Source organism: Quercus lobata, chromosome 4 (genome assembly GCF_001633185.2).
Source record: "Quercus lobata isolate SW786 chromosome 4, ValleyOak3.0 Primary Assembly, whole genome shotgun sequence".
In the NCBI taxonomy this organism is placed as follows: Eukaryota; Viridiplantae; Streptophyta; class Magnoliopsida; order Fagales; family Fagaceae; genus Quercus; species Quercus lobata.
Genome location: NC_044907.1, coordinates 94338434 through 94410522, shown reverse-complemented (window position 1 = coordinate 94410522; position 72089 = coordinate 94338434). Strand labels below are relative to the sequence as shown.

The following is a 72089-nucleotide window of genomic DNA, read 5'->3' as shown; positions in this document are numbered from 1 at the left end:
ATATTTCTCATGTTAGCAAATTACCTCTGCTCCGAATAGGGCCTTAACGTCCTCTTGCATAGGTTGAAGTGTGTTACAGCTAAAGTATAGGGCTGTCTTGTCCCTATTCCACTATTGGCCTAAAGCTTGCTCATATGTTTCCAAGATTTGCATGAGATTGGCACCTTCCTCCCTTGTAGCTAGACAAAATATAAGACTATCATCAGCAAAGAACAACTGGGAGATTTTGGAGCCACGAGCACATGCTACCACTCCCTTCAAGAATCCTCTTTCTACCGAAGATTGGATGAGCGCTGAAAGACCTTCTGCACAAATTAGTCACCGATGAGCCACAGAACTCTCCGAGCTTCACCATCAACTCAGTAACAACAACAAGAAAAAAAAAATTTTTGATTAATTATTTACAAAAAACCAGACGAATTCACAAAAATCGAATCTGAAAATGGAAGAGCACCCAAACCTGTGAAAGAAATAGAGCGATCGACGGTGAGGACCCGTGTCAGGCCACCGGCGTAACAAAGAGTGTTGTTGGTGTAGCGAGGGAGGATTTTCCCACCATAGTGTGCGGAAAATGAACAAAAGCTATAAACAAAATTGGTAAATAACCTAAGCCAATTAAAATCACAACCCATAGCAGATAATAAAATGCAAATGTAAAAGAGAAGGAAGATGCAAACACAAGGACAACACCCGATGTGTTATCGAAGAGGAAACCAAAGCCCTCAACGTAAAACCTCTCCGCCGCCCTCCAAGCGGTAAGTAATCCACTAGAAAATGTAGTTGGGATACATGAACAGCAATAGACCCTCCAAGCCTAATCTACCCAGTGTACCTAAGCCCTCCAAACTTCTTGCTCCAACGAGGTTGCGCCAAACCTATTTTTTTTTCTAGTTTCCCGGATTCCGCTACTTGACTATAGCATTAACCAATGTAGATTGGTTCCTTCCTAATTGGTTCTCAGAACACCAAATAGCCCTCTCACAGTAATGGATATGGTGATAACAGGTTTTGGTAAAAGACCTCTCAAGGGTTTAATAATGGAGAGGAAGAGAGTTGAGGAATTTGAAGAGACTCTTATGTAAAGATTGTAGATGAGAATGGAATGTGAAGAGTCAAGTTTTTTCAAAACAGGGGTGGCTCGCGGCTTGGTCTCGCGGCTTAACTGAGTCGAGAGATCCAGCCGCGCGATAACAGAATGGCCAGTTGTCCTATTTTGTCCTGTAGTGCTCCAGCTAGCATGACGCTTCAACTTCTGGTATGCTTGGCTCGTGTGCTGCTTCTGGAGGCTTGAAGCCGTGAGTCACCCGCAAGATCAAGTCGCGAGTCTCTGTTTTCTTGCACACTCTTGAGTATTTCAACACTCTATCTCACTCACTACCCTTACAACAATCCTACCTAAATACAAGGTTACTAAATGCTGAAATACAAGCAAATTTGGCACGAAATAAAGCCAACAAGATGGTTGATTAAATTCAACCTTACAATCTCTCCCTTTGGCTATTCCGTGACAAAACCCTAAAACAGACTCTAGACTTAACATGTGAGTTAGGAACAATTGAGCAAAACTCACTCACACCTAACTCTAGAAACTATGAAGCTCTTGAATCATATGAACATGAAACTCCTAAAACACAACAATACACCATGATCATTGTATGCAGAAAAACATGAAATGCATATGAAGCAAGCAATATGTGATCAAGCAAAGATGGAGTTAAGAAACAAACCATGGCTTGATCAACCAAGCAATCACTACAAGGTAATGACCACAATGCTCATTCACACTTGGAATGAACACTTGAACAAACAAGCAAACAAGCTCAATGCAAGTCACTTGCATGCCCAACACTCAACCAATGCACAAAACACTAAGTATATGCATCTAGGAACAATCCTACAAAGGCACAAGAGTGATAGTATTTAACAAGAAAATGCATGACATTTAGTTAACAGTACTGATTTAAACAAAGTATAAAAGGCTGCATAGAGTATGGTACAGACCATAAAGCCTACAGAAAAGAACATAAACCCTTGAAGCTTACAAAAACAACATGGGTACAAACACATTAAAACAGAAAAACAACTTAAACTGAAAAATAACTTAAAGTAATAAAGTATTGAAACTGCTTGTAGAAACACTTAGAAACACTCCCCCTTAGGTAATTTTCTCCGCATCTGATCAAGCTATGACTTCCCCTCAAGAGCTGCTTCTCAGAGACTTCTCCCCTTTTTTGACCGGAATGGCCAAAGGGTCACTGTCTATGATGTGTTGTGAAGCTGTCGAATTTTGCTAATAGAATATCAAGCTGGTCCTGCATGACTGCTATCCTCTCAGAGTGCTCAGTCTAGACCTCTCTGATTCCATCAAGTCTTCCCAGAATGACTTGAAATGCATCGGGAGGTGTATTTGAAGAATTTGATGCTCTAGTCCTCTTGCCACTCCTTCTAGGGGTTAAAGTTGATGCCTGACCTACTGCCTCTGCCTCAGTCTGCATTGGGACACCCTCTCCTTCATCACCTTCATCTTCTTTACCTGGAAGACGAATACTTATCCTTTTGAAGGTTAGCTTGTTAATTGCAGAAGGTGTAGACATGGGACTGATGTCTCGAGGGATTGCAACACCCTTCTTTCTAAAAATCCTCATAAGCAGACTAGGGAAGATCAGTTTTGGCCTAGAAGTGGTTCTAGTCTCATCCATAATAGTATCAAATATGTGGGAACTGATATCAATAAATGTCTTTTCTTTGAGCTCCATCGGAAAAATTGCTCTTGCATTGTTAATTGTAGTCAACTTTCTTATGGGATATAGGTTAAACATCATGATAATAGTGAGACACCTCATGTCCACTGGAAAAGCTGTGGTATTTAGGCACTTCCCTTCTCTCTGTCCACCTATCCTCTGTTATACAGTTTCAATAGACAGAATCCTATCCTTGTAGTTAACAAACTCTTGATCTTCTAACCCCTCAAGACCTAGCACATCATCAATGCCATGTGCATCTAAGGTGAATTCTTTACCTCTAACCTAGCAACTTAGTTCCTCTTCCCTTATCACAGCATTAGAATAAAACTCCCTAATCAGGGATTCACACACAACTGGGAAATCACACAGAAACTTTTCCCTTATCCCTTCAAAACAGCTAGGGATAAAGGTGTCTTTTAAATCTTCCAAATCCACAAACCTTTCTTGAATGATTCTTGCCTTTAAGAAGAAATCCTTATATCTCCCAAAATGGGAAACAGACCTAAACAGATTAGGGTCCATTTTCATTCTCTTATCTGCTTTCTTTGCAGGAGTTTTCTTCTTTAGGGATTAAGGAGCCATCTGTGAACAATCAGAAAAGGCCACAACAACATAGTACAATACATGTGTAGAACAAATCAGTACTTTGTTAGTAATAAAGACAATAATAAAGGAAAAACCTCATAACTTAAACCAACCACATAGATGAATGAACCCAAAGGTAGATACTCAAGAACAACTAGCATTATGTAGAAGAGTACTAATACTATAGAGACTAACATCACCCAAAGGACAAACATATTTCAATGAGACATATACTATGATGAGTATGAAATGACCCAGAGAACACAAGATAGATGCACACACTAGAATCAAACAAACATAGATTCAAATCAATAAAACCCAACAAACAAATCACAAACATTTTGAAACAACACATCAAAATGAGATCAGACAAGATGGGTATAAGACAGATAACAATCCCTAAGCTAAGAGAAAGTCACATGATGAAGACGAAATCCAGTAACTTAAACAAGTTCATAAAAAAAATCAATAGCCTCTACTAGCTAAGCACGGACCGAGAACAATAGCCGAAACATAAACCCAACTCAAATAAAAAAAAAAATGTAAATAATCAAGAGGGAAAAGCACAAAAACAAGAAATATAGAGTGTGAGAAAGAAAATCCATACCTTTTTCTTGAAGATTTTGAGTTGAAAAGAAGCAACAATGGAGTTCGAAGCGGGTTACACGGAGCGTTTGGGAAGGAGACAGTTAAGAGAGAAGATGAACAGTCACAAAAAGCTCGAGGGAAAACTGAAAAAGATTTTAAAAACTGCCCTCACTGTGCAAAACATGCGTTTTTCGTGGCTGAGGTAAGTCGCTAGATAGTCACCAAATCCACCCGCCAAAACACTTCAAGCCCAAAGTTTTGAAAAAAAAATCTAAGTGTTTTTCACGACTGGAAGTCTTACTCGCAAGGGAGTTGCGAGCTGAGCCGCGAAAATCTCTGTGTAACCCTCGCGATTGGACCTTCCACTTGCGAACAAGTCACCAAAATAGACTCGCGAGCTCACGATTGTGGCATGCGACTTGACTTACCCGCGACTGAGTTGCCAAAACAGGGCAACACTGTTTTTTTGAAATTTTCAGTTTTTGAAGAATCAAATACTTTCCAAAAATACCTAAAACACTCAAAAATCCTTTTGTGCTTAAATCAACAAAGATTGAGCATGTGAAAACACATTTGATCAAGTACAATCACACAAATGAATATGGCATTCATTGAACATAAACTTGTGTGTTGTGTGTGAGTATCAATAATGAGATAGTCCTTTGTCTAATGTGAAGCTTCAATGATCAATTGAACCAAGGTATACACAATTAGCACTAGATCATGTGACCCATCTCAATTATAGAAGTATGCATATATGACCTCCCACAAGACTTGATTACATAATTTGGAACTTTACATTTGACTCCACTTTCAATCATAATATTTGATCTTTTTGATCCTTTTGAGACAATCACCTCTCATTGTGAGAGTGATATTTGATATTTCACCTTGATGAGATAGCATTTGGCTTTTTGAATAATCATTCACTTTAATTTTTGGTTGCTTTCCCTTTTTCCTAGTCAAATACTAATATGTGCAACAGGCTTTTGCAGCTCAATATCTCTTTTCATTTGAAGATTTACATTTGGTGAGCTTTTTTAGCAAAAACAAAAATAAAGAGTGGGAAGATATATAGGTACAAGTCTATGCATGTCTCAAGATCAACATAACCATTCACTAATCATTCATGACAAGTTTGAAGATCTATTTACAACAGTCACATAGATTTCAAGATTTCTTCCACAGTGATAAGAGTGCAAAGGAACAAGCTACGCTCGTAAATGCACAGAGCCATTAGCACAAAGGTACAAGGCAAAACAAGTTTTGAGACAAAACTCAACAATGTCGATCAAACCTTTTGATTTTCTACTTTTTATGTGGTTTTTGGATTTTTGACACATAAGAAGGAAAAGATTGATCAAAAACAACAAAAAAGAATAAACGATAGAATGAAAAAATAAACAAACGCATTTCAACCAACACAATAAAATAGCAAACAACCAAACTAAGTCACAAAGCATAGGAAGTATTGATGCATGGACATGTTGTAATGTGTACACATGAGTACCCCTTTTCACCCATACATCACTTGTGTTTGGGGTGATTTCCTTATAGGATTGGGTACGAGAGTTAGGAATTTCAAACCTTTGTGTGAAGCTCTTCAAGCAGTTGGTGAAAGCACCAATTATCTTCATCACGTCCATCATTCCGATATCACCACTTTGATCTCTTGGTGGTTCACCAGCCCAATTTCTCCTGTCATTTCTAGGTCCTCGTGACCTTGGAGCAGTTGCATTATTCATTGCTTTAAGCTTTTGACAATTTGGCCGAGTATGCCCTTGAAGTCTGCAATGATGACACACATAGTTCGATCTAGGACCTTTTTGTGATCGTGGACGAGACTTGGCTCGAGATTCAGACCTATCCACAGATTGATTACGAGGGTTGTTCAACATCCGTTGGTTCTCCACATTCCTTTTCTCCTCAATCTTGGGCTTCTCAGTGGTAAGGCCAACTTCAGCTGACTCTTTGGCCTTTATAAACTTCACTTCTTTAGTGATATTACCAGATGAGTTACTCCCTCCGGTATATCCCAACTCGAATTTGTCTGAAAAGCTCTTTTTTGGTGGTGACCCTCTCTATTTTAGCATTTGCTTGCACAACCTCTTGCTCAAGAAATCTCACTTTTGTGTAGGCTTCTGACAGCGCACCATTCAGTGTTCCTATCTCACATTTAGCCTCCTTATAGCGAATTAAGAGACTTTTATAGTCCTCCTCTACCTTCTTCATTTTTCTCACAACTGCCTTGGCCACCCTTGTGTACTCACCCGACTTCTCCAGGAGTGAGTTATAATTCTCTTGAAGATTAGCTGTGATTTCATCTTCTTCAGCATTTGATTCTTCAACAACTCCCAATGATTCTTCATCACTATGTTCTCCAAGTTCTTGTACAAGCAAATTTAACTCGTCTGAAGATTCAACATGGGCAATCGTCATGAAAGCTGAATAATTCCCTTCTCTATCACAGCTTTCCTCAGAATCTGAGTCGGATGAATCTAAGTCACTCAATGTCGTGGCATACACTTTGCCTTTCGATTTCAAATAATTCGGACATTCCTTTTTAAAGTGTCCATGCTCGTTGCATTCAAAACAAGTGACACCTTGTGTAGATTGGGATTCTTTTCCATCTTTCTTTTTGAATTCCCTTTTCTCCCTTCCTAAACTTTGGGATTTCGCTTTTTCATCAAATTTTCCATTATTCTTGAATTTCAAGAATTTTCGGAAATTTTTTACAAGGTATGCAACATCTTTGTCAACTACATCTTCTTCTGATAAGTCAAGGACTTCCACCTTCTCATTAATGGTCTTAAGAGCAAGATATTTGCTCTTCCGTTGATTGGGCAGTGACATTTCATAAGTCTGAAGAGAACCAACCAGCTCTTGGACTTTGATGTCATCAAGGTCCTTGCTCTCTTCAATCGCAGTCACTTCCGCATGAAAACTTTTCGGCAATGATCAAAGGATCTTCCTTACAATTTTAGAATCCTCCGTTTTCTCTCCAAATTGAACTCACTTACAATCACCTCATTTAGCTTGCTATAGAAAGAGTTAAAGGACTCATCCTCACTCATTTTTAGCTCCTCAAATCGAGTGGTCAGCATCTGCAGCTTGGTATCTTTCACTTTCTTCGTTCCTTCGTAGGTGGTCTCCAATATCTCCCATGCTTCTTTGGCAATGGTAATGTGAGAAATCCTATGAAACTCATCTGGAGACACACCACAGAAAATTGCATTAAGTGTTTTACTGTTAGCATTAGATGTAGTAAGTGCTGCCTTATCCCATGTGGATTTGGCTTCCTCAGGCCTAATCCAATCTATATCAACAGCATCCCAAACTGATTCATCAATAGAACATAGAAATGCTCTCATGCGAACCTTCCAAAAAGTATAATTACTATCATCAAAATATGGAGGTGCATTTAGGGATTGAGATCGATCCATCTCATTAGGGAGTCAAGGATCACACTATGGTAATGAAACCACTAAAAGTGTACCCACTATGATACCAATTGAAAGTTCAAATAGTGAATATATCACCCTTGAACGTTTAGACCCCCAATTACAAAATAACCAATTCAAGCTTTATGTCAAACAACTAGTTTACGAAAATGAACAAAATCTATAAATAGAATTGGTAAACAACCTAAGCCAATTAAAATTACAACCCACAGTAGATAATAAAAGGCAAAGATAAAAAGGAAGGAAGATGCAAACACAAGGACAACACTCGATGTGTTATAGAAGAGGAAACCGAAGCCCTCGGCGTAAAACCTCTTCGCCGCCTTTCAAGCGGTAAGTAATCCACTAGAAAATGTAGTTGGGATATATGAACAGCAACAGACTCTCCAAGCCTAATTTACCCAGTGTACCTAAGCCCTCCAAGCTTCTTACTCCAACGAGGTTGTGCCGAACCTATTTCTTTTCTAGCTTCCCGGATTCCGCTACTTGACTATAGCATCAACCAATGTAGATTGGTTCCTTCCTAATTGCTTCCCAGAACACCAAACAGTCCTCTCACAGTAATGGATATGGTGAGAACATATTTTGGTAAAAGACCTCTCAAGGGTTTAACAATGGAGAGGAAGAGAGTTGAGGAATTTAAAGAGACTCTTATGTAAAGATTATAGATGAATCAATCTTGTTTTACTCTAGGGTTTCTCTCTCAAAATTCTCTCTAGAAGCTCTCTTTCTTATGTGGGTATAAGGGGTATTTATACTGGGGTGAGAATGGAATGTGAAGAGTTAGATTTTTTCAAAATAGGGGTAGCTTGCGGCTTGGCCTCATGGCTTGACTAAGTCATGAGATCCAGTAGCGCGATAACAGAACGACCAGTTGTCCTATTTTGTCCTGTAGTGCTCCATCTAGCATGACGCTTCAACTTCTGGCATGCTTGGCACGTGTGCTGCTTCTAGTGGCTTGAAGCCGCGAGTCACCCGTGAGATCAAGTCGCGAGTCTCTGTTTTCTTGCACACTCTTGAGCATTTTAACACTCTATCTCACTTACTACCCTTACAATAATCCCACCTAAATATAGGGTTACTAAATGTTGAAATATAAGCAAATTTAGCACGGAATAAAGCCAACAAGATGGTTGATTAAATTCAACCTTACAGACTCCATGAAAGTTTTTGAAAGTGAGAGAGAGAGAGAGAGAGAGAGAGAGAGAGAATTTTCTAAGAGAGTGAGCAAAGACTTTATTTGAAAATTCGTTTTCTGAATTTTGAGTTTGAGGGAGATAGAGAGACTTTATTTTGAGGGTTGAAACATTTGGATATCTTTTATTAAGGGTTATGTTAAAATTTCGTTGAAAAATGTAAAAATTTGGAGGCAGCAATTACACGGGATTTTAGTTTTTTAGTTTATTTCAAGGGTTTTAATGACCATTGTAACAAGATTAGTCAAATTTTAATTAGCACACCAGTTTGTTAGCGTTTGTTTCAACCATTTTCAGTGAACCCTTGGAAAAAGTGGGTTGAAACAAGTCATATTTTTTTTAGTGAGATAGTGGATCGCCTTAGGGCAACCCTTTAGTTGGGAAGATTTTGCCTCTAGGTTTTCCATTAAGTTTCACTGAGTATGAAACAATGCTAACACACCTCATCATTATATTTACCCATTTTGTATGAAAACCCATTTTGAGCTTGATTTTTCCCAAGCACCCCCATTCCACCTCGGTCATAAGCCTTACTCATATCCAATTTAAGAGCCATTTCCCCTACCTTCGCAATCCTTTTTTGGTTTAAATGATGTATGGTCTCAAAAGCCACAAGGACATTATCAATTGTTGGGCTAAGATAAATTCACCTTGGTTAATTAATTCAATTAACCAAGTTGATTAATTAAGTCAAATTACATGCAAATTGTGGAGGCACCAACAAATCACCAAATAAACTAAATGCAACAAAAATTAAATTGACACGGTGATTGGGGAAAACTTGTCGCTAGGCAAAAACTCCACCGAATGAATTTAAAGCCATCACTTCCAAGAATCCACTAATCAATAATCAAGCAGTTACAAGTATGAGGAATCTTACCACTATCTTGTCTATCCCAAAACTTCAACCTACAATTAAAGCTTCGTTTCAATACCCAATTGAACTTGATATTGTAGTAGTCTTCTTTCCTTTGTTGCACAAATCTCAAATATGTGACTAACTCCTTTGTACATATCCCAATATGTGGCTAGCTCCGGCAACTTGAATGATTGCTTTTGGCTGCAAAGTTCTCTATTTTATATATGATGAAGATCAGGAAGTGCTTAATTACAAGACCCTAGGATGCACAAATGCAGTAGCTTCACACAGAGTATATGAGTTCTAGATCTCCGTTTCCTAGTTTGATGACTCTTAAAATAAGCTGTACGTTTTTAGATCCTTGTAAACTAGATTGTTTAACCTAATTAATTAACCAAGTGAATACTTAGGTTTATTATTTAGATCTAAGTTAAAACAAAACAATCATATCATGTAAAGTAATAGAAAATAAAGAACACAATGATATGATGATTCAGGAAAACCAAATCGGTAAAAAATTTGGGGAGGATTTAACCTAGCTATCCTTAAGGTAAAAAGCAAATTCATTATGAAAGAATTGAAGTTTGTACAATAGAACTTAGACCACTAACATCCTATTGCTACCTTGAGTAAAAAACTTACTACCACGACCACATGATAGCTCCGAGTCCATGGACTACTTCTTTCCTTAGCCTTTGCAACACAAGCATCCACACTTGTGATAAAAAACACAAACTCTCCTATTTGTGACTCGTAGACCACCCTTGAAGGTTTAGATCATCAACATTAGAGAAGGTAGCAACTTCTACAACACCGGATCTTGAGATTCTTCAAGAAATAACACCGGTAGAAGATATGAGAGAGTTTTTGGGTACAAAACCCTAGATACAAAAGAGGCATACACTTCTCTCTCTGAAAAGCCTCATAAAAACATGCTCAAGATTTCCTTTATATACTAGTAGTGTTCTACTTGAAAGCCAATACATTTAAGTAGAGTTTGAGCTGAAATAGAATTCTACAAATACGTGTTTTAATCAGTCGAGCCTGTCTTTCGATTGATCGAACTAGATAGTTTCTGAATTCTTCTTTCTGCAGCTTACTTATTCTTGAATCTAAACTTGAATCACCTTGAGCATTATCTAATAATACCTATAGACTCTAAGGTCTATATCTAAACAAGTTTGTATTCATGATTTGCCAATTGTTCTAAACTTTTAGAACCTAACAATCTCCTCCTTTGGCAATTCATGACAAAACTTACATACAATATGAAATGCTCAAATACAAGAACAACCCAGTACAATAAAATGCCCAAATACAACACAAATCCCAATCTAAGACTCCTAACCTAGAAGTTGCAATAAGAGGTAGAAGGTCTTGATAAGATGTAATGTCTTTTCTAAAAACACTCAAAAAAAAAAAAAAAAAAAAAAATTACCACATGTGTGGAAAGAAAGACATATAAACAATAATATGAAATACAAATATAAAAACAAAAGTAAACTAACTCTCCCTCTAAGTTAGATACATCAAAAAATTTTTATATTCTCCCCTTTTCAAAAACAGTTTTATCTCCCTCTAAATAAAATATTTTAAAAACCTTTTTAAATAGGATTCCCACATTTCATCTATTTCCTGCCCTTTTTGTTACGTATTGACAAAGACAACTCAAACAAAGAATAAACAGAAAATATACCCAACATGTTTTATGGAAAATTTAGGAGGTGGGGAAAAATAAAAACACAAAAACCTAACTTAAAAAAAATTGAGGTTACACATGAACACAAAATATTCTCTCTTTCAATAAATGCAAACTTGACACTATGTGACCCATAAACAGATGGTGTTTGAACTCAAATCAAATAGAGAAAATATTTGCACGTTATTATCCATCATATCTCTTTAGAAAAATATTTTTCTGCAGTTCATACATAAAAATAGCATATACTAAACTATACAAAACTCAAAAATTAATCAATCAATTTTTAAATCAAGTTGAGTATCCAATGTAGCAAAGTGTATGCATGTTATGTGTGAAAACAATGAGAGATATGCGTGCAAAACTACAAGATGGATATAGAAAACAATGCAATGCATGTGAATCCTAAACATAAATGATGCATGAAAAAATATTTGGTTAAAAATCTAAAAACTGAAAAATTTTCATTTTCGATTGATCTAGCATCGACCGAATACCAATTGAGTCAGGTTGAAGCTAGACTTGAAAATTTGGAAATTTTCGATTGATCGAAAATCATAGTTGATCGATTGAAATTCTAGAAAACTAAATTTTTTGAAAAATTACAGAAGATTATGCAGAAACTACTCAAACCAAGGAATTTCATGAATGAAATGCATGAGAATGAGTTTAAATGTTTTTCAAAAACATGAGTTTCTCAACCCAAAACTTCAAAACAAGGGTTTTAATCATCAAAAACACAATTTTTACGAGCCCTTAAACATATTTTGCATCAAACACCATAGAAAACATAATCTTGGATGGCCAAACCAAATTCACACACAATTCACGTTCTAAGTTTAGGAAAGAATAACTTGTGAAGTGTGTGCAACTAGTAAAAGCATGAGATACATGTGAGGTGATAAGTAGATAATAATCAATCACAATTTCTACATTATTCATCATATAAATTTGAAAGTGACTATCATCTAAAGAGTTACATCATATAACTCCCACATCTCCTAGAAAACAAGTTTGCAATCATGCATTTTTTTTAAAAACAAATATTTTAGCCTTATAATGTACACACCATTTTTATTTATTTGCCTTTTATTTATTTACTTTAGTTCATCTAGACAATGAAGATCAATAAGTTCCTTGGTTACAAAACCCTTGGCACAAAAACGCAACAACTTCTTCAAGAAAAAGATGAATTAGGGCAAATTGTCTTTGGTCACAATTTGAGTGAATAATCACTTTGCATCAAGTTGCATCACCTTAGACGGCCCTTAAAATAATCCTTATTTATATCTAGGGTTGTGAAAAAAGAAACCCTGCACAAATAGCTTGGATATGCGTGAAAAACAGATCTAGAAATCTGAATTTCATAATTCTTGATAGATACAACTTCTGTCGAGAGATATCGAGAATTAAACATTAAACCTCGATAGATTTATCTGTTAAGATATCTGTCGAGCTTTAATGAACAACTCTTCTTCACTTGTTTCTTGGAAAGACTTGCATGACTTCAATACTAGATTTGAACTTTTGATCCTTGAAGTATTAAACACATCCTAGATCTACCCAATTGCATGTAAAGTGTATTTTATCAAAAGATTAGATAATTCTACATGACATATGTTCTAACAAGTTCCACATATGTCCTAACAATTATTAATCATAAAGTTCAAATACTACCACCTAAGTTGTTATTAAGACTTTAGTTTTTGGGTTTTGTTTTATAGTTCTCAAGTTTCCTTTGTGGCAAGAGGAAAAAGGTGGCTAAACATCAAAGAGATTCTCGGTATTCTTTCGTGGACTGACAAATTGATTGATTATGATAGCAACCTGTAGACACTCGATTTTGCACGCATAATTTAATCAGGGAAGATGACTAGGGTGACCATTTATATACCCAAAATTCATGATTGCATTACATGCATTAATTCATTCATTACATATCATAAAAATGATCCTGTGGTTCTAACAGTCACGACAGTGTATTCAGTTTCTAAATCGGACTACCGGATTGAAAGATATCGCACGATCAAGTTTGCACAGTTTGCAAGCATTTTGTTTAGGTAGAACCAACCACATATGATTAATTTAAATTAATTCTGATTGGCTAGACAATTAAAATTAATTAAACAATTTTGTGACTGGTTGTTAGTTAGTGCTAAAAATAGGTTTGCTTGCATGTGAATAAAGAGGATAATTAGATAACAATAAAATTGTGGATAATCAAGACTTTTTGGAGTGTTTTTCTACAAGATAATCATTTCTATAGAGACTTGAATCATTAGAATATGAGTTTAATTTTTTGAATACGGATTAAAAATGCATCTAAGTGCAAGTCCTTACTCAAAAAACCTCAAAAAAGGAGTCCAAAATGGACTTAAACTCAAACACGGGTCCGGCACCCAAGAGGGCCATTTGGCACTCTTGGAGTGCCGATCGGCACTTTTCAAGTGCTGATTGGCACAAACACAGGCCAAGGCCCGAGGGCACATGGATTGAGATAAATCTGGTCCTTTCGATTTTTTAGAAATAAGGACGCATTCTAGGTCATATTTTGATCATTCAGCTAATTTTTCGAACATTCCAGCCTCTATAAATAGAGGATGCCTCTCAAAATTCAGCACACTTTTTCACGTTCTCTGACCCCCCTCTTTCTGGCTCTTCTTTTCTTTTCTTTTCCCTCTTATGTTAAAGAGGTTCTAGAGGCTCTAGCCTTAAGAATTTCTTTCTATAAGCAAAATATTTTAGGTTTCAAAAAGAATTGAATAAATTTCTTTGAACCCAAAATATTGCTTCACTAAGAAGAGCACACTCATGCAAGAGGTAGTTTTTTTTTCTCCCCTTCTTTTTCTATTCCTTTCTATCAATTTTGTTTGATGATGCATGAATAGGTTTAGGATGTTTTTATTATTTCTTATTTCTGATGTAATTGCCATATGTTATTTAAAGTTTTTTTTAAATATGTTCTAGTCGATTTGTTGTTATGATTTCTCTCTTGAATCTCAAAATCTGCTAATTATCAAAGATCTTTTTAAACTAAAAACTTATCTGAATTTTTCAGATCTAATTTTCTAAATTGAAAATTGATCTGTATTTTCATTAAATACAGATCTGATTTTTTTAAACACATAAAACTGTTTTGTATTTTCATTAAGTATAGATCTGATTTTTTTTAAGAGAATTTTCTTCGATGCAAAATAGCATATTTTGAAATTTAAAAGAAGTTAAAAGTTGAGATGATTTTTGATTGATGCATGTAACATAGATTTATTTCATGAGTGTAGTTCCTCCTCTGAAAATCTTTTTCTTATTTTATTCATAAAAAATAGATTTTATTTTTTTTCTCTACAAATCTTGATTTTCTTGTTCACCAAAATAGATCTGATTTTCCTTAATAAAAATCACCATTTTTAACTTTGCTCTAAAACAAATCTGATATTTTTTTAGCAAAAACCTTTTTCTTTTCTTTAAATAAAAACTTATCCGATTTTCTTTATAAAACTAATTTTTTTATCTACACAAAAATAGATTTGGTTTCTTTTTTTTAATGAATCAAATCATTTTTTTTGTTTTTTTTACAAAAACATATCTGAATTTTTTCTATAAAAGAAGACAAATTCAAAAGATAGATTTATGTGAGTTAGTTTTGGTTAAGTGTTTGTCATGTATATGCAACATATCATTCACATCATGCAAAAAGGGTATAGTGGTCATTAGAGTCTAGAAGACCAGAATCTGTCTGGGCGGAATGGGTGCCTAAGACCTTCCCATTTCATAACCTAACCTTTGAATTTAGTTCTTTTGGATAGGTAGACCTGTGCTTTGTCTCTCTTTTTTTTTTTTTTTTTTAAATATATTTTTTTATCTTTGGGTAGATTGTAATTAGGACAAAAAGCCATGTACACTTTTGGTAGATTGTAACTAGGACTCAAACCCTTGTAAGATACAATTTACCAAGATTGTATTTATTTCTATTCATCAATGACAATGAAGCATTTTGGTCATGTAATTTTGTATTTATTTTATTTTTATTTTTTTGGTATAAAAAATAAGTGGCGACTCTACACCACTTACCCAAAAAGAGAGGTGCCTTTAAAAGCACCTAAGTCTCTTTTTTGAGAGCACCCTCTCATAGAAGTTACGGTCTCTCACAGTGGCGACTCCACTGGGGATGTTGAGGGCTAAGTTTCGAGTTAGACTTAAGTGACCAAATATTAACCCTTGTCTTTTGCGTGGTTTTCCATGATATTGTTGTTTGTTTATTTATGTCTTGAGATGTTGTATGATATTTGTGTTTGTAATGTTTGTTAAAAGCTTCCATTAACTGTCATAGTGTGTGCCATCAAAACAACAAATATGTATGCACTCATCTCAACAATATGGTGGTAGTAACCGTGGATTACCGGTCTTCATTAGATTCAGGTACCTAGTGGCGAACTCACCAACTCATAGCCCAAAGTCACTAGATCATTTCTTGTTGACTATAAAGGATAAACCATGCCATTTGGACCAATGCAATGTTCATTACATTACAAGTTGGGAGGTGTAACGTCCTAGCTACGGGAAACAATAAAACAACAAACCCACCCTACAACATAATGACTTAGAACCTACCCTTAGGCCGGTCCATGTTAAAATTGCATTGCATGTTGTGTGTGTTTGTTCAATTGATTGATATAGATGGGGACCTAGCAGTGATTGACCTAACCAAGCCTTTTCTTAGGGAAGAAATTGGTTAAGATCAGAGGGAAGGCTCTAAAGAGAACCCAGGACTGACACTCAAGCCAGTAGTTCCAGTTCCAAGCCTGTCACTCCCATCATGGTTTTGAAGCCTGTAGAGGACACTCTGCTACTGCAACATCACAATCCCATATTCGACCTACAAGACAATTCAAGCCATCAGAACATCTGAACACTGAAGAACCCATGAACACCCAAGAGCTACTATACACCATGGTAGCTAATCAAATCCAATTGAGGGAGGACATGAACCTTATGGTACAACAGTTTAAGAGCCTGAAGAATGGCCAAGAGGAAAGCAAGACTGACCATAATTCCGCAACCTTGGAGGGAGAGAAGAAGATGAACGAAAGGATAAATAAGGTGGAAGAGATGATTAGGAGAGCTTGTAAAATGGAAGACCTCATGGAATACCAATCACTCTCACTTTTCCTTGATGTAAGATTGCCTCCCAAATTCAAGACGCCAACTTTAGACAAGTTCGACGGGATTGGCTGCCCAAAGTCTCATTTGAAGATGTATATGAGAGCCATGCAACCCCTGGGAGCAACTGAAGAGCTACTCGCTCAAATGTTCTAAAACACTTTAACTGGAGCTGCTCTTAGGTGGTTCCTCAACCTAGAAGTTGCTAGAGCAAGGATTTGGGAGGATATCTAACTTGAGTTTCACAAGTAATACAAGTACAACATAGAGGTGGATATAACAAGGAGGGATCTTGAGAACACAAAGTAAGAGCTGAAAGAATCCTTCTCTACCTTCATTACCAAGTGGAGGTCCAAAACTGCACAGATGATGAATAAGCTAAGTGAAGAAGAACAATTAGTTATGGTTGTAAAGAATTTATTACCTGTATATCATAAGTACTTGTTTGCCCAATATTTTCCTAACTTTAAACCTTTGATTGCTGCTGGAACCCAAATTGAAGATGCAATAAATAATGGCACTATAAAGAATGAAGACCCACCAAGGTTTAAAAAGAATTTGGGATCTAGTTCTAAAACTGCAAAAGTCTTTAATATCTATAAAAATGATCCTTATCGACTTATTGCACCCATTGCACCCGTGCAAATATCACTAGGGCCACCCCTAAGGCCTAGGAGGGAGTTTCATGAGTTGTATATGCATGTGAGCCAAGTATTTGAGAAGCAAATGGTAAAAGGGTTACTAAAGCCCTTAGACTCAAGACCAATTCCAAACCCACTACCTGCAAGATTTGATGTGAATATGAGATGTGCCAACCACCAAGGCCTTGGCCATGATATCGACAATTGTTTTGGCCTTCATCATGCAATTCAAGACTTAATAGACAATAAGGTGATTGCACTGCCTATAAGGTTGTAGTATAGTGTTGAGTATTCCCACCTGTCACGCGGGTGACCCGGGTTTGATCCCCGGCAACGACGCCAAAAACTTGCTGCGACTTAAATAATGCTCCCAAGTGTAGGATTGTCACGAACTCGAAAAGTCTGAGGTCGAATCCACAAGAAAAAGGGAATTGATTAGCAAACCACAAGAGAATAAAACTAGAATAATAAAGTTTAACTAAAGAGTTTTTTGGTAGTTTGGTAAAGGTAATTTAAATTGAGTGAAAATAACAATATATTAAGGTGCTAAGGTTTAGGGATCCACACACAACACATCTATTAGTAGTCTTAACAATATTTATTTTATAACTCAACTAAAATTCATACGAAGGATGATCTTAATCGAATGATTTAACAATAAAAGCTCAAGAATTAATTGTCTAAGGTAGTTTCATGCAATTGATTGATTTTAGGCAAAACAAAACTAGTGAATTAGTTCGCAGGGAATACTAAGCATTTAACGTGCTCGGAGTCTACGATAAATCAAAGGATTATACAGAACTAAACACTTTTCTAGATAAGTAAAAAAATCAAAAACATAAAAACATAAACATTAAAACCAATAAATAGTTGTTAAGAACATACCAATAAACGGTTGGATTTCACCCCTTACCTTAGCAAGGCTTCTAGCAAGTCATAACACAAATAAAACTCTAAAAATTGTAAAGAAACTTTAATAATACCTAAATTATGTTCTACAGAAGCTCCTCCCTGAATTTTGCCCTAAAGAGCCTATAAATAGGTCAAGGAATCCTATTACAAGTTGAATTCCCGTTTGGAGAAAATTCCAGGTTTTTAGGCTTCACTTAACCGACATTTTTGGCCCATTTAACTTCAGAATTATGACTTTTTGTAAATTAGAAAGTTGTAACCCTTTAAGTTATCTTTCCATCCCAACTTGAATCATCTCGATTGGACATTGGAGCCGAAAGTTATGCTCCAAATACTAACTGGTGTGCAAGCTGGAATCCTAATCCGAATTGGACTTGAATTAGGTGCAAATTTCGTTTGATTTCTTACTCCAATTGGACTTGAATTTAATTGGGTTGGCCTTCTTTGACTTCATCATGGCCCTTGTAAAAGTAAAGTCCATTAGCTTTCTTCTTTACTCAAATCTACTTATTTAATTTCATTATCCTACAAAAGACAAATTCTCGCATTAAAATTCAATTAAGCACAAAATTGATTATTCAGCATTATTCCAAAACCAATTATAAAATGCATGAATTAACTCAAAATAAGTATGATAATGCTTTCTAATAATGATATAAATATGCCAAATTAAGCTATTATCAGCGTGTGAGCCAAGTATTTGAGAAGCAAAGGGCAAAAGGGTTACTAAAGCCCTTAGACCCAAGACCAATTCTAAACCCACCACCTACAAGATTTGATATGAATAAGAGATGTGCCTACCACAAAGGCCCTGGGCATGATACCGACAAGTGTTTTGGCCTTCATCATGCAATTCAAGACTTAGTAGACAATAAGGTGATTGCACTGCCTACAAGGCCTAGCATCACTAATAATCCCTTGCCTAACCACAATTTTGGAAGTGGGTCGAGGATTAATTACTTGATGATTGAAGAGAAAAGTAAAGAGGACCCATCTAAATTAATTCATGACCTACCTGAGTGCTTTATGATGACATAGGAAGAGTTGATAGGTATGACATCCACTACAGGATATGATATATGGAGTGAAGATGTACGAGAAACTAGAAATATCCCAACATCCACTAATGGGGGGAGACACTTCAAACCCCAATCAAATTACCCAATATCCACAAATGGGGGGAGATACTTCGAACCCTAATCAAATAATCAAGCACCTACATATGGGGGGAGACACTTCGAATCCCAATCAAATAATCAAGCACCTACATACGAGGGGAGACACTTCAAACCCCAATCAAGTAACCTAACATCCATAAATAGGGGGAGACACTTCAAACCTTAAGATACCGATCCTAATGACCCAACAAAAATTGCTCACATCACAAGGGAGGGAGACACTTCAAACCCCCACACCTAGAGATAGACAGCCCAATAGAAGCCTTGAATAAAGCCACCTAACAAACACCTGTTGAAGAAGATGAGAACCTCAAGCAACTATAGAAGACGTAAGCCAACATATCTTTATAGGGTTTACTCATGGCCTCATACAAGCACCGCCAAAATCTAGTAGACCTTCTTAATCAAATCCAAGTCCCTACAACCACTACTTCTTAAGATTTGAATGCTATGATTAGGTCCATAAGTAGGGAACTCACTATTTCCTACTTCGATAAAGATTTGACAAAGAAGGGGAAGCACCACAACAACCCATTGCACATTACTGTAGATGCCAAAGGAAAGAGGATTCTGATGGTTCTAATTGATTATGCAAGTGCCTTGAATGTGTGTCCTTTAAAGAATACAACTTGTTTAGGCCTAAGTATTGAAGATTTTGTGCCAACTAATCAACATGTAAGGGCATATGATAATAGTAGAAGGGAGGTCTTGGGGATTATAACACTGGAGCTCACTATAGGGCCAATGATCAAGAAGATGGAATTTCAAGTTCTGAACATAGCATCGTGCTTCAATATGCTCCTTGGGTGACCATGGATCCATGACATAGAGGCCGTGCCTTCATCCCTATACCAAAGGATTCGATTTCCACATGAAGGAGCCATAGTTACCATATATGGTGATACTTTGACAGCACCCAAGCCTATCTTTGGTATCGATTAAGAGAAGGAGCCATTGACTTTGGATGGCTTTGAGATTGAGAGGCTTGGCTTTAAAAGAAGGTAAGAGGAAGTGGAGAAGATCCCTATAGACTTTGCTCCCTACAACCACAATAGTGTGGTGGCAATGATGAGGAGAATGAATTATCTTCTGGAGATGAACTTGGGGAAGACTATGAAGAAACCAATTGTTCAAATCCCGATGATTCCTACTGCCACACCACCTTTTGGGCTAGGCTATAAGCCCACTGATGATGACTTGTTAGAGATGGAGGTGAGAATAATGGCCTGTGCCAAGGCTAAAGCAAAAGGACTTCCTTGTCCTCCAAAACCCCTAAAGCCTCATACTCCTACATTGAACGGAAAGTTTGTCAAAACTAGAGATAGTCAACGCTATTGGGGATTTCCTAAACCAAGATTTGATCCTGAGACCAGAACTATGATGCCTAGGTTCGAGCTACTACTTGATTGTAATAGCAAGCTTCCAGAGCTAAAGAAAGAAGACACAACCTTGGTTCCTATTGATTGGGTTGATTATATGGACCCTAATGCAATGACTACGCTTCTAGGAGTTGCCAATTTTAATATAGAAGAAGAAGTATTGGGAGGCTTGCCAACATGCATTGAAGAGCCTGTATGAAGCAAGAACAATTGATGAAGATGAGGAAGGGGGAAAAGCCCTTAGTGATGACAATGAAGGTAGCAACATTAAGAGTGATAGTAGTAATGATAGCAGCAACAGTGACAATGGAGATGGTGATGACGATAGTAACAGTGATAGTGAAAGCAACGATAGTGAAGACTATGATAGCCAATGCAATGGCAATGATTGGGGTGAACCCCCTAGTGATAGAGAATATGAAGATGATGGGCTTTATTATGAAGACTATGATGATGATGCAGATTACCATGATAAAGATATAGAAGATGATGCCGAAGCTGAACCTATAGACATGGGGAGCGATGCTAACAGTGATTAATATAGGCTAGAAAATGTGTTAGAAGCTGTAGGAGAGGAGATTGGAAAAGCCGATAGTGTAGATTATGGGCATTTCTCGAATTGGAGCCTACATTACTGGTGTTAGTTCAAAGTCAAGTCCCATTATGACAACCATGGTAGAGATATTCCTGAGCTGGGGTCATTTCACAATTCAGAACTTGGCTCACTGACCCCATATATTGAAGAAGAAGTTGACATAGATGCTAGATTGGCCGCTCTTGACCAAAAATTGATGGTCCATAGTCTCAGAAACATAACACTGGAAAGCCTTGAAGATGATAATAAGAAGATGGAAGGCAGCGCGTCAGAATACCTTCCTCAATACACCCACCTGAAAACAAAGGGAAGTAAGATTTGTTTCGTGAGTGGATGGATAGCATAAAGTGCTTGGATACTTTTACGACTGACAAGCCCACAGATATGGAGATTGATGGTGAAGCCATGGATTATATGGATGACCTCACAGTACTGATGCTGAGGGAAGAAGGAACTCACTAAGAGCCACCTGTTATTGTTGAAGCCACAACCGAGTTGAAGAACTAGGCATGGGAGGGAGCTACCCACCCCATGGAGGACTCCGTGAAAAAGATCAAGACTATTGAGTCAACCACTCTTGACGAGAAGATCAAGACCGTCAAACTTGTCACCCCTTCCAAAAACATTGTTTTTGTCCCTATCAAGTCTATTTCTGCTAGTCTTACCATTCCTATCAATTCTGTTTGTGATAGTATTCCTATTGAGTCTGTTTTAGTTAAGTCTATTGAGTCTATTGAGAACTCTTTTCCTTATAATATGATTTTTGATTCTACTTATTTGTTGCCTTTGAATGCTTTTTTTTTTTTTTTTTTTTTTTTTTTTTTTTTTTTTTCTGAAATTGGTAAAGAGACTCTTAATAATAAGGAATTAAAACAAGGGCATTTAGAACCTATAAAATAAGAAACCCAACCTATTAACCTGGGAATTGATGATGAACCTAAAATGATACAAATGGGCAATACCCTAACCACCTCTGAGAAAGACGCATTAGTGGCACTGTTGATAGAATTCAAAGAGGTATTTGCATGGTCATACAAAGATATGCTAGGGATTGATACAAATATAGTGTAGCATTGCATTCCAACAAATCCAGCTATGAAGCTAGTCAAGCAGAATTTGAGAACAATGAAGCTAGAGTGGACTCTCAAGATCAAAGAAGAAGTCGAGAAACAGTACAATGCAAGGTTCCTAAAGGTGGTCAATTACCCAGAATGGTTAGCTAATGTGGTCCCAGTATTGAAGAAAGATGGAAAAGTAAGGATGTGTGTAGACTTCCGAGATCTAAATAAGGCTAGCCCAAAAGATGACTTTCCTTTGCCTTGCATTAATATCTTGGTTTATAACACAGTAGGACATGTCTTCTTGTCATTTACGGATGGTTTTTCAAGGTACAATCAGATAAAGATGGCTTTAGAAGATATGGAGAAAACCTCCTTCATTACTCCATGAGGGACATATTGCTACAAGGTCATGCCATTTGGCCTTAAGAATGCTGGTGCAACTTACCAACGTGCAGCTACCACTTTGTTGCATGATTTTATCCACAAAGAAGTAGAGGTTTATGTTGATGATATGAGAGTGAAGTCCAAAGACCGTGAGGGGAATATATTAGCTTTATGGAAGTTCTTTGAAAGAATTCAATTCTACAAGTTGCAATTGAATCCAAAGAAGTGCACTTTTGGAGTCACATCTAGAAAGCTGTTAGGGTTTATGGTAAGTTGGAGAGGAATTGAAGTTGATCCTAACAAAATCAAAGCATGGACTCGCGACTTAGTCAAGTCGCGAGGCCAAGTCCCGAGTCCACTCTATTTTGGAGAAAAAAAAAAAAACTGACTTTTCGCATTCCTTTCTCACTCCATGTTGCATCTGCCATCCTAGGCTTCTTCCAATGCTTCCCAGCAGCACCAAATGATCATTTGACACTCTGAAAGGATATAATAAGTGTTTGGGATATCAACCTCTCAATGGTATGGAAATGGAGAGGTAAGAGTTGAGGAAAATCCACAAGCATATGTGTAGAGATATTTGGATATGATAATCTCTAACTCTCAAGGTTTAGAGATATATGGGTATGATAATCTCTAACTCTCAAGGTTTGAGTTTAGGGTTTTCTCTTAGAATCACTCCTTAACATTTGTGTGTAATGTGGATATATATAGTGTGGGTACAGAAAGTGTGTATCAAATAGTACAGTCTGGCAAAACAAAATGTCTCGCAAGAAGGCTTTACCTGCGTGACACTCGCAAGACATAGCTATCTCCATCTATACTGACTCTTCTTATTCCAATCATGTGCAGGGCACATGCATTACTTCGTGGGATGCTAAGTCGCGAGATACCCACGAAAACCTCTTCAATCTCCAATAGCTTGAGTCTTCACACACACACACTCTCTCTTTCTCTCTATCATACAACCCTTACAATCAAATCCTACAATAAATACAGGGTACAAAAGATTGAATAAAATTACAATCAAATTTGGTATGGAATAAAAGCCAACTAAATACATAGTTGTAAATCACAACTTTACAATCTCCCCCTTTGGCTATTCCGTGACAAAACTCCTATAACAGACTCTCGACTTAAATGTGAGTTTAGGAATAGTGGCAAAACTCACTCACACCTAATCTAGAAGTTGTGAAGCACTTACACTTATATACCTGTAACCTGAAACGCTTGCACACAAACAAAACTTCCATTAAACTTATGACAAGTTGAATACATGGTACGTATATGAGCAAGTAAAATGCGATCAAGTTAGTAAACACACTAGAGCATGTAAGTAAAAACTTGATCAAATAGGGTCAGTCATTGAAGAATGACTACAATGAACATTTAGCAAGTAAATGCTCATCCGGACACACAATGCAATAAAGAGCAATCCCATGGATCAATTGCATGTCCAACACTCGACCAATGCAAAATACATGAAGTATATGCATCTAGAAATAAGATCCTACTAGGGCACAAGAGTGAGGTACTCAAGACATATTGGCAATATCTTAAGAGCACAAAAAGATGCTACAAAGTAATAAGGTAAACATAACATAATATTTTAAATAGCTAAGCATAATCATGAACTATGAGCAAAGCAAACATAGTTAATGTAGCACAAAGCTCTTTCTCTCTTTCTCCCCCTATCATATCACTCCCCCTATCATGAATCTTAGGAGCTATGATGAACTTGGACCATATATACCTGTAATCTAAAACAATTGCACAAAACACATTAGACCCTCAAGGTAAAGCAAGTAATAAAAGGACAAGTATAATGTAACAAGTAAATTGCAATCAAGTAAATATGATGTGAAACATATGAACAACTTGATCGTACACTAAAACAGTCATATAGAAATGACTATAATGACCACATAGCAAAGCAAATGATCATCCGAACAAGCATGAGGATGTATGCATGTTCAACACATAAACATGATGCGATGAGAGCAATAAAGCATAGAACACAAAGCACCATAAAACACCGAGAAAACAAACATAAGGTAAAACAAGGTTTTCCCATAAAAGAATGTCTTCTCCGCCTTGATATATGCATCTCCCCTATGGATTTCTTCCCCTACGAATGTGCACGAGGTAGAATTACTCCCCCTAAGAATGTGTACATGAGTCATAAAATGACGAAACACATCAGTATACTCTCCGGTATACTCTCTTCTTTTTTGTTATGAATAGACAAATGAATCAAGAGGAAGGAGGGAAAGAAAAGAAGATATGAACAAGGACAAGATGCATAAGGGGTGCAAGAAGAATGAGAAAATGAAACTCAACTGAAAGACAAAAAAAAAAATCTTAAAAAAAATGCTTCAAAGCATAAAGAACATGACATGCTAAGGATGATGGAACATGATATAAACCTAGGCATGACATAGACACAAGAACATGTTATGTGTCCTAAAAGGTCTAAAAAGACTTAACTAGCATGAGTAAAGTGTAAAACATGTTAAGTGTTAGAGTGTGTGCAGCAAGGTGCATCTAGTGTGCATGTGAGATGCATGACCAATGCATGAATAAGCACTCACGGGTTAAAGTGCATAAAACACACCACCAATGACCAAAACATGATTAACATAAATAATTATGGTGATCCCCAAATTTTGGTACTCATCGAAGACCAAAACAATAACAAAATGCCACTTGGGCATTTTATCAAGCACTTAGAGTACACACACTACGCATGTATGTTAAACAATGCATGAACATATGAAAATATTGCCTAAAAACATATTATTTTTGCCACAAGGGGCCAACATCCAAAGTAAATTATCATTTTAAAACAAAGCCCAATAAAAAATATTGACAAAAATTAAGTTTTCCAACTCCCATTTGAGAAAATCCCAATTATGAACATAAAACCCCCAAAAACATAATTTAAGGATCAAAATCAATGAAAAGTGTTAAAGATTACTTTAGAGATGTTAATGGAATGAAAAACACTTGAATTCAGTTGGGTTTTGATGTAGAAACATTAAAACAAGGGTTTGGAAGAAGATGGGAGGCGTTTAAAACAAATGTCCCACAAAATACCCTATAAAAAGCTGATCTGGAAATTTTCGCTTGTATCTCGCTGGTTAGTTTCCCACAAAAATTTCCCTGGTATCTCGCTGGTATTTCGCTGGTATTTCACTTGTATTTTGTTGATAAGCCTTACTCGCGAAATAGTCGCGAAACTCTCGGAACCGTGTCTTGTCTAGCTCTCCGGATCCCGCAACAAGCTCCATGTTGCATCTGCCATCCTTGGCTTCTTCTAATGCTTCCTAGCAGTACCAAACCATCACTTGACACTCTGAAAGGGTGTGATAAGTGTTTGGGTTATCAACCTCTCAATGGTATGGAAATGGAGAGGTAGGAGTTGAGGAAAATCCACAAGCATATGTGTAGAGATATATTGTAACGTCCCTGTCATAAATAAAAAAATAAAAAAAAGGGGTCAAGTCAGATTTTTAGTTCCCACGTGCCCCCCACCTAACCCCACTCCCTATCACTCATTTTCACCCACCTCTCTTCTCTCTTTTGGCCGGCTCTCTCTTTTCTTTCTTTCATTTTCTTTCTTTTCTCTTTACTTAAACACACACACACATTCACTTCCAAACTCACCCACCGGCCTCCACTCCAAACCACACCATCTCACCATCATTTTCCTGGCAAGATTACTAGAAAAATACTTAGGAACCCCAAAGCATCTTCATCATTTTATTTGAGGTAAAAGTTCTAATCTCTTTTGATGGGTATTATGTTCTTGTTTGAGGTTATTTTACCCAAACTTTAATAATGATATTCATGTGATTTAAGAGCTTTAGAAATGATATTCATGTGATTTAAGAGCTTTGGAAATGATATTCATGTGTTTATATGTATGGGTTTTGGTCTTGGTAGATGTATTTAATGAGTGAGTTCATGATTTTTACAATGATGGATATCTAAGGCCTATTATTGTGAAAATTTAGAGGTTTTGAGTTATAACATGTGATAGATGGTGAATATAATTTTTATTGATTATTTGGACCTAGTTAAAGATTTAAATTGTTTGTCTTGGAGAAAATTATGATTTTGGTGTCATGGGTCACTTGATGATGTTATATAAATCTTGTGGGAAATACTTATAAAGTGTGGAGATTTTGATGTTAGATATGACACCTTGAATGATTTATGAGTATAAATGGGAGTCTATGCCTTGCAAATTAAAGTGTTTTGAGAAATTTTGGAAGTGGAATACATTACATGTAAGGTTGAATACTAGGCTTTCCTAATTAAGTTCTTACTTGGCAATTCCTAATTTGTAGTTAGATACAATTTCAAACTTTGTGCTCATTGTGATAGGTTTGCTTGATATTGTTTAGGTTCTAGCTAATCTCCCTTGGAGCTTGGAGAATTAGGATTTTGCGGTTGCGAGGTAAGTAGCTTTTTAATGGGATTTTGGAAAATAATCATGTTGTTTTTGGGTTAAAAATACTTTTGGAAACTACTTATGGAAACTATATTTTTCTAAAAACTATTGTGTCATAACCTCAATATATATATATAAATACATACATATATATATATATATATATATGATCATATATGAAAATGCATCATATTTTGTATTGCGTTTGGGGAAATGCATGAATTGTTGATATAGAAAAATGAGCATCTTTTATTTAATCTTTAATAAGGAAATCTTGGATGTTATGGTATATTAGAAAATTTAAAGATGCTTATCTTGTCTTAGTACTTGGGAAATTGCTAGAAAATTTGTTTGACAAGAATAAAGTTGAAACCTTACAAACTTTGTAGAAGTGAGATTATTTAAGTTTTTTCTGAAACTATCTGGATATGGACTATGTGTTTCAAAGTAATGTAACCTATGAGTTGTTTTAACACCATGCCATGTGTGATTTCCTGGTGATCACCCGATTTAGTTTCCGTAGTCTTTGTGACAATGGAATCAAATCTAAGTCAATGCCTTTTCATTTTGGATGACGCGTTCTTCCTTGCTGTCCATGGAGGGAAGAGGTTCCTTGATTGTGTGTGGGTGAGGCTGCTACCCATGGGGCCAAGAGACCACATGCAAGAGAGGTCCTATTTGACGCGCTCTCTCTGCTACCCATGGGGGGAGAGAAAAACCTCAAGGGTATGGGTGAGGCTACTGTCCACGGGGCCAAGAATTTGCATACCAGAGAGGACAATATCATGCCAGTTGTGAATGGGTGGATCCCCTGACTGGTTTATGTAGTAGTATGGTATATTTATGATAAGTTACCGTATATTAGATTTTATGGCTTTAGAAATTATATTGTTAGTGCTCACAGATTATAGTATATAGTTTCAAGATATTTACTTTAAGAAACTTTGTGTTTCATTATTAAATCATTCTTGTCATATTATTATTATTATTATTGAAGATGAAACGTGCATTTCCCCCACCCCCATTAAATATGCTACTTACTGGTTTCTATCTCATCCCATTAATTTATAAACTTTTCAGAGTAGGCAACAATCTTTTGAGACAAATTTTTGGTGGCTAATAGTAGTTAGACTAACTACTGACGGAGGCTAAACTTTTGTAATGGAGATATTATATATTGTACATCTTAGAATAGGCTTGACTCATTCTTTTGTATATTATAGTGATTGTGACTTTATTTCCATTGATGGGACAAGCTGTTGATATGTAATTATTTATTCAGACCTCTATTATTTTGTGGCCAGTGGTCATTGTAATTAATGCTTAGAGCTCTGACTTACTCTGAGAGTATATTCAATGGAATTATAAGGGTAATTCTTGATATTAGAACTTGATATAACTTTTGTGAATTGTATTTTCAAAAAGGAAAGAAAGAAAAAAAAAAAATCTACAGGTACTTTGAGATGTGATTTCCCATGCCGTGGACCCTCTTGGGTTTGGGGTATGACATATATGGGTATGATAATCTCTAACTCTCAAGGTTTGAGGCTAGTGTTTTCTCTCAGAAGCACTCCTTAACATTTGTGGGTAATGTGGGTATATATAGTGTGGGTACAGAAAGTGTGTATCAGATAATATAGTTTGGCAAAATAGAATGTCTCGTGGGAAGGCTTTACCCACGAAATACTCGCAAGACACAGCTGTCTCCATCTGTATTAACTCTTCGCATTTCAATCATGTGCAGGGCACATGCATTACTTCGCGGGATGCTAAGTCCTGAGATACCCGTGAAAACCTCTTTAGTCTTCAATAGCTTGAGTCTTCACACTCTCTTTCTCTATCACACAACCCTTACAATCATATCCTACAATAAATACAGGGTACAAAAGATTAAATAAAATTACAATCAAATTTGGTACGGAATAAAAGCCAACTAAATATATTGTTGTAAATCGCAACTTTACAAGTCTTCTGCTGTTCATGTATCCCAACTTGATTCTCTAGTGGATTATTTACTGCTTGGAGGGCGGTGGAGAGGATTTACACCAAGGACTACGGTTTCCTCTTCGATAACATATCGCTATGTTGTCCTTGTGTTTGCATCTCTCTTCCCTTAGTCTTTGCCATTTAATTTCTACTGTGGATGTGATTTTATTTGGTTTAGATTATGTTATCAATTCTATTTTAGCTTATTCATATTTTTCACATGTACATTGTTTGTTGATAAGCTTGAATTGATAATTTGTAATTTGGGGGTCTAATCATTCAAGGGTGTTTTACACTCATTTTGAACATTCAATTAGTATTAGAGTGGGTGCACTTGCTGTGGTTTAATTACCCTAGTGTGATCCTTGACCCCGTTTGAGATGGACTAGTCTCAATCTTTAAATGCTCCACCATATTTTTTTGGATGCCTTTTGGAAAGTCTGAATGAGGGCATTTTTATGTTCAATAGATGAAACTGTTTGGGATGCCGTTGATATTGTATGGACTAGGCTAGAGGCCACCAAATCCATGTGAGATAAGGCATCTCTTACAGCGTCTAATGCGAATAGTAAAGCATTAAAGGCTATTTTTTATGGTGTATCTCCAGATGAGTTCCATAGGATATCTCACATCACTGTTGCCAAGGAGGCGTGGGAGATATTGGAGATCACTTACAAAGGAACAAAGAAGGTGAAAGACACCAAGTTGCAGATGTTGACCACCTGGTTTGAGGAGCTAAAAATGAATGAGGACAAGTCTTTTGACTCTTTCTATAGCAAGCTGAATGAAGTGGTCATCAGCAAGTTCAACTTGGGGCAGAAAACAAAGGACTCGAAAATAGTTAAGAAAATTTTTGTTCATTGCCGGAGAGCTTCCGTGCAAAGGTCATAGCAATTGAGGAGAGCAAGGACCTTGATGATATCAAAGTCTAAGAGCTGATTGGCTCACTTCAGACTTATGAGCTGTTGTTGCCAACACAAAGGAATAGCAAATCTCTTGCTCTTAAGACTATTAATGAAAGGGTAGAGACTCATGACTCATCAGATGAGGATGTTGTCGAAAAGGATGTTGCTTACCTTGTGAAAAATTTCTGAAAATTCTTAAAATTCAAGAACAATGGAAAATTTGGTGATAAAGGGAAATTCCAAAGTACTGGAAAGGAGAAAAAGGAATTGAAAAGGAAAGATGGAAAGGTGTCCCAATCTACGCAAGGAGTCACCTATTTCGAGTGCAATGGACATGGCCACTTCAAGAAGGAATGTCCTAATTATTTGAGAATGAAAGGTAAGGTGTATGCCACCACTCTTAGTGACTCAGACTCTTCCAATTCTGATTCGGAGGAAAGCTGTGACAGAGAAGGGAATTACTCTGCTTTTATGATTATTGATCATGTTGAGTCTTTAGAGGACTTGAGTTTGCTTGTAGAAAAGCTTGGGGAGCATAGTGATGAGGAATCAATGGGAGTTGTAGAAGAATCGAATGTTTAAGAAGATGAAAGTAATACGGGTCTTCAAGAAAACTACGATTCCCTCCTTAAGAAGTCAGGAGAATATGCAAGGGTGGCCAAGGCAGCTATGAAAAAGATGAAAAAGGCAGAGGAGGACTATAGAAGTCTTCTAGTATGTTATAAGGAGGCCAAGTGTGAAATAGAGACGCTGAATGGTGAGCTAACCGAAGCTTACACAAAGGTAAAATTCCTTGAGCTTGAGGTGGTTCAAGCAAATGCGAAGATAGAGAGGGTCTCCACTAAGAAGCTTGATGAAGTCCTTTCTTATCAAAAACCTTTCTCCATTAAAACCCGATTGGGATATACTAGAGAAAGCAGTTCAGCTATCAATGTCTCCAAGGAAGTGAAGTTTGTGAAAGCCAAGGAGCTAATAGTGGTTACCCCTACTGTTGAGAAAGTGAAGGAGGAGAAGAAAAAGAATGTGGCTGACCAACGGGTGTTGAATAAGCCCCGCAACCAATCAGTGGTCAGACCTAAGGCCAAAGGGAAATGTCTTCCAAGATCACAAAGAGGTCTGAGAACGAACCATGTCTGTCAACATTGTGGACTTCAAGGGCACACCAGACCTAATTGTCATAAGCTGAGAGCATTAAATAATGCTAGGGATCAAAAGTCAAGAGGACCAAGAAAAGACAAATGGAATTGGGTTGTAGAGCAATCAAGAGGTCGAGATGGTGATTTCGGAATGATGGATGTTATGAAGATGATTGATGCATTCACCACCTGTTTGGCAAGCTTCAACAAAAGGTTTGGAAGCCACAACACTCGTACCCAATCCTATAAAGATATCACCCCAAACGCATGTGACGTGTGGGTAAAGAGGGGTACTCATGCATAAGCATTACAACATGTCCATGCATCAATACTTCCTATGTTTTGTGACTATGCTTGGTTGTGTGTTTTTTGCTAGCTTGAGTTGAATATTGTTTGTTTATTTGCATTTGTTTTAAATGTTTTTTTTTTTTTTTTACATTGTTGTTTTTGATCAATATTTTCTTGCTTTTCTGTCAAAAATCCAAAAACACATAAAAAGTAGAAAATCCAAAAAGTTTGATCAACATTATTGTGTTTTGTCACAAACATGTTTTGCCATGTACCTTTGTACTTATGACTTTGTACATTTTCGAGCGTAGCTTGTTCTTTATGCGCTCATATCATTGTGGGAGAAATCTTGACATCTATGTCATTGTTGTAAATAGATCTCCAAATTTGTCATGAATGATTAGTCAATGGTATTGTTGATCTTGAGACATGCATAGACTTGTGCCTATATATCTTCCCACTCATTTATTTTATTATTTTTTCTTAAAGAGCTCACCAAATGTAAATCTCCAAATAAAGAAAGATATTGAGCTACAAAAGCCTATCGCACATACTAATATTTGACTAGGAAAAAAGAAAAGCGACGTAAAATGAAATGTATGATGCCCAAAAAGCCAAAGGCTAACTCATCAAAATGAAATATCTAAAATTTCAGGCATCGATCTCACAATGAGATGTATTGATTCAAAAAGATCAAATGATATGATGTATATAGAGCCAAATGGAAAGCTTCACAAGTTATATAATTAAGTTTTGTGGGAGGTCATATATGCATATTTCTATAATTGAGATGGGTCACTCTATTTAGTACTAATTGTGTATGCCTTGATTAAATTAATCATTGAAGCTTCATTTTAGACTAAGGACTATCTCATCTTTGGTACCCACACATCACACATGTCTATGTTCAATGAATGTCATATTCATTTGTGTGATTGTACTTGATTAAATGTATTTCACATACTCAATTTTTGTTGATCAAACACAAAAAGATTTTTGAGTGTTTTAGTTGTTTTTGGAAAGTATTTTGCTTTTACAAAAAATTGTCAAAATTTTCAAAAACATTGTTGCCCTGTTTGGCGACTTGGTCGCGAGTCAGTCCAGTCGCATGTCCCTAGTTGGGAGCTCATACAGTAGGTTTTTGCGACTCACTGGCAGGTTATTGTCTTAGTCGCGAAAAATACTTAGAAATTTTTTCAAAATTAGGGTTTTTAGGTTTCTCGCGACTTAATGTGGTGACTTGTTCGCGAGTGGAGGTCTAGTTGCGAAAGTCATACCAAAAGTTTCGCAGCTTAACTCATGACTCTCTCGCAGGGGGAACTTCCAGTCGTGAAAAGCACTTAGAATATTTTTTCAAAATTTGTGTTTTAAGTGTTCTAACGACTTGCTCTGGCGACTCGAACGTGACTTGACTCAGTCGTGAAAATCGCATGTTTTGCGCAAATCGGTCAGTTTTTAAAACCTTTTTGAGTTTTCCCTCGAACTTTTGTGACTGTTCATTGTCTTCCCCATTTTTACCTCTCTCAAACTCACTAAGGCACTCTCGAAAAACCTCCATTTGTTCATCATTTCAACTTCAATCTTCAAGAAAAAGGTATGGGTTTTCTTATTCTTGCTATATATTTCATGTTCTTTGCCTTGGATTTCTTGATTTGTGAGTTGTTATTGAGTATTGTGATATATGGTGTTTTGGCCATGGGTTGGTTTATTTTGTTGAGTTTGTTTGATTGGGTTTTATGGGGTTTGATTAAATGATGCTTGATATACTTGTTTCCTTGAATGTGTCTCTGTTTTGAGCATGTTATCTATTTTAACTTGTGTTATGCTGTGCATTTCAAGCTTGTAGTAATTTGTCTCAAAGACAATTACTTGTGTTTCTGGGGTTTTCATAGACTACATTTTGCCTAGTTGTGCCTACACACCACACACACTAGTTTTTCTTGTGCTTAAATGCTGCATTTTTTATCCATTTACCTCATTTGTGTGATATCTCTTTCTATATTTCAACGTGCACTTATTTCATTGACTAACTTGAATCTAATCAAGTTAATGTTTGTGTCTTGTGGTTTTTTTTTTTTTTTTTTTTCACTTGTTTCTCTGCTGTGTGTCTGTTCTATTGTAGATGTCTCGCTGTTCCTCTCGAGGAAAAGACATTGTAATTGAAGTTCCATCATCCCCTATTTCAAAACGGACTCGTCGTTCATCTCAAGACTCAAACAGTGAAAGATTCAGGACTCTGATACACAAACACATTCTAGCATTTTTCAAAAAGCTCCTACTGTGGTGGAACGAGCGGTCAAATTTGATACCTTGGGAACTACAGTTATTCCTAGGATATTTGAAGCAAAAGATTGGGCTGATCTGTTTGGGAACTTTGAGGATCCGATTGATGAATTGGTCAAGGAATTCTATTCAAATGCTAGATATAGCGGAGTTGAGTTGAAGTGTTGGGTACGCGAAAAAGAGTTTACCATCAATCCAGACTAAATTGCAAAGGTTCTTTGCATCACTAGACCGTCAGATGTAGACCTTACTCCGTATGATGATAGCCTTAGATACAAGACATTCTTCAAGTCCCTGGGCCTGATCATGAAGTCTCGAGCAAAGGCACATCCATAGGTACTACAAAGTTTGCACCTGAACTGGATACTCTCAAATTGATCGTGTTCTTCAACCTGTATGCACTCTCAAACACTGCATTCATCAACCTTGCAAGAGCTCAGTTCCTATGTGATCTGATCACTGGAGCTCTAATTGACATATGTGCCCACATCTTTCAGATCATTGGGAAAACAGCAGCTCAATCAGCAACATGAACATGTATTCCTTTTTGTAGTCTTGTTATGAAGATCATGGTTTTTGAAGGGGTAAGTCCACCAACAGATGGGAAGAAAATGGATAATCTTTGTCCACTGTCCATGATTTCTCTTCAAGCCAGCAAAAGTCACTCTTCCAAAGCACCTAAGAGTGAACCTTTCCTTCATGCAACTTCATCCTGTCAAGGTTTAGCTACACCTGTACATACCAAGACTGCTTCTCCCATTCCTTCTGAGATGCAAACAACTAGCACTCCATCTACTCCTCCTAGCTCTCAAGTTGACAAGTTAAGCACTTTGATTGAGAGTTTGTCTTAGCGGGTTTCCGGATTAGAACGACTTCTCTACTCCACCAACAATCAAGTTCAAATGCATCTAACAACCATTGAGACACAGTTAGATGCTATTCAACAAAAGCTAGAGGACAGTCTTTAGTTATTCGTGTAAAAAAAAGGAAGAGATAGCATACAGTAAGGGGGAGAGCAACACAGGAGGAAGCTAATAGTGTGCATATGTGCATAGTGACAGGGGGAGCTGGAGGAAGCTGATACATTCACTTACACATATTTTTGGATAGCCTAACAAATTTTGTTTTGCTAGTCTAGTTTTTAGCTATGTGCTTATAGTCTTTTATATACTCTTTGATATGGTTACAGTGTTCATGTGAATATGTTTTTAATACTTTGGTTTATTTATATAAGTTTATATTCAGTATAAGTTCTTTGGGATTTGTACCCATGCTTTGTAGCTTAGTACTTGTTGTTAAATGTTATGTATTTTCTTTAAGTACATCACTCTTGTACCCTTGTTGAATTTTTATCCTTGATGCATTTACCTAGTGTTTATGTATCGGTTGAGTGTTGGACATGCAAATAATACTTTGCATTAAGCTTATTAGCTTGCATGTCCTGATGTTCATTCCGTGTGTGGATGAGCATTATGATCACTATTTATAGTGATTGTTCGTTTTTGGTCAAGCCATGGTTTATTACTTATGTCCATTTTGCTTGATCGTATTGTGCTTGCTTCATATGCATTACAAGTTTTCTACATACAATGATCATACTATGTTGTTGTGTTTCAAGAGATACTTGTTCTTATGGTTTAAGAGCTTTACAGATTCTAGAGTTAGGTGCGAGTGAGTTTTGTTCAACTGTTCCTAACTTACATGTTAAGTCTAGAGTTTGTTTTAAGATTTTGTCACAGAATAGCCAAAGAGGGAGATTGTAAGGTTGAATTTAATCAACCATTTTGTTGGCTTTATTCAGTGCCAATTTGCTTATAATTCAGCACCTAGAAACCTTGTATTTAGGTGGGAATCATGTAAGAGTAGTGTGTGAAAGAATGTGAAGAAATGCTCAAGAATGTGCACTGAAGTAGGGACTTGCAACTGGATCTCGCGAGTGGCTCACGACTGGCAAGTTGCTAGATGATGCACATTAGTGAAGCATGCAAAGAAGCTAAACCATCATGCCAGTTGTAGCACTATAGGACAAAAAGTCCAGACTGACCATTTAGTTAGCTCGCGGTTTGGACTCGTCACTTAGTCAAGTCGTAAGGCCAAGTCGCCAGTCTACTCTATTTTGGAAAAAAAACTGACTCTTCGCATTCCTTTCTCACTCCAATATAAATATCTCTTATACCCACGAAATATAGAGAGTTTCCAGAGAGAATTTAGAGAGAGAACCCCTAGAGAAAAACAAGATTGACTCATCTACAATCTTTACATAGTGACTCTTCAAATTCCTCAACTCTCACCCTCTCCATTGTTACATCCATGAGAGGTTCATTAGCCAAATCCTTTTCTCACCATACCCATATCTGTGAGAAGACTTTTTGGTGCTTGGGAAGCAGTTAGGAAGGGACCAATTGATATTGGTGGATGCTATGGGCTATAACGGAATCCGGTAAGCTAGAGAAGATAAAGGTTCTGCGTAACCTTGTTGGAGTAGGAGCTTGGAGGGCTTAGGTACACTGGGTAGATTAGACTTGGAGGATCTTCTGCTATTCATGTATCCCAACTTGATTCTCTAGTGGATTATTTACCATTTTAAGGGCAGCAGAAAGGTTTTATGCTGAGGACTTCGGTTTCCTCTTCGATAACACATCGCTGTGTTGTCCTTGTGTATGTATCTCCCTTCCCTTAATTTTTGCCATTTAATTTCTACTATAGATGTGATTTTATTTGGTTTATATTATGTTATCAATTCTGTTTTAGCTTATTTAAATTTTCTGCACGTACATTGTTTGTTGATAAGCTTGAATTGGTAATTTGTAATTTGGGGGTTTAAACGTTCAAGGGTGTTTTACACATATTTTGAACATTCAATATATATAAAACCGAAGTCTCTGAAGCTCTCACAATTTTCCACGTCAGCACTATTTTATTTTTCTTTTTATTTTACATTTTATATTTTACGTTTTACTTAAACTTCTTTCTTTTTTCCCTATTAGACAAAATCTAAATTATGCTTTGGAGCTCCATAATTTTACACCTCATATTAATTTTTAAAATTATTTAATTTGCTAAGTAAAAACCACACGATTCACCTTTGAAAACCCAACTACATGATTTCATGACTTTGTTTCCGAAAAACCCTAAACTGAAAACCTGAGACCCACACGATCACAAGCATAAAACCTGAATACTTGGCCGCCCTTGCAAATTGAACCTTACTCACAAGCCAGTGAAGCCACAGCTCACAGGCCCTACCATACGATTTTGTTAATAGGCTATCTGAACTACCCAAGTAGCGACCATAGCTTTTGTATGTTTCCTGCCCATAATGTTGCTCCCAATAAAAGACCATTCTACTATCTGGTGCTGAGTCACTAACACAACTATATAAGCAGTAGTTGAACAACACTGATCACCCAGAGTGAGTGTGAAGGTAAGTAATCCATGATATTGCCAATAACAGTGAAAGTTTGGTTGATTTCACCTTCTTGACCCAATTTTATGTTATGTCTATTCCTTGGTAATACTTAATAAAAAATAAAAAAAGAGTTTATTCTGGTAATGATATGTTTGAGTAGCTTTTTACATACTAATTGATGCAAAAAGGGAAAAAAAAAAAGAGGTTAGCTTTTATATACTGTAGTCTGTAATGTGCCTTCAAATATACGTTCAGCAATTGTGTTGTTTTGGTTCAAAGGCACCATGAAGGAGGTGGAATTTTCAATCAAATTTGATCTAGAGATGAAGGAGAGTGGGAGAACCATGATTTTCAAAGTTCAAGTAGTTAGCTTGCAAAATATTGTGTCAAGGGAGATAGACCCTTTTAACATTCTTGAGTATTAATTAATAATAATTTCAAAGTCTAAGTACTCCTATCAAATGAATTCAGTCATTTAGTTTACAAGTTAAGTCTACAATTTGGAGTTGAATTTCATATTTGACTTTACATAATGTAGGTTATTTATGTTATCATAAAAACTTACAATCAACGATTAGATTTTCAAAATATGTAGTCATGTTAAATTTTGTCCTATAATAAATTTTCAAACTATTACAATAGAAAACATTGTCAATAGCAAAAACAAATTAATTAAAAAAAAAAATTTAAATCGTATTTAATAGTTTTTCCATCAATCACACGGATTAGCGACTAGTTTCAAAAATATATTCATAACCGATGAAAAATTATTAAATTTTAACTTATTAAAGTAGTTAAAAAAAAAAAAAAAAAAGCAGAAAAAAGAGAGAGGAAACAATGGATGCATGACAATCAAAACCCATACAGTATTTTTCCAAGGTTAAGTAATGAGTCATACAATGACATAGATTCTACAATGTGTGATATGTCATACATAAATGCTAGACGTGGCCTCTCCTTAGCCTAAAAAAACTACAAAAGCCTTTATTCATTCACACATCACTCACTCCAATTCTGCCTTTTCATAAACATAGTTCCAAATGGCCTATTCAACACCACTTCTTTCCCAACCCAACTCGGCCGAGTCACAAAGCACCACCCCACCTCTAGAGAAACACCGTCCATCCCTTGATTCCACCATTGAACGGTGTATAGGAGAATTTGGGTGGCCTCAATTCTTCGAAACTCTACTTGTATCCTTGGCATGGCTATTTGATGCACAACAAACATTCATTAGTGTCTTCACTGATGCATACCCAACATGGCACTGTACTACTCATCAAAATGGTTGCAACACGGTCTCCAACATTTGCTATCTTCCAAAAAATTCGTGGGCATTGGATTGGCCTTCCTATACATCAATCATATCAGAATGGAAGTTAGAATGTTCTTCTTCCATTATCACTGGTTTGCCTGCATCATCCTTCTTCATGGGTTGCCTAGTGGGTGGATTCGTTCTTGCCACACTAGCTGATTCCTCACTTGGTCGCAAAAACATGATCTTTCTTTCATGCCTAACCATGTCCCTATCTTCTTTGCTTACTGTCTTCTCCACCAACATATGGGTTTACTCAGCTTTAAGATTGGTTTGTGGGTTTGGTCGTGCAACAATTGGAACTTCTGCACTTGTGTTAACAGCTGAGCTTGTGGGTAGAAGGTGGCAAGGCCAAGTGGGAGTGATAGGATTTTTTTGTTTCACTGTTAGAAATACAGAATAATTGTATTGTATTTCATTGAGTAATAGAATATACATAAGTGCCTTTATATAGGAGGCAGAGAGTGCAGTACAAGTAAGTGTGCTATATAAGTAAACAAGGTGGGCCTAAAGCCCACATACTCTAATACACGTTAACAGCCCCCCTCAAACTCAAGGTGGATGTGAGACCAACTTGAGGTTGTCAACCAAAGTGCGAAGACGTCCCTTAGGATGTGACTTGGTGAAGATATCTGCAAGTTGATCTTTAGAAGAAACTGAGATCAGCTTGAAAGGACCATGGACAAGATGATAACGGATAAAATGACAATCGATCTCGATGTGTTTAGTCCGTTCATGGAAGACATCATTGTGAGCAATATGAATGGCACTTTGGTTGTCACATTAAAGAGGAGTAGCGGAGGATGTGGATATACATAAGTCTTTGAGAAGCCACCGTAGCCAAAAGAGCTCAGATGTGGTATCAGCAAGGGCACAATATTCTGCTTCAGTACTGGAGCGAACCACATGAGTTTGTTTCTTGCTTCGCCAAGAAATTAGAGAAGAACCAAGAAGAAAGTAATAACCAGTGGTGGACCTGCGATCAATGGGATCTCCTGCCCAATCAGCATCAGAAAATGCACGGAGAACAAGAGGAGACTGAGTAGAGTAGAAAAGACCATGGAAGAGAGTGCCCTTTAGGTATCGAAGAATACGCAGAACAGCAGCATAGTGAGTCGATCGTGGAGCAGATAGATACTGACTCACCTGATGAACAGCATAGGAAATGTCTGGACGAGTGACAGTGAGATAAACTAGGCTACCAACCAAGCGTTTGTAAAGAGAGGGATTAGACAACGGTTTCCCCCCCTGATGGAGTCAGATGCGCATTAAGCTCAACTGGAGTGTCAACAGTCTTGCTATCAGTGAGTCCAGCTCGAGACAAGAGTTTAGAGGCATACTTGGCTTGAGTAATATAAAGTCCATCTGTAGAATGAGTGATTTCAAGACCCAAGAAGTAGCTGAGATGGCCAAGATCTTTCATCTCAAACTACTGACTAAGAAAATCCTTGATTTCTTGAATGCTACTGAGTTCATCACCAGTTATGATCATATCATCCACATACAGGAGAAGTAAAATAGTGCCTTTGTCAGTACGACGAAGAAATAAGGTAGAATCATAATGACTGGCCATGTAACCTAAGCGAGAGATGGTAGAACTGAATTTGGCAAACCAAGCTCGTGGAGCTTGTTTAAGGCCATAAAGAGCACGCCGAAGGTAACAAACCTTATTTGATTCAACAGAAAGACTAGGAAGAGGTTGCATATAAACTTCTTCACTTAAATCCTCATTAAGGAATGCATTTTTGACATCCATCTGAAAAAAGTCCCATTTTCTGGTAGCAACAACAGCTAAGAGAGCTCGAACAGAAGAGATACGAGCAACTGGAGCAAAGGTCTCTTCATAATCAATCACATACTCCTGTGTAAAACCTTTTGCAACAAGACGAGCTTTGTAGCGCTCAATAGACCCATTAGAGCGAGTCTTAATCTTGTAGATCTACTTATAACTAACCACAGATTTCTCAGGGGAGAGATTCACCAAATCCTAAGTATGGTTTTTAGATAATGCATCAAATTCCTCTTTCATTGCAATCTGCCATAAAGGGTCAGTGGAAGCCTCACGATAGGTGTGAGGCTCATGCAGTGTAGCAAGGGCAGTGTAACAATGATAATCAAGTAAATATGTAGGAATGGATCTTACCCGAGTTGAGTGACAAGGTGGAATGTCTTGTGCAAGATCTTCAAGCGGAGTAGGAGCAGGGGACCCAAGCTCAGGGTTGGGTAGCTCGTCTTCAACTTGTGCATCTTCCACCTGTTCATTAAAGGGTGAACTAGGAAAAGGATCAAAGGTATCTGGTGGTTGGACAGAGAAGTCTACAGGCGGATTAGGAGCAACAATAGGAGGATCAGGAGCAGTTACAGAAGGAATATGTGCCTCATTTGGAAAAAAGATCTAAAATAGAGGAGGAAGATAAGGAGGCATGGAAGTGAGAGAGCTCGACAAAGGAGCGATGTTTCCAAAAGACAACATTGCGAGAGATACGAAGACGATGAGAGACAGGATCATAACACCGATACCCCTTTTGAGTTTCGCCATAGCCAAGAAAACAACAAAGCCTTGACCGAGGCTCAAGTTTGTTATGCTCATATGGCTGAAGAAGAACGAAACAAGCAGAACCGAAGGAGCGAAGGTGGTGATAGTCTGGAGGTGACCCAAAAAGGCCCTCATATGGAGTTTGAATTTGAATAACAGGACTTGGAATGCGATTAATAGCATGAACAACATGGAGGGCAACTTCACCCCAAAAAGGAGTAGGAACTTTGGCAGAGAGAAGAAGAGCATGAACAGTGTCAAGAATATGACGAAGTTTTCGTTCGGCTCTACCATTTTGCTGAGAGGTATCTGGACAAGTTAGTTGATGAACAGTGCCATAGGAATGCAAAATAGCTTGGAAGGCATATTGAGTGTACTCAAGAGCACTACCATATCGAAAAATTTTGATACGTTTTGAAAATTGAGTTTCAACCATTTTTGCAAAATTAGAATATACTTGCAATAACTCAGAACGATGTTTCATATTAAAAATCCAGCTATAGCGAGAGTAATCATCAACAAAGACAACAAAATATCGAGACCCACCAATACTAGAGACAGAGGAAGGCCCCCAAACATCAGAATGAATAAGGTCAAAGATATCAGTAGATATTGATTCACTTGTATTGAAAGGCAAAGCTGATTGTTTTCCTAACTGACATGAAGCATAATCAAAATTTTCTGTAGACACTAAACCTAACAAACTTTTAGAAGCCAATTGTTGTACACGAGAGGATGATGCGTGACCAAGTCGAGCATGCCAAAGTGCAAGGGAAGGAGTAGAAGAAACTACAGCAGCTGCAACAACAGAAACAGGAGCAACAAGTGGAAGACGAAGGTTGTCCATGGGAAGCATACGCCCAACTCTGGGACCGGTCCCAAGCTCCTATCCCGTCCTTGGATCCTGCACAATACACCCAGAATAATCAAAGATAATGCGATAACTTAACTCAGCTAATTGGCCCACAGAAAATAAATTGTAAGAAAGGCCAGGAACATTAAAGACACTAGGAACCGAGAGATTGGCGGTCAAAACGGAACCTATATTACGACCAGACATAGTGGAACCATTTGCTGTGTGAATATTAAGAGAGTGTGGTGCAGGTTTAAGTTCAGAAAATAAGGACAAGTGGGAGTCATGTGATTGCAACAAGCAGAATCCATAAGACAAGAGGAAGGAGACATACCAGATAAAGCTGAGAGAGAAGAAGAATAAGATGCATTACCAACCATACGAATGACATTGGCGATGATGTTTTTAAGGACATCTGTAGACATGGTGAAAGTGCGTCCTGAAGACTTAGATTGTGCAGAGACGGGAGCCATTGGTTGGACACTCTCAGTGTTAGCAACAGTAGCAGCGGATATAGAAACAGCTGATTTGCTGCGATGATAGCAAGTCTCAATATTGTGGCCAAAACGTTTGCAAAAACTGCAAAGACATTTGCTGGATTGTTGGCGACGATTATTGCACAAGAAGAAGACCTGTCCTTATTTCTCATTTAGAAGCAAAATATGCAAAAATGGAGCACAAAAATGAAATCTACGCGAAAAAATGAGTAAGGAGAACCCGGATTGCAAAAAAGTCAACTCTAGTCAAAAGTCAACGGTCAACCTGGACAAAGTCAACGGATGACTTCAGCAGGCTAACAGGTGATTACGTCAGCAGATGATGTGGTGCTAACGTAACCAAGTGACGTCAGCTAGGGCTAACGTAAGCAGGCAGGATGATGACGTTAGCGAACAAGTTCCGGTGCGTGGTAGAGCGTGGCAGCGCGTGATTGAGACAGGAGGTGCGTGATGCATTTTGACGGCGTGTGGTGGCGCGTGCAAGTGACGCCGAGAATTCTTGTGGCGCGTGGAGGCGTGTGGAAGGTTCGATGAAGACGAAATTTCACAAAAAGGCAGATTGGAGAGACTACTTTTCAATGATGCTATCCGTGGTCTTATCGGAGAAGCGGAAGTGGTGGTGGCGGCAAGGCAATGGTCTTTGATGTACTGGAGTCACGGTGAAGGCAGCGATGCTGCTCACAAAAACGGCTGCAGAGGACACCCAAGAAGACAAGACTGCTTAAGGGCGGCACACTAAAGGATTAGAGCAGTGGCTTTGATACCATGTCAGAAATACAGAATAATTGTATTGTATTTCATTAAGTAATAGAATATACATAAGTGTCTTTATATAGGAGGTAGAGTGTGCAGTACAAGTAAGTGTGCTATACAAGTAAACAAGGTGGGCCTAAAGCCCACATACCCTAATACACGTCACTACAACAAACTTTAGTTATTTCAAACCTCTTTTATCGAGGGTTTACTAAAATCTGTGGATACAACCTATAAATTCAAATGCGGTAGGATATATTACTTAACTTTATTTCAAAAGTTATTTAGACCCTCAAAATAAATTAAAACACCCTTGAAATAGATGTGAAAAAAAAAAAAAAACGCGTCAGTTTTTTCAGCCCACAACCCTTGATAAAAAATTACAAAATTTTCAGCCCTTGAAAAAAGCCCACAACAAAATTTTCATCCCTTGAAAAAGCCCAACAAAATTTAAAAATATAGCCCAAACGTAACCAACAAACACAGAGCTCTTATCACTCTTTCGTTGAAAGCCTGAAACTGAGAAATCTCACAGAGCGCATGGAGATCTCATAGAGCTCGACGATCATCGATTAGGTACGATCGCACAGCTCTGATTAGGTACGATCTCGGTTTTGTGACTCTTCCTCTCTCTTGGCGTTGTGTTTCTCAGCTCTGATTAGGTGCGAATCACAAACCCTAATTTCATCTTTATTTTTTTGTTTTTTTGGTTTACCAACACTTTTTCATTGATTTCCCCATGATTTTCATTTCACATTTCTCAGAAAACTGAGCTCATCATCCATTGCCCTATTTCGATTTCAAATTGTTCGACCTTTGCAATTTCATTATTCGATTTCAAATCATAATCTCTGTTTCCTTTACAGTTTTCATACAAATATTGATTGAGTTTTTTTAGACACTCTCTAAGACTTGATTTATTGTGTTTGTGTATTCAAATTTAGTTTTCTTTCTCTCCGTGTGTGTGTGTGTTTATTTCAATCTGCATCGTCCAACTTGTTGGCTTTGGTGGTGAGTGTTGACTTTGAACTGTATGGATCTACTGGGTATCATTGTTAGCTATTGGGAATTTGTGTTTAGTAGTAGAGGAATATTAGTAGTGCTTAAAGCTTACTTGGGTTTATAGTGAAATAGTAGTATTTTAGCAATTCCAGAGTGGAGTTACCCTAAAACTTTGGAGACTCAAAGGACCTTAATTTGTAATTTACTATTTTAAACATTGTGTTTGGGATGATGGGTTTATTGAAATGCTATCGGTTTTTCTTTTGATGGTAATTTGGAATGGACACAGGTTTTTGTTTAGATAACCGAATGGTTGAGGTAAATTTAGTTTTATTTCTTGTTTTTTTTTTTTTTCTAGTGTTTTGGTTCATATTTTATGGTTGAAAAAGATGGGCTCCAATAGAATTATAAATATTTCTGTTTGACAGGCTATTCGGACGCTGATCTCAGAGAGTGCTAGATCTGGTTCCAATCCTGTTCTTTCAACCTGCCTTTGCATTTTCTTCCCAAATGTGATTTTAAATATAGCAAAAAGGTAACAATTCTCCTTTATTTATTTATTTTGGGTTAAGTAAAAAGTGCAACAGCAAAGCTATATAAATAGCATGCCTTTTTATCAATTTTATTTATTTATTTGTTTCTGTTGTATGGTGAGTCTGCTTGCTTTTATGTGCATAAGGCAGTTGTATTCCTGACATGATAGTGGATAGTCTTGATAAGCTATTGTTCTCACTTTTCATTAACTGTAAATTTACTAGAGAGATTGCTATGTGCTATTGCTATGGTTGCTTCTAGCCAAATTCACTTATAGATTGCAGTAGAGTGTCCTATTTGAAGTAGGAAATAGGACACTGTTATTGTCTCATATAAAATATTGTTTCTTTTACCTTCCTGGAATTATGATTGTGCTGTGGAATGGACTGAATAAGTCTACAGAGTGGGTTAGACAGCAGATTGTCTTTCCACTTAATATTATGGATGCTTATCACTCTTTTAATAATAGTTGGGTGAATTCATTCTATGTTACCTTTACTTACTAAAAGCATCAGACTGTTACCTTTTTGTTCACTCTTTTGGCAATTGACTAGATTCTATTATTTCTTCTTTTGCAGCTTACTTGGACTTGCCACAACTTCTTTCAGTGCATTGTTTGGGCAGGTGAGTTATCCCAACAATTTAAAATGATCAATTTGACAATATGAGTTCTTGCTGACATAAGGTTTTAATCATTGGAAAAATATTAGTTGATAAAGTTCTTGGTGATGATAGAGTAGAGACTGAATATTAGCTTGTGTTTGTTTATAAGATGTGTTGATGCAACATAACTTTTCTTCTATTGGGAATGTATTTCCAGTGCAAAATGAATGAAGTCAAAATCTAAATTTGGAAATCATTTTAGGTGTATTGAGATTGATAAATAAAAGCTGCAGAGTGCTGAGAAATTATATTAAATTGGTGCATCAGATATTAACCATCTTGTTTTTGTCTAGTTTTCAAATTTCTTAGAATTTTGGCCCTGTTTCTGAATCATGGTGTTTGAATTTGTGTTGTTACTGTCAATAGTTTTTTTTTTTTTTTTAAGAAACAATCACGCACACACAAGAGAGGGATAATGAAATTATTGTTGCGTAGTTTTGTTATATATAGAATTTTTGTTTGATGAATTATGTGTTAACAATTTAGCATGGTGTTTGACTGGGTTTTAAGAGAAGCAAATGGTGCAGGCCACTGCTTAGCAACTTGGTCTTTATTGAATAAGCTGGCTAGTTATTTTGTTTTAGGCTCTGCTCCTCAAGTTTTCAATGTAATTCATATGGTTTCTGCTATTTCAATAAAATCTTCTTGATTTTCTATTATTGTGGAAAGATTACATTTTGTCCTTGAAATTTGTTGAAGGATTTTCCTCCCTTAAATTTTTATAGTGGTAATCAAATGGAGCTTTCTGTATAGTCTCAGGATAAACAATTTTGAGGTTTTGAGCTTTCTACTATGTGGGTCCCACGTGAGTATGTGTGTTGGAGACTAGTGTACGAATGATCTGACACCAAACAATGCGAATTCTTTGTAATGTGATTGCATGGAGATACGAGTCCTGTTGTTTATTGACTTTAGTCATTTGACATAGGTGGCAACCAGGGACGGCAGTAACTGTTTTACTTTTTTCTATCCAATGTATATATTGCTTTTATCATAATCTAGAGGCCTAGGGAGAAATTATGGAATGCTAGACCCTATCATTACAGTTTGTTAGAAATTACGGAATGCCTGACTTTATACGTTAAACTAGTTGATACTTTTTATTGAATTGTTTCTGGTTCCTCTTGTATCATATCCTTAGAGCTTAAGATCATCAAGTATTTTGAAATATAATGTCCACTGGATTTATATAATGTCTCAAACTCTACATTGAAATATTCTTTTATGCAGGCTTTTCCATTGGATTTAGTACTCTTTTCCGGTTGAGGACAACTTAAGGTGTGTCCCTCATTGAAGATTTAAAAAAAAAATTAATCCAACTTTAGATGGAACGGAATTGGTAAAGCTTAGGAATAGAGCTCTTCTTGAGTATAGACAAGGAATTAAAGACTTCCTTGATTTTGCTTTTGAGCATACAATAATGGGGGATAAAATTTATTGTCCATGTAAGAAATGCAATAACTACTTTGCAAAGACTAGAGATGATGTTGAGGCTGATTTGCTTACTATTGGTATTCTCCCAAGTTACACTCATTGGTTTAGACATGGTGAGGAGAGACATTTTCAAACATGTGATAGTTTGGATAGTAATGATGAGTCAGACGGGGATGGCTTGAGTGAGATGGTAGAAGATTATTGTGCAGCCTTTAATGCAGCCAGTTGTGTAGCTGGAGATTCGAGTGGCGACAGTACTCCTGAAGAGCCAATGATATTGTAACCAACATATTTCTTGATTTTGTTTTTCTATCTATTACTATCACTATTGGAATGCTTTCTATTTGTTGTTTTTAGAAGAAAAAAAATGATAAAAAATTGTAGCATAGGTGGAATTTTGTTTTCCTAATGAAGTAAAAAATATCTTTATTAGCTGCACATAAGACAAGTCTAAATGAGGAGATTAGGAATTGGCAGCCACTTAGGAGCTTGCCAAGTGTCAAACTAATATTGGCTAATGCTATTCCAAATAACAAACTAGCTAATGAGAATCTGTTATAATAGATTAGAGTGGCTGCCACCCTTGTAACTAACTGCCTGAAGCCCGTTGTTTGGAAAGAAGGATAGTGTAACTAAGTAACCACTGAACATATAAGACTCTTCCAAGCTGCATAACTGCTTTGCTACTTTCCACTAGTCTTGGCTGTAAGCTTCAAAAGGAATTTTCTCAATCAATTTGCAGCCACTTGATTGACTTCTTAACATCTTAAGATTGAATATAAGATGCTCCTGCATCAGTCTGTCTGATAAGGAGTTACAATTTACAATGAATGTTGTTTGATATGGAGTCACAATTTACAATGAATGTATGACCCTTTTCTAAATTTGGGTTTTTCTGAGGTCTAATTAGGTTATTACTAGTAGCTGCCAGTTTTTGAACAGTTTTTTTTTTAGTCTGTTTTGTCATGGTTATAAGTTATAACCAACAAGCACACAGAAATTTTCTCATTTTCCTATTTAGAAATTCAACCGTGATATCTGTCTCTTTGATTGCCTCTGCTGAATTCCACTTGCCCCGGTCCTTAGCTTGATTGTGCATAGAGCTTAACTGCTTAAGTGTTGCTTTGAAAAGATTCTTACCATGTATGTTACTTGCGCAAATTTCCTTTTCACTGCTAGTTAGTGGCTTCTCAGCCACTCAACACTTCTACCTGTACCACCCCATTTTGTTTTTCTATCTATTACTATCACTATTGGAATGCTTTCTATTTGTTGTTATTTGACTTTGTTTTGCTGAGTTATTGCATTATTCATCTTCAATACTTAATTACTATATGCTTTCTATTTGTTTTGTCAAATGGTAGAAAGAGAAGACAGGTCATAGACCTAGTAGAATTGAATTATTTGACATCGCCCATGTGCAAGCTAATGGGCAGGCAGTAAATGAACCAACACAAGATGCATTGGTACGAAATCCTCTAATTATATTAATATAGATAGTATATTTTTATGTGGTTTTGTCGTAAGTTACTTTTTTGATTTATATCTGATTTATATAACATCTAACTGATTGCTAGAACAAAATGTGTACTGGATTGCTATTGTTAACAGCAAGTCAAATAATAATATGCATGACTTAATCTTTTCACCGGCATGCTTTGGTTGGCACATTTCCATGATTTAGCTTGCTATTGGTCAGATTTGCTATGGCTTTATTCCCCCTAACAGATAATAGGCAACTACCAGAAATTCAAAATGAAAAGTGTGACAGAAAGAGGAATGACTAACCTGTGATAACCTTTGTGTGGGGTTGTGAACCTGAAAGTTTCCTGCTTTTTTTGTACTTAAACATGAGTCAATTTTCACTGTAAATTAAACATTTTCTTCTTTCTCCATATTACTACAATAGTATTTTATCTCATAATTGAATATTTTGTGAATATTCTCTAAGCTCTATCTGTTTGGGCAGCAACTTGCAAGCTAATGAGCAACGTGAGATGCTCCATTCCTGAGTTTACTTGTGTTTCATCTGCAAAGGTTGTATTCCAATTTCTCTCTTAATGTGTTTTTTCCCTAACTTCTTTATTAGTGTGTTTCATACAAAAATACCTGCACATGATATATGTTGTTCTCCCTTTTGAAAGCTTCCGTGAAATATTGTTCCAACTGAATTTGTTTCCTCGTTGTACCAAGTGATATTAATAAGAAAGTGGAACCAATATGTTGTCACCCAATAGACAATGATTAAATTTCATAACTTAAACTTGCATTTTACAGATTTTTGATTTATAGAAATAACTTGAGGAAAACTTTGAGCTCTTGCTATTTTAAAGAATATAGCTTTCGTCTCCACTTTTCAAGTTTTATGCACTTGATCTATAATAATTTTCTTGGTAGTGTGAGAATATAGGTAATGGGTTAGTCTAAAAGCTACTATGGATCAGTTCATTATTGCTTTTATCATTACAAATTTTAGTTGCTCTGTTGAGTTGTATCACCTCACAATCAGCCCAATCTAGTAGTGATCACTAAGCTATGAAGATCATCTCAAGCTAGTCACTGTTTTAGTACTATTGGATAAATTTGGAATGACTTGTTGAGCTGTTGGTATTAGTTTGCTTTTGCAATCCTTAATTGATTTATATAACATCTAACTGATTGCTGAAACAAAATGCGTACTGGATTGCTATTGTTAACAGCAAGTCAAATAATAATATGCATGACTTAATCTTTTCGCTAGCATGCTTTGGTTGGCACATTTCCATGATTTGGTAGGCCTCTCAAATGATTATATATATGGATAAGTTTGGTGCTGATGTATATCTGATTTATCTGTTGAAAGTTCAATGTTGTGATATTCTTTTCCTTTAGTCTGTTGTTAATTTGGGTTGCTGATATAAGGAAACATGTGAAGAATTAAGAATTTGGGAAGGGACACGTATATAAAGCTGTGCATGTAACCGATTTTTATTTCCTTTCATCAACTTTGGCCTTATATAGGATGTATTAGGATTTGTTCTGTTCACTTACTACCATGTCAGATTGTGCAAAGAACTTTGTTTTTACAATTTAAAGCTCTTGCTTCTGTTGACTATTGAATTAGATCATATAAATATTGATCGGGTTAATCTGACTTTTGGTATCATATAAATTCATACAATTATGAGTTTTTGTGTAATATATATATATGTTTGTGCATGATTTTGTTTTTTTTTTTTTAATAAAAAATGAAATAAAATCTTGTTTTGAGAGTCAAAAGACATCTTAAATAACCATATTTATCAAGGGTTGTAGATATAATTTTTTTAAACCTTGGTAAAAGGTTATTTAAGGGTCTCTTGACCCTCAAAATAAGATTAGAGCACTTATTTTAAGGGCCATGAAGGCCGTTAAAATTTTTTTTTCGACGGTATATATTTCGAGGGTTATCAAGTGTTAATTGGCCTCTTAAAATAAACTTTTTCAAGGGTTTTTAATACTTTTTTAAGGGTTTTGACCCTTGAAAAAAGTCAAATTTGTTGTAGTGCGTTAACATTCACAATTGGGTTCTTATCACTACCAGCTATAGCTTATTTGAATAAAGGTCATTTTAGAGATCTCTTTATTTATGGACTTCTATCCCAGGAATCTTTTATTCTATGCTGGTTCACTTCTTTGTTCGTGAGTCTCCTAGATGGCTCTTTGTACGTGGACGAAAAGAGGAAGCATTGGCCACGTTGAAAAGCATTGCAACACCTAGCCGTAGTAGTTGTTTAACTTGGAGCTTCTCTGAGGTTTCGTTTCAGGAAGAAAGATGGAATAATGGGAATGTTTTCTCGACTATAAAGATTTTGGTGCAGAAAAGATGGGCTTTCCGAAGGTTGTTACCGGTTTTGGTGATTGGTTTTGGGAGTGGAATGGTGTACTATGGCATGCCATTAGGCCTAGGAAACTTGTCGTTCAATCTCTACTTGAGTGTCACATTAAATGCCTTAGCTGAGATACCATCTTCATTGATCACTATGTTGCTTATAGGTAAGTTGAACAGAAAATTTTATGTGCTTGCTTTCACTACCCTTAGTGGGATTTTCAGTATTATGTGTGCTTTGAAAGGTGAGGTGTGGACAAGATTTCAGATTGGACTTGAGCTAGTATACTTCTTCAGTGCTTGTACCGCTTTCGATATATTACTAATATTCACAATAGAGTTGTTCCCTACTTGTGTGAGGAATTCAGCTACTTCATTGGTGAGACAAGCAGTTGTGTTTGGTGGTGTGTTTGGTCCGATGCTAGTGGCTACTGAGAGAAGAGATGGAATTTCATCCTATGGGGTGTTTGGGTTGGTGATAGGCTGTTGTGGGCTGCTTGCATTTTGTTTACCAGAGACAAGAGGTAGAGCAATTTGTGATACAATGGATGAGGAAGAACACAAAGAGAAGGCAATTTGTAATGGTGAAGGTGATGTCTTGGCTTAATTAGAATTTGGTTTGCTCAAATTATGTAAAATCTATATGCAGTGATTGGTCAAGAATCTTTAAAATAAACAACATTTATCTCTCATAAGACTCTTTTATTTATTTTTTTTGTTGTGAAGAATTTCATAAGATTGATTTGGTTGTATTTTTTTTTTTTTTTTTATAATTTCTTTTCTGAGTGTATGTGAATTTGGCCTGCGTTTTAACCATGTAAAAAAGAAATACAAATTCTCTCTTTTTAAAATTTATTTATTTATTTATATTCCACCATTCATAATGTTTAAGTTTATAAACATCCTGCGCATAAACCTTTCTAAAACATCATTTTTAATTTTTGATTTTTAGAAATGAAATACAAATATCAGGAAATGTAAGAATAATATATTTTAATGTTTTATGAATAAAATATTTTGGAAGAAGATGGTGCTTCTATTTTATGTGAGCTGGCCATCAATAATGATATATGACTCTATGCAAACAGCAATTAGTCTCATTACATTCACGTAAAATATATGAGGAGTTGCGTGTGAAAGTCTTTCACATTCAGAATGCCATGCTTGCATTACTTATTTGTTCATCTCAAATTGAAATGTCTACTAAAATGATATATTGTCAATATCTTATTTTGTTGACAGCCTGAAGACATAAATTTATGAAATAGCACGCTTGTAAAATTCTTCAAAACAAAGCACCGACTTACTTTTAGAGTTTTTTATTTTTATTTTTATACAGTTGGTGATGAATCTTACAACAAGATTCTCTCTATATTACTTCAAATAAAGAGAATTCATTTCAATATTAAGATTTTATTTTATTCTTAAAATGTAACAGCATACAAAATATTAAGTCACTTAAAAATAATAAATGGTGTGACACTAAAAATGTAAAAAGTACCATTTTACTCTCTCTCTCTCTCTGTATATATATATTGTAAGGACTTAATTTGTAACGACTATAAAATGATATTGGGTTCGCACGTAAAAAGGCCCAAACAATATAATTTGTAGAGTGTGGGTTTGAAAGGCTAGGCCTTGGTCACCGAACGGTGGTTAGTCATAGTATTTATACAAAAGTAAACCATGTTCGTTCGAGGAGTCTTTCTCCTCGATACGGTCTGGGAGGCTCTGGTTCTTGGCCTTTTTTTCCCAGCCTTTCTTTTTGGACTGCTTATTTTTCCTTTTATATTAGCTTTCACTCCCCTTCCAACGTCCACGTGTAGGTTCAACTTTCCAGGGCTGATACTTGTCCCATCAGCCCATACCCAGAGTAGTTGGGAGTGGTTGTAAAAGCTGAAAAACATTGCTCTGTCTGGCGCAGAGTATTTAATGGCAGTAATGGCAAACTTTCTTTTGTCCTTTGTTGCCATACTGTCCAGGGCTCCTTTATCCATCAATGCGGATGTGTTTGGCTCTTCCCAAAACTGTTCCTATGCCGTTCTTGTCATTTCTTTTAGGAATGCCTTGGGGATGCCGATGACAGAATCATCCTCGGCTATGCTTCAAAGCTACTTGGACTTTAATTGTGTGTCCTTGGCAATTCCTCTCCTCAGCTCGAGCCTTGGGCCCTAATGTAAAGTGGGCCAGGGTCATAAATTCTCTGGCCCCACAATAACCCCTTAAAATCCTGCTACTCGACCTTTTGGTCGGGAAGGAGGGTTTTGGTGATGTCGGGCCTATATCATGGCTTGCCCAACTTTGTCCTTCATTAATATCGGTGTCTTTTTGCTTGTCTAGGAAATGCTCCCAGTCATAAGACATTCCTTTAATTTTACTCACGCCGCGCCTCTGCCGTTTCAATGTACGAGGCGTGCTTTTAATAAGTTCCTTTTACGAGGCGACGCCCATCCAACGGTTGTAGACGGCGTTGGAAGTTGAGTGAGAATTATCCCGTTTGTAGCTTCTCTTGGAAATCTGTATAGATTAAATGTCACCAGACTTGCCTTCCGTATAAGAAGCAAAGCAGGAGGTTACTTCTTTTATATATAAACCCTTCAGTCTTTTCAAATTCCTAAACCTCCAGCTGCGTTCAAAGTTTTCATCACCAGTGCAATTCAAGCCTTAGTGAGTGATATGTTTGAGGCAAGAATGGGGGTGAAGGGACCACACCCTTTCCAGAAGCACTGGGTCTCCCCGAGACTCAAGATGGCGCGGTCAGGGCAAGAGAGACGGAGACTCAAGACAGCTCTCCCCTTTCGCAAGGCGGGGGAGAAGCCTCCTCTTCCTTCAGCCAAAATCCGAGGCAGATACTGGTCGCACCAGATTTTCAGTGCGACAGCAATGGGATTTCTCATCGTCAGTACCATCCGCTCTCTCTCGAACGCTACTAATATGGCACCAGTGTGTTAGGAGTCAGAGCTGATGCGGGGATTAGGCATCCTCGCTTCCTCCTCTTCTCCTTCTCTGGTGCCTTCTTTTGCCTCTGCTTCTTCTTCTCTTCCATCACTAGGGACATCCTGGTGTTTCTATGTCTTCTTCTTCTGCCTCTCCCATCATCGAATCTATCCTGGTACTTTTACTTCTTCCTCTTGTTCTCCTCTTTCATCAAAGGGGGTAACCCTCTTATACATAATTGTTACTGGAGCAGAGTTAGAAAGATTTGTCGTTTCCTAGTATCTTTTTATTTTTGCTTTTGTAATTAGCTTCCTGTATAGGCTTGTTTAAGCCCCTCATTGTACGCTATACTACTTCTTTGTATTAACAAAAGTTGACATTATTTTATTCTATGTACTCTTTCTTTTCTGCAATAGTTATGCTGTGAATGGATGTGCTATTATATGATGATTTTTTATTTTTTTTATTTTATTATTATGAACGATACTTAGGGCTGAAATCCGAGTTAAGAAAAAGATATTATTCTGAGCTTATTGAAACTATTCGGCACAACAATGCCGACCTGAAAAAGGTTACATACCCAAGACTAGCCGAGATGACAGCTGAATGCTCGGTACTATGTAGGAGGTAATCATCCGAGGATGGGTAACCCAAAATGAGCAGCTCATGCGGGTCGCCATGTACTAGGGTGCTTTGCCACCTTCCTAATAACCTTCATAGCCTTAGCCATTTTTGGCATCCGGTCCAAGGACCAAAGTACGACCATATCGAACTTAAACGCTCGTTTGCATTAGTTCCCGTAGAACTAAGGATATGAGGACAGGTCGGGATCTTCATTCCGTCTAGGACTTAATCCGACTTTCAGTAAATAATCTTCCCATAGGTCTGAGAAATCTAGAATTCTCCTTAAGTGGTTGGTTTTCCCAAAGGTTTAAGTCCGAGGACCATGCAATACTTTGATTTTGTCCAAAACTTAGCTTTATAAGTAGTTGGTTTCCCCATAGGTTTGAGTCCGAGGACCATACAATACCTTGGTTCTGTCCAAAACTTAGCTTTTTAAGTAGTTGGTTTCCCCATAGGTTTGAGTCCGACGACCATGCAATACCTTAGTTCTGTCCAAAACTTAGCTTTTTAAGTAGTTAGTTTCCCCATAGATTTGAGTCCGAGGACCATACAATACCTTAGTTCTGTCCAAAACTTAGCTTTTTAAGTAGTTGGTTTCCCCATAGGTTTGAGTCCGAGGACCATGCAATACTTTGGTTCTGTCCAAAACTTAGCTTTTTAGGTAGTTGATTTCCCCATAGATTTGAGTCTGAGGACCATGCAATACCTTGGTTCTGTCAAAAACTTAGCATTTTAAGTAGTTGGTTTCCCCATATGTTTGAGTCCGAGGACCATGTAATACCTTGGTTCTGTCCAAAACTTAGCTTTTTAAGTAGTTGGTTTCTCCAAAGGTTTGAGTCCGAGGACCATACAATACCTTGGTTCTGTCCAAAATTTAGATATTTTCTTTAAGTAGTTGGTTTTCTCAGAGGTTTGAGTCCGAGGACCATGCAATACCTTGGTTTTATCCAAAACTTAGATTTTTTCTTTAAGTAGTTGGTTTCCCCATAGGTTTGAGTTCGAGGACCATGCAATACCTTGGTTCTGTCCAAAACTAAGATTTTTTCTTTAAGTAGTTGGTTTTCCCATAGGTTTGAGTCCGAGGACCATGCAATACCGTGGTTCTGTCCAAAACTTAGATTTTTTCTTTAAGTAGTTGGTTTCCCCATAGATTTGAGTCCGAGGACCATGCAATACCCTGGTTCTGTCCAAAATTTAGATTGTTTTTTTTAAGTAGTTGGTTTCCCCATAGGTTTGAGTCCGAGGACCATGCAATACCTTAGTTCTGTCCAAAACTTAGATATTTTCTTTAAGTAGTTTGTTTCTCCATAGGTTTGAGTCCGAAGACCATACAATACCTTGATTCTATCCAAAACTTAGCTTTTTAAGTAGTTGGTTTCCCCATAGGTTTGAGTCTGAAGACCATACAATACCTTAGTTCTGTAAAAAACTTAGCTTTTTAAGTAGTTGGTTTCTTCATAGGTTTGAGTTCGACGACCATGTAATACCTTGGTTCTGTCCAAAACTTAGCTTTTTAAGTAGCTGGTTTTCCCATAGGTTTGAGTCTGAGGACCATACAATACCTTGGTTCTATCCAAAACTTAGCTTTTTAAGTAGTTGGTTTCCCCATAGGTTTGAGTCCGAGGACCATGCAATACCCTGGTTTTGTCCAAAATTTAGATTTTTTTTTTTAAGTAGTTGGTTTCCCTATAGGTTTGAGTCCGAGGACCATGCAATACCTTAGTTCTGTCCAAAACTTAGATATTTTCTTTAAGTAGTTTGTTTCCCCATAGGTTTAAGTCCGAGGACCATACAATATCTTGATTCTATCCAAAACTTAGCTTTTTAAGTAGTTGGTTTCCCCATAGGTTTGAGTCCGAAGACCATACAATACCTTGGTTCTGTCAAAAACTTAGCTTTTTAAGTAGTTGGTTTCCTCATAGGTTTGAGTTCGACGACCATGTAATACCTTGGTTCTGTCCAAAACTTAGCTTTTTAAGTAGCTGGTTTTCCCATAGGTTTGAGTTCGAGGACCATACAATACCTTGGTTCTATCCAAAACTTAGCTTTTTAAGTAGTTGGTTTCCCCATAAGTTTGAGTTCGAGGACCATGCAATACCCTGATTCTGTCCAAAACTTATATTTTTTTCTTTAAGTAGTTGGTTTCCCCATAGGTTTGAGTCCGAAAACCATGCAACACCTTGGTTCTGTCCAAAACTTAGCTTTTTAAGTAGTTGGGGGGATTAGCCCCTCGGCCAAGGTACGGGATGTTGATCTAAGGTTGGAGGCCCCTAGAACCGTCTGCATTACTGACTCTTCGAAGTGTAGCCCCTAGTGGGACTTTATGTTAGGACTCAATAACGGTCCGCTGGAAGTGATGGAGTGCCAACACACAAGCCTCCCCGCAGACGGCGCCAATTGTAAGGACTCAATTTGTAACGACCACAAAATGATATTGGGTTCACACGTAAAAAGTCCCAAACGATATAATTTGTAGAGCGTGGGTTTGAAAGGCTAGGTCTTGGTCACCGAACGGTGGTTAGTCATGGCGTTCATACAAAAGTAAACTGTGTTCGCTCGAGGAGTCTTTCTCCTCGATACGGTATGGGAGGCTGTTGTTCTTGGCCTTTGTTTCCCAGCCTCTCTTTTTGGACTGCTTATTTTTCCTTTTATATTAGCTTTCACTCCCCTTCCAACGTCCACGTGTAGGTTCAACTTTCCAGGATTGTACTTGTTCCATCAGCCCATACCCAGAGTAGTTGGGAGTGGTTGTAAAAGCTGAAAAGCATTACTCTGTCTGGCGCAGAGTATTTAATGGTAGTCTTTCTTTTGTCCTTTATCGCCATACTGTCCAGGGCTCCTTTATCCATCAATGCAGATGTGTTCGGCTCTTCCCGAAACTGTTCCTATGCTGTTCTTGTCATTTCTTTTAGGAATGCCTTGAGGATGCCGAGGACAGAATCATCCTCGGCTATGTCTCAAAGCTACTTGGACTTTAATTGTGTGTCCTCGGCAATTCCTCTCCTCGGCTCAGGTCTTGGGCCCTAATGTAAAGTGAGCCATGGTCACAAATTCTCTCGCCCCACATATATATATATATATATATATATAGGATAGAACTTAAATATAATACTTAGATACTGTTCTTTAGGTTCTCTTCTTAAAATTCTGAGATGTGACTTTTTTTTTTTTTTTTTTTCATGAAATAGAAGTGTATTTTTTACTTAAGTGATCAAATGACAGAATTTTAAGAGGGAAATTTAAGAAATAACATCTAAGGTATTGTATATAAATTTTGTCTATATATATATATATATATATATATACAGACGCACAGGTGCGCATGCGGAAAATAATATAATACATAGATTTAGTAATTGGAATTGTATAAACAACTTAAACATGATTTTGAGTAACAAAATTTCTGTCGAGGTTTTCCAACTCAATTAAATAAGTGGTTTTGAGCTTTTGATTAGAAAAGACAATTAGTTCGAGTAGCACTAAAACATTATACTATTTTATCATTCTGATGGAGAATGGGTCATCCTTGCCCACAATATACAATTATTAATATATTATCTCATACTTTGCTTTGCATGTGCTTTGGACGTTGTTAAAGTATGAACGTAACTGGGCGCTCCTATATGATAGGAGGTCCCAGCAGCCAGCGTGCCTCTTATCCTTTTATAAAGATAAACCCAATAGACTGAAGTTCCAGAGAATTCACGAGTCTTCTCGTCAATAATGAAATGACGATAGAGGCCTATTTCTCTAAATTGACCCGCAGAAATCGATTTACATAGGTTCTTTTGTTTGTTTGTTTGATTGATTTTTTTATTCATTGTTGTTTTGTTTAGATATGATAATATTTGAAATTTATGACATTGTAATTACTTTTTATCATTAGAGACATCAATAATTTTTGTTTATATTTTTTTATTATTTTTTAAAATATAATTATGTATAATTTTATATTGGCGAGATCTGAATAGAGTCCATTATTTAATGTTAAAAAAATTTACACGTTGAAATAATTCGAACGGATCAATTTGATATTGTTGTATAAAGCAATCCTTTAACAGTAGAGTTTTACATATATGAGATCTCTGGTTCAATTCCCGTGTAATTTGTAGTCTTTGTTTCTTTCTATTTGTTTGTGTTTTGAGTGTTTATCGTATTTCTCTTTAGAAAAAATAAATAATAATAAAAAGTAGAGTTCTAGAATTTGATAATACATGAGAATATTTTCTTTTTTAATATTCCACTGAAAGATAGTAATCCAAGTAGAAGAAACAATCAGTGGGGCTAGGTGAGATGGAGATTACTCAATGATGCAATGATTATATATGAGGGCTGAGGAGGATATGAATGGTCAAAATTTGATTGCCAGTGAACAAATTGAGAATGTCAGCAATTGAGAATGATGCTGACAGTGAGAAGAAATTTTGGACACATAGGACAAGTGAAATTGGGGTAATTTTGCTGGTTAGGATTTTTTATTTTTTTTTAAATTCTATTTGTTGTTTAGTGTTTTAAACTAGATATAAATTGGTAATTTTTTTTTTTTTATGAACTTTTATTTTTGGATGAACATATAAATTGGTAATTTAGTGGTTAATAGTTGATGTGGTAACATGTCACCTCAATTTGTAAAGGATATGACTTGTAGTAAAATATGAAATACCTCTAGCATTATTTAATAGAGTATCACGATTAGTTAAGTCAAAAATTTTCATCAATTACTGAAGGACATAGACAATTTTGACACATCAAAAGTTAGGAATTATGAAAGTAATTGGGCACTTCCAGCAGCTAGGATGCCTCTTTTTCTCTTTAGTTGCTGTTGTCCTTTCATTATAAAGATGGAAAAAATTGCCAAATGCCTTTTTTGCGCAAAAATAGTAGCTCTTTGCTCCCTTTCCCAAACTAATTAGGGAAATGCTCTTCTTTTGAAACTCGATTTATGATAAATTCGAGTTAGGCCCTATAGCGGTGTTTTTAAGAAGCCTATAGTGACGTTTTTAGGATCTATAGTAACATTTTGTAACTCAACCTCTATGAAATCGACTTATAGGTAAAAAAAATTTAAAAAAAAAAATTTGCCTATAACTCGATTTCATGGAGGTCGAGTTACAAAACGCCACTATAAGTCCTTAAAACGTTACTATAGATCCTTAAAAACGCCACTATAGAGCTCCAGAATTTTTTTTTTAACTCGATTTATCTCAAATCTAATTACAAAAGAGGGGCATTTTCCTAATTAGTTTGGAAAATAGGACAAAATGCTGCTTAGTTTGGAAGAAAAGGGCATTTGCCCATTTTCTCCTTATAAAGATAGACTCAATAGATTGAAGTTCCAAAGAATTCATGAGTCTTTTTGTCAATGGGAAAAAAAAAATTTAAAGAAAAAAGAATCTAAAGATTTGACTAATTTCATTTCATTCTATTTTTAAATTGAAGACATATAATGAATTGATGATAGAGGTCTATTTCTCTAAATTGACCAGCAGAAATCGATATACATGGGATCTTTTGTTTGTTTGTATGATTGATTTTATTTATTTATTGTTGTTTTTTTTTAGATATGATAATATTTGAAATTAATGACATCGTAATTATTATTTATCATTAGAGACATCAATAAATTTTGTTTTCGTTTTTTTAATATTATTTTATATATAATTATGTATAATTATATATTGGCGAGATTTGAATAGATTCCATTATTTTATGCTAAAAAAATTTTACTCGTTGAAATAATTCGAACAGATCTATTTGATATTGTTATAAAAAGTAATACTTTAATAGTAGAGTTCTACATATGAGGTCTCTTGTTCAATTCCTGTGTAATTTGTAGTCTTTGTTTGTCTCTATTTGTTTCTGTTTTGGGTGTTTATTGTACTTTTCTTTACCGATAAATAAATAAATAAAAAGTAGAGTTTTAGAGTCTGTTAAAACTTGATATATGAGAATATTTTCTTTTTTAATGTTCCAATGAAAGATATATAGTAATCCAAGTGGAAGAAACTATTGACGGTGCTAGGTGAGATGAAGATTACTCAATGATGCAATGATTTTATGTGAGGACTGAGGAGGATATGAATGGTAAAAATTTGATTGCCAGTGAGCAAATTAAGAATGATGTTGACAATGAGAAGGAAATTTTGGACGCATATGACAAGTGAGATTGTGGTGATTTTTGCTGGTTAGGTTTTTTTTTCTTATTTTAATTTAATTTTTTCAATTTTATTTGTTGTTTAGTGTTTTAAACTAGATATAAATTGGTAATTTAGTGGTTAATAATTGAGTTGGTAGCATGTCACCTCAGTTTGTAAGAGATATGATTTGTAGTAAAATGTAAAGTACCTCTAGCATTATTTGATAGAGTATCACAATTAACTAAGTCAAAATTCTTCATCCACTACTGAACGACATAGAAAATTTTCACATCAAAAGATCAGGGATTGAACTAACACATTTCAAAATATTAGGGACTAATTTGACACATATGGCAGGTGTTAGGACCAAAATGATAATTTCTTCTAAATTATTTTTAACATCTTAGCAATCTCGCAAGAAGCCCATTCAAGACAGGAAAATTTTTCATTTTCAAACTACTTCCATCGCTAGTAATAATAACGAAATTAATAAGAAGTGCAAGTGATTAAATAAGAACAATTTTGTTATGTGTAGCATGCTAAAAGTGACCCATTTAGGTTAATATTTGGAAAACATAAGTAAAATTAATATTTTTTTCAGAATTTTTTTCAAGAGAAGTGTTGGGATCATATTTTACAAATTAATAAATAAAAAGAAAGCGAGAAAAGATGAGTCAACTTTCTAATGAAGACATGGGCTTTGGCACTTAAAAAAATCATACTTCGATTTATACATATGAAAACCCATGGCCAAAAAAATAGGCCACCAGATCATTTGTAAGGTTGAATTTATTCAACCATCTTGTTGGCTTTATTCCTTGCCAAATTTGCTTGTATTTCAGCAATTAGTAACCTTGTATTTAGGTGAGATTGTTGTAAGGGTAGTGAGTGAGATAGAGTGATGAAATGCACAAGAGTGTGCAAGAAACAGAGACTCGCGATTGGATCTCGTGAGTGACTCACGGCTGCAAGCCACCAGAAGCAGCACACGTGTCAAGCATGCCAGAAGTTGAAGCGTCATGCTAGCTGGAGCACTACAGGACAAAATAGGACAACTGGCCGTTCTATTATCTCGCGGCTGGATCTCGTGACTCAGTCAAGCTATGAGGCCAAGCCGCGAGCCAGCCCTGTTTTGAAATCCTGACTCTTCACATTCCATTCTCGCCCCAGTATAAATGCCCCTTATACCCACGAAAGAAAGAGAGCTTCCAGAGAGAATTTTGAGAGAAAAACCCTAGAGTAAAACAATATTGATTTATCCACAATCTTCACATAAGAAACTCTTCAAATTCCTCAACTCTCTTCCTCTCCATTGTTAAATCCTTGAGAGACTTTTTATCAAACCTTTTTTCACCATATCCATTACTATGAGAGGGCTGTTTGGTGTTCTGGGAAGCAGTTAGGAATGAACCAATCTACATTGGTTGATACTATGGCCAAGTAGCGGAATCCGGGAAGCTAGAAAAGAAATAGGTTCAGCGCAACCTCATTGGAGCAAGAAACTTGGAGGGCTTAGGTACACTGGGTAGATTAGGCTTGGAGGGTTTATTGTTGTTCATGTATCCCAACTACATTTTCTAGTGGATTACTTACCGTTTGGAGGGCGGCGGAGAGGTTTTACGCCGAGGGCTTCGGTTTCCTCTTCGATAACACATCGTGTGTTGTCCTTGTGTTTGCATCTTCCTTCCCTTAATCTTTGCCTTTTATTTTCTGCTGTGGATGTGATTTTAATTGACTTAGATTGTTTACCAATTCTGTTTACAGTTTGTGTTCATTTTTTGCACACTAGTTGTTTGTTATAAAGTTTGAATTGGTTATTTTGTAATTGGGGGTCTAAACGTTCAAGGGTGCTTTATACACTAATTGAACTTTCATCATTGTCAAAATAAGTGAAGACATGGGCTTGGTGGATTTCATTTTAAACATGGAATTGAAACTGATTTGTCAGGAAACTTACTAGTCCAACCCTTAGCACAATATGTTTAACCTAATATTAAGCCAAGTTGATTAACAAGTTTGTTATTCAAGTCTAGGTTAAATAATTATGAGTAAAACAGATAAATGTGGAAAGTAAAGAACACGAAGTTCTGATGTGTTAAGGACATATTTTGTGTAATTGGTTAATCCCTTGACAAAACGCACTTTACTTGTAATTGGGTAGATCTAGGATGTGTTTAATACTTCAAGAAATATATTATTCAAGTATAGTATTAAAGCCATGAAGATTGGACCAAGAAACAAGTGAAGAAAAACTGTTCATTAAAGCTGGACAGATAGCTCAACACCTGTGGACAGATAGCTCGACAGCTGCTTGACACCTCTTGACAGCTGCAGACAGATAGCTCGACACCTCTCGATAGCTGGTGGATCGATCGAGAAAGCTTCTGTCTCTTCGATAGCTCCTCGATAGCTTCTCGATAGCTGTATCTGTAGAAGTTTAAAACTCGACACCTGCTCGACACCTACTATCTATCGAGGTTACGGAAATCTGAATTTTCAGATCTGATTTTTGGGCCAGGCTTTTGTATTTGTATAGGGTTTCTTTTCTCACAACCCTAGACCTATATAAGGCTTATTTTAGAGGCCGTCACATAATAGAATACAAGGAGAACATAGGCAAAAGGTGACCGATGCCTTATTCTCTCTAAAAGAAGATACTGCGTCTTTGCACCTTACGGTTTTGTAACCAAGTGCTTCTTGATCTTCATTGTTGATGAAGTGAAGAACTTTACAGTCAACATCTTCTTCTAGTTGATAATTAAGTCGCGTATTGGGATCCGCGCAATTGGTTAGTCACGTACTGGGATTCATGCATCAAAGGGTGGCGTTTATATATTGAAGAGTTCAGAGGTTCTGAAGCGGTAGAAGGTTTCTGCTGTAAGTTCATCTACGGGGATTGTAAAGTCTAGAGACAAAGGTTTTGTACTAGATCTAAAACTTTTCTTTTCTATAGTGGATTGCTTTTTGGAAAGGTTTCCCCCCAGGTTTTTTATTGTGAACCTGGTTGGTATCATTGGTTTTCCTGGGTTATCATATCTTGTCTTATTTATTTTTCCGCTGCATGATTTTGACATGATATTGATGTTTGTTTGTTTGTTTTAACAAGTTTTATTTATAATAAATCTAATTAACAACTTAGGTTTAAAACTTGTTAATTCTATCAACCAGGCTCTAAATTTCCCATCAAGTGGTATCAGAGCGGGTACACTCTAATTGGATTAATTTTCTAAGTGTGATCCTTAACCCCCGTTGTTATGGATCGTGGACAATCTCTTTTGATTCCTCCTTTATTTGATGGAACTAATTATTCGTACTGGAAAGTTCGTATGAAAGTTTTTTTGCAGGCTCTAGGTGAACAGGTATGGCAAGCTGTTGAAGTTGGCTGAATTAAGCCAAAGGAAGCGCCGGTGGATTGGGATGATGCAACAATCATAGCGGCAAATTTCAACAGTAGGGCCTTGAATGCTTTATTTTGTGGGGTGACCAATGAAGAATTCAAGAAAATATCATCCACAGAAGTTGCCAAGGAAGCATGGACCATTCTTGAGACCACTTATGAAGGTACCAAGGCAGTAAAGACTGTGAAGCTTCAAAGACTCACTAGTAGTTTTGAAGAAATAAGGATGGAGGAGGATGAGACCTTTGATGAGTTCTATGCTAAACTCATGGATATTGTGAATTCTGTCTTCAATCTTGGAGAATGTATTGCAGAATCCAAAATTGTTAGGAAAATCCTTAGGTCCTTGCCTGAAAGATTCCATGCCAAGAACATTGCCATTGAAGAAGCAAAGGACATTGATCAAATTCCTTTGACTGAGCTTGTAGGGAACCTTCAAACCTATGAGATGAGATTAGGCTTAATGGAAAAAGGTGGAAAGAGTAAAAACTTGGCTCTTAAGGGTATAGAGGAAGAGATTAAGGACTCTGAAGATGAAGATGAAGATGAGGATGAGGATGAGGATGAGGATCTAACTTTCATAACTGATGAGATTATTAAGCTTCTTCAGTTTAGGAAAAATGATAAAGGCAAACCTCCTAGGAAACCTAAATCCTCAAGGAAGGGAAAGAATGAGAAACCCCCCATCCAATGCCATAAGTGCAAATGTTTTGGTCATATGAGGATAGAGTGCCCAAACTATCTCATGAAGGAAAAGACCAAGGAATCCAAAGATAAAGGGTTGGTTGCTACCTGGAGTGATACTGAGGATGACTCTTTGATGAGTATGTGGGTGAATGTAGTCATGTTATGGCCTTTGCTACCTCAACCGATAAGGTGATTGTGGAGAGTACTAGTGACAGTGAGGATTCTTCTAATGATGAAGTACCCAAGAAGTTGACCCTTCAGGAAGCCTATGATAAACTATGCACTGAATTCATAAAATCCGAAAAGACTTCTCATGTTTGTAAAAAAGAGCTTAATGAGGTAAAAACTGAAAAGACTGGTCTATTAGTCAAACTAGATGAGACTACAAGGTTAGTTGAGACTCTTGTTGTGGAGAACACCTCATTAGAAGAGAAGGTCAAGAATCTTGAAGTTGAGCTTAGTCAATCTAGAATTCAAATAGAGAGGATGTCTAGTGCAAAGCTTGATGAGGTATTGAGTGCTCAAAAGCCTAGTTCTGACAAGACTGGCTTAGGATATGATGTTTCCTCCAGCCCCTCCTCTTCCATAACTTCTGGATCAAGGACTGTCTTTGTGCCCCAATCTGAGAAAGGTGATAAAGGTATGAAATCCAAAACTGATCTGGCTAATTCTAAATCCTTTGTTAGACCTCATGTTTGTCACCACTGTGGTGTTTCTGGACACATTCGTCCTAATTGCTTTAAGTTGTATCCTCAAAAGCAATTGTCCAAACGATCACAGGTTTCCTCTCAAGGACCTGCACCTTTGTTTGGAGAGTAATTAAAAGTTTTAAGCTTTTTAACTCAATTTCAAGAGAATCTTAATTCTTTTATGTCCTTTAGTAGACATACTAGGACACGTGCCTTTTCATCTTCACGGCCAAAGACTCGTGCTGTGTGGGTGAGAAAGGAGCCAAAGACTTAATTATCTTTTCTGTTTGTCTTCTGCTTAAATTCTTTCTATCTAAAGTAAGACCCTCTTTGCTTGATTTCTTATCTGCTTTTAGAATCATGCTTTCATGCATCTGCACCCTTCTATCATGCCTTCATGCATATGCATCTTTCTTTCATGCTTTCATGTTGGTTGTTTGTTTTTGTTTGGTTGTTTAGTTTTTATTTTTTTTTGTTTTCAAAATAAAAATAAAAAGGAAAAATCAGAAAAATACAAAAAACAGTGTGTGTTTGTGTACATTGGTACTTGTGTACCTTGGATGGCCATTGAAACAAAGTTTTCTAAACTTTGTATCTTTTGTAGCTTAGATGAGCATCTCTATGTACAACTAAACAAGTGAGCTTTGTGACTCGTGTTTGTGATGAGTAAGATTAAGTTGTCTCTTGTATTTAACACTCATATCTCTCTTTTTGACAGGAAGGACTAAAAAATCCTAAGAGAAAGGCATTAATAACCATCTCACCACTGTTGCCCGCCAATCATAATATGACACATGTATGTTTCGGCATAGCAAAAGTGCAGTGTCAATGACATTTGTGTGCTTAGGCATAGCAAAATTGGAATATCAAATATCATTGGGTATTTCTTTTCTCTCTCTAATATGCTCATGCATGATATGCTTAAAAAGAAAATATGCAAAGAAAAATCAAAAGCAAAAAGATCAAAAATGCTTTAAATATGATTGTAAGCGTGTATTCTAGGAGATGTGGGAGTTATAGGATGTACCTCGAATGTGATAGTCCCCATCAAGCAGTTATGATTGTGTGTGAGTTAAAGCGATTTTCTCATATCTCAAATCGTCATAACATGTATACACTTATGCAATTTTGCGATGTTTTTCACACACAACACACAATATTTTTTGCTACTCTTGATACATGTGCAGGTACAATGTGATTTGGCCATCACAAGGTTTACATGTGTTAATGTATGCTCACTAAACTGTCTTGACTTATTTTTGAAATATAAAATTGGCGAGACTTGTTTAGTGTGTGTGTGTGTTTTGCATCTTTCTTTTATCTTGTTATCCATTGCATCTTGTTTCATTACATTTATGCATTTTTATGGATTTCTTGTGTCCCCTTGATCATCCTTGATCATTTTTTTCTCTCGGGTAAAGCTTTCTAGCTTCTTGTATCCTTTGTCAATCATGACAAAAAGGGGGAGAAATTGTGGAGATATGTGGTTTCTTTTTAAGATTCTACATGTTAGGGGGAGAAATACATGCCTTTGTAAGGGGGAAATGTGGTGTTTCATCTTGTTAGGGGGAGTGCTTACCTCCTTCTTCTTGTACCTTGGGTCTTGTGACCATGTTTACATACAGCGTGCATATCTTTGATATATATATGATGATGTATGTTCTTCTTCACCTACCTTTACATGTGTTGTTTCTTTTCTCCATTTATACACATGCTTCTTATTACTTGTATGCAATCTATTATTTCTGTTTCACACAAAGATGCCTTGATGAGTTTTGTTTAAAGTGTTTCAGAAATACAGGTTGTCAAAGTCTACTTGCCATAAACTCTCTTCTTGCAAAGTTTTTCAAGAGTCTGTGTTAGCATAGATTTTATTATATTCAACAAGTGAATATGAGTTGAGTGGTTTATGACTTCTCTCATATGTTCATTTGTTTGTTGTGGTTTTGTCACGGATTGTCAAAGGGGGAGATTATTAAGGACATATTTTGTGTAATTGTCTAATCCTTTGACAAAACACATTTTACTTGTAATTGAGTAGATCTAGGATGTGTTTAATACTTCAAGAAACATGTTGTTCAAGTCTAGTATTAAAGCCATGAAGATTGCACCAAGAAACAAGTGAAGAAAAGCTGTTCATTAAAGTTGGACAGATAGCTCGACACTTGCGGACAGATAGCTCGACAGCTGCTCGACACCTCTCGACAGCTGCAGACAGATAGCTTAACACCTCTTGATAGCTGGTGGATCGATTGAGAAAGTTTCTATCTCCTCGATAGCTCCTCGATAGCTCCTCGATAGCTTCTCGATAGTCGTGTCTATTGAAGTTTAAAGCTTGACACTTGCTCGACACTTGCTATCTATCAAGGTTACGGAAATCAGAATTTTCAGATCTGATTTTTGGGCCAGGCTTTTGTATTTGTGTAGGGTTTCTTTTCTTACAACTCTAGACCTATATAAGGCTTATTTTAGAGGCCGTCACATAATAGAATACAAGGAGAACATATGCAAAAGGTGACCGATGCTTTATTCTCTCTGAAAGAAGCTACTACGTCTTTGCGCCTTAGGGTTTTGTAACCAAGTGCTTCTTGATCTTCATTGTTGATGAAGTGATCAAAAACTTTGCAGCCAACATCTTCTTCTAGTTGGTAATTAAGTTGCGTACTGGGATCCGTGCAATTGGTTAGTCACGTACTGGGATCCGTGCATCAAAGGGTGGTGTTCATATATTGAAGAGTTCAGAGGTTCTGAAGCGGTAGAAGGTTTCTGCTGTAAGTTCATCTACGGGGATTGTAGAGTCTAGGGACAAAGGTTTTGTACTAGATCTGAAACTTCTCTTTTTTAAAGTGGATTACTTTTTGGGAAGGTTTCCCCCAGGGTTTTTACTGTGAAACTGGTTGGTTTCATTGGTTTTCCTAGGTTATCATATCTTGTCTTATTTATTTTTCCGCTGCATGATTTTGACATGATATTGATGTTTGTTTGTTTGTTTTAACAAGTTTTATTCATAATAAATCTAATTAACAACTTGAGTTTAAAACTTGTTAATTCTATCAACCGAGGTCTAAATTTCCCATCATGATGATCTAGGAAAATCAAACCGGTAAAAAACCTGGGGAAGATTTAACCTAACTATCTTCAAGGTAAAAACAAATCCACTATAGAAAGAATTGAAGTTTACAAAATGACTTAAACCACTAACATCTTAATGTATTACACGTAGAACTTACTGACACAACCACATGCAAGCTCCGAGTCCGTGGACTACTTTTTTCTTGGATCTGCAGCAGCCACAGGTTCTCCTACTTGTGACTTTGAGACTCCACTCAAAGGTTTTGTTATTCCTTGAATGTTCTTTATACAGCAACTAAAACAACCATCAAGTTCTTGATGTGAATCTTTATCTTGATAGCTCTATATGTGTATTTGAAAGTACAAACCTCTCAGATCTTACAAAAGACTCAACACACAACTCAACCAAGACTACTAAAATGTAGCTTGGGTTTTTCCTTTTAAACTAGGAGTGTAACACTTAACCCTATACATCATATGGGCTTGGGTTGCATTTGAAAATACTGCTAAAAATTTCTGATCTGCGATTTTCAATCGATCGAGTCTATTCTTCAATTGATCGAGCCTTGCAGAATTGAACAGTAATTTCCTGCAATTACTAGATTCCAAACTTACACTAAAACAAACTTTGAGCAAGTCTAAACCTAGACTAAATGTTTTGATCATGGTTTGCCAACATATATAAAATGAAGTTTTAATACATTTAGTTCCTAAAGTCTTAGAACCTAACAAATATATATATATATATATATATATATATATATATATATATGAAAAAGAATTAGATCATTGATAAGGATATTTTGATTGAAAAATTTTCTAACTCCTTTTCTCCTTCAGGTTTGGATCACCCTTCAATCTCCTTTTTTATGCTTTGGGTACTAGGTCCCTTTTAGGTTGATTACGACACCATTAGCCATGCTCTCCACTTGTGTTCCCCTTCTAGTTACCCAATACGATGTGTAGTAAAGTAACTGTCGGGTAAGAATGTGTACTTGGTTCACACCCTCTTTGCATGTCTTCAACTCATGCATCCCTATATGGAAAGAACTTGCACATTATGTCTAAAGATCCTTCTATATATTCATATTCTCTAAACATGGGAACTAAATCCCTAAGTTCTCTGAATATTAACTTCATATCTTCCCTACAAGGAAAAATCCTACATTCATGGGATCTTAGTCAGCCTTACACCACACACCACTATATAAACACCAAGGTATATGAAATTTCCTATCTCTTACACATTTGAGTTATTGGAGATTCTTCTATCACTAACTTAACCTTCGGAGGGTCTTTGGCTGGCACCCCACTAGTGCTCTGTTGGTTCTTCATCTTTTGTTCTTTGTTGATGCCTATTTTTTGATCCATACCTAAAAGCCCATATGGAGGAAAGCCCAATGAAAAGCAAGGCCCAAAGGCCCACCAAGAAAACCAAGAGCAAGAGATGTCCAAAGAAAGAAATGCAAGGGAAAGCGGTCTACAACATAATACAAATTTGTAACAGAATACAGCTTTGCCACAGAATACAGTTCTTTGGCAAAATGGCTTCGACAGATAAAGACAAATTGGGCCCAAGACCCTTTTGATCCAGTCAACATTATTTGGCCCACAAAGGCCCAAATCCTTTTGTATAAAAAGATAGGCGTGAAAACTAATATGAAGAAGCACAATGAAAGTGAACAAGGAATAGCAGGAAGTGTCAATAGTAGGGATTGCATGAAGGAAAGAAAAGCTAAACCAAAGGAAATGGCAAACACAGCAGGAAACACACGAAGAAATAAGACAGAGACACGCAATAGAACGAAACAAAACTAATTTGCTACAGCAGAAACAGCATGGGAACGAAAGAAGACAAAAAGTAGAAGATAGTGGAGCAAGCACAGAAGGGTCGGAGCACCACTAACCTGTACCCAGCCAATACAATGGAGGTAGGCCCACGATCAAGGGGATTTAGAGGGTGTGGTTTGGTGGTGGGGGGAAAATGGGGTCCATATTTGGTTTCCGGCTAGACCCAACTTCCTTCTTAGAAAAAGCCTAAACTAAGTGTTGTCCAATAACATCAAGACACATGTCTAAGGTACAAGAAACATAAAAAGAAACCCTTGACATTCTTCAAGTACCCTATTTGGCACGCGTGTTGACGATCAGCTCATTGACGATTTTTTGTGTATCATCAATCATAATGTTAAATAGATATTATGTTAGTAAAGATGTTAAATAGATATTATGTCAGTAAAGACATCAAAAAGTCGGTTTAGTAGTAGGTACAAAATGATTTATTGATGTTTATATTGATGAAATCAACCTATGGAAATTTGTACAGAGAATATAGAACATGCATTTCAAACTAAAAAACATACTTCAATCAATTAGTTGTGTTTCAAGCACCACAAGCTAAAGTTTGAAAATAACATGCCCTCATATAGCATCAGTTTCTTCCATGACAATATTAGAACAGCTACTAGTGTAGTAATGTTCAACTATACATGAAATAGAATCCTTTTCAAAATTGTGGAACCCTTACAACTTGCACCTATATTGCAGATGCCTTTTGTTTTAATTATTTCTGAGCAGCAATGGAAGGCATTGCCTGTCTTATTCTTTATTTATTTTTTTATCCTTAAAGATTAGCTAATGTGGATTTCCATTAGAAACGTGAATTATATGAAACTAACAACTTTTGTGATGTGATTCAAGACACATTGCAGCTTATTTTCCTACAATGATACAAATTCCACTAGAATACTTATATTGGCTGCGTATTAGAAAGCGTTGACAGAAGTAAATATTATGATGGATTTGAGTTGGCAATAATTTTCATATTGGCTGACTGCATTAATTTAATTTAATATAGTTTATCACTATTTGTAACTCTAAAAAAAGGAAATTGACAGATTATTGTCGATGGGGGGAAAGATAAGGAAAAAAAGGGGTAAGATTTTAGGATGAGATGAAAATTGGTCCAAAATGGAATCTAGTTGTGACAAGAATCTTGAAACTTAATTCTTGGCACGTTTTGGTGTTTCCAAAAAAAAGACATCTAAGGATCAAACTCTCATTCTCCCAATTATTGAATTGTAAAAAAAATAGAATCCAATTGTTCTGAAAATTTGTTGCCACATGTGTGTATATATGTATAATTCATTTTTTCAATAACTAGATTTGATGCAACACTCTAACAACAAATTCTAAGTGGTGGGTTACTACTTAACAACTTACAATCTAGAATTTGTTGTAAATATGTTGTTACTGTATTTGATAAGGAATATTAATTTGTTTTAGGTGTAAATGTGTAAATAATTAAAATTATCTATTGTTGTTTAAAAAAAAAAAAATTATCTATTGTTTTCTCTTTTCCTTTTTCTTTCTCTTTGTCTCTCATTCTCTAATTGCTCCAAAAGAAGAAGAAGAAGAAGGAGGAGGAGGAGGAGGGCAACAAGCCTCATCATACAAAGAGATGGGACTAATTATTATTATTACTAGTCACGGACCCGCGCGTTGCACGTGATAAATTTGTTTATGATAGCGTTATTATTATATATTATTAATTATTAATTTTTTTTCTATGTATTACTACTCAAGCTGCATTATATTTGTTTGACCAATATATTGCAGGATTCATGGTGATTGGAGATTTTGGTGATGGAATGAATTTTGTATTATTAGAGATTTGTAATTGTAATAGAATGAAGAAATTTTATTGTAGATTTTTATCTTGGAAACAAAATTTCTACCATACTTGGTTGGCTAATTTGTACATTTTCAAGTCAATTGAGCACATTTTGCATGTAATATGTAGTTCTTCGTTTCCATAAGGGTAAGGGCATTCATGATCCCAATGACCCACTCCATTTTTCTTGCATGCTTGGTTTTTTTGGGATGCAAAATGTGTTTGTTCCAAAAGTTGTATGTCGAAGGATTTGTCGATAGTTTTGCAGCAATTTTTTTTCATCTGGTTGGTTTAGAATTAATTGCAATATTGGATCCATGAAGTTCTTTTTTTTTTTTTTTTTTTTTTAAAAAAAAATATATATATATATATATATATATATATATATATATATATATATATAACAATAACTCTAGAACAGTGCACAAATTCATTGGATAAAGTTAGTAAAAAGAGCAAATATAGTTGCACAATTTTGAACATGATAGATTGTGATTAGTAGAGAAAAAGTAGTTCATGTGAAAGTAATAGACA

The 72089-nt window shown here is 36.4% G+C and overlaps 1 long non-coding RNA gene and 1 pseudogene across 1 annotated transcript; both read left to right on the top strand.

Annotated features, from left to right (window-relative positions):
* Nucleotides 1-37945: 37945 nt before the first annotated feature.
* Nucleotides 37946-51022, top strand: LOC115983347 (annotated as a pseudogene).
* Nucleotides 43227-49705, top strand: LOC115983348. Its single transcript, XR_004090027.1, has 6 exons — nt 43227-43521; nt 44290-44396; nt 44974-45019; nt 46289-46336; nt 47857-47958; nt 48462-49705. It is a non-coding gene; the product is annotated as an uncharacterized LOC115983348 (long non-coding RNA).
* Nucleotides 51023-72089: the final 21067 nt, after the last annotated feature.